Below are 71,346 nucleotides of genomic sequence, written 5' to 3'. Positions count from 1 at the left end.
GAAACATAACTTTCACACCTGCTGTCTCAAAGAAACTTGGCACTCTTCGTGCACAAACTTAGTGAACATCTCACTCGCCTCCTAATATCATCGTTCCAGCAGTCCTAGGTTTATAGCGACGAGCGAAATAAATTTCCCAATGAGAGCAATTACGGTGGCGGCCGTCTTGTTTTTCGGAAAATTGCTCCAACTCCTTTTTCGGCCGCAACTAGAGAAATTACACCTAATAACGACTCAAACTCAATATATAAGAAGTGGAGAACAGCTAAATGCCCTTCTGCCCCAGCACTCATGCAACGTCACCCTCAACTTATCGGCTCAAAAAGCAAAAGTTTCGTCCGCGCGCGCTTCCGCCGCCACAGTTTGGCATGCGAAAAGGCGCCGCAGGCTGCTGAACGCGCCTCACAGTCGAACGCCAGCTCCTCCGCTAGCGGCGCTGCGCGCGTTTTTCAAAGCGCCCCCTATAGTTCCCGCACGGAGTGTATACGAAAATTAGTAAGTGCATACGAATAAGCTCGTTGACAGAAGAACCAACGGGAATACAGACGTGAGCCCCACAGCTCCGTACGTTTCTCGGTTAGGGCTAACACGCCCTGAAAGTGGAGAGCCAACTTGAAAACAGGGGTCGATAAACACTTCACGCGACAATATCTTGCACCCTTGTCACAATCGAAAGTCATTTTGTCGAGACTTTCACGCTGATGTAGCCTAAAACACTTTGCACAACCAATTTCGTCCACCGCGTCGACCGTGACAAACCAGCCGCCACGTTTTTAATCCAGGATTAAGAAACAACCAGAAGCAAAGCGCCCAATGTTGGGCGCTTAAGTTAAGCGTAGTTTAGTGCTAGGTTTAGCGATAAGCGAGTTTGGTGCAACCGAACGAAACCGAAACTAAGCTTAAGTTCCCGGCTAAGCTCCGCTTTGCGCTAAGCGACGTTGGTGCAACCGGCCCTTAGACGTGTAAAGGAAGTATAAGCACTTACTTAATTCGTCCCCAACACGCTCGTTTGTGATTGGTGCTTTTGTGTTTCAAGCTTGAGGCAACCTGTAGGTACAAAGTTTGACCTTGCCAGGTGTAGGGAAAAGTTCGTTGTTCGGGTTTTTCCTTTTAAGTCCTTTGTCGACTCGTTATGACCTGTTCTTCTCTGTTACGGGTTACGTGTGGAGTCTGTCGGTTTTGGTTTTAAGGAGTCTTTTGGTTTTTGTATTGAGGAGCATCTCTGTTACGCCCGATGCGCCACCACCGCGCCGTGACGTAACAGAGATGAGTTCATGTATAGGCGAATATTTCGCCGAAATTATGTTCTGCAGTGCTATACACGAACCAACGAACTCATCTCTGTTACGTCACGGCGCGATGGTCGCACGTCGGGCGCACTTCCGGTCTGGGGCTGAAGGCGGAAGTCCCTATGTGAGACGTGTATTCAAGGGTTGTATTAAAAAAAAACCTGACAAAAACTTGCCTTCTCGTCAAAACGCCGCGACTGGGGCTGCACCAAAAGAGTCGAGAAAGGTTTGAAGATCAGTTTTCATGTGCTCGGTTCGTCCGAGAACGTGGATATGTGCCGTGAAAATGGAAAACCAGTCGCCGTCGGACCACGATTGCTTGGGCGGGAAGCAGTTTGGGTTAAATTCACGGATACTTGTTGTCATCAGATTTATTTGTTTTGTTCCGTCATGAAAGCGGGAATACGGCCAAGTTGCTGGGACCGCCTGCATGCGGACGTTCAGTGCGTCTTGAAGATCGAACGGCCGCCTGATCGCTCGAACTGTCGTCTGCTCTTTCAAAGGCTTCTGCTCGTCGTCTGCTCTTTTAGACGACACCGGCGCGTGGACCAAATGTTGGCCCGGTACTTGCGATAAGAAGTGAGTGCAGGCCTAAAAAATTGGTAAGCAGGCTCGATGTAAACAGTGGATACAAGGAGATGTTGATCGCTGTTACCAGTGACCATCAACGACTTGTTATGCCTCATTCACTTGGTCCGATTCTGCTTGCGATTTTCAGTATCGATGTTGAACATCTCAGCTACGGTTCACGCTGTTGTAACCCGAGCGACGTCATGACTGAAAATTGCGACCGAAATTTCATCATGCGAATCAGGCTTTAGCGTACCCTCTGCGGCGTCCACGCGGAATGAATCGCCGCATGTCACATTATTCACGCGAAGTTTTGTGGTATAGCGAGCCTCAGTAATTTCGCTGAGGCTGCTCAAGTAGTCAGGCATTGCCCAGGAAGACGTAGAATCAACAATTCCAACGCAGAAACCTGCGTTGGACTCACACCACCGCCGACAACAACGCAATTCAATGGTTTGTTTATCGGCGACGCGGCGAGCTTCTTGCCCACACCCCATCGCGCATGCGCGGCGCCGGTGGCGTCGGCTAGGAGCGCTCCAGTTTGTTTGTAAACACGAGTTGGTGTATAAAATATAGTGGAAAAATGATGTGAAATGAGGTGCCATTGAGCACCACGTTTTACATGCTCACGTCACGTCATGTGAGTATAACGTTAGGAAATTCATTTTTAAAGGGGCGATGCAACGATTTTTGTATTTTGCGCAAATACCGCTTAGGACGGATCCCTGGCGTTAATGACCTGTAAATTGCCCGTTCGTTTTTCACCACACGCAATCGAAGTGGTAGAAAAAAATAAAGAAAAACGAGCAAAGTTCACCCCTCAACTCGCAGCCAGAACAAGCGGCCACGTGATCTGGAGCCGATTATATGCCGCCAGTGTTGATCATAGCCACGCGCTGGGGTTGGCAAGGCACAGGACACGCGCTGCGTTCCAGAAATTGTTATGGTTCGGCTGTTTTCGTCATTGCAGCGATTGGACGCAGGGCACTACCCGAATGCTTCTCGAGCTATCGATTATCACGAGCCCAAATCGAGTGTCCACGCCATGCTCGTGTCCAATCTATGAGCCGCATTCACATATCGTCACTGGGCGGTACTGCTACCGCCCAGCTACGTTACCAGGTTTTGCGAAGGAGAGATTGAATGAAAACGCTCGGTTTTGTCCTCGAAATTACAGCGCAACAAAGGAGTTTCTTGGCCAGTGGTGTTGCGTGCGAGTATCCTTGAGAACCACTAGTGCCAGTAAGCTCGTGTAAAGTCAAAAACATTCCAATTGAATATCGTTGCACCGCCCCTTTAAGTCTAGATACTTTAGACCTTGTCATTCGCAGTTTTCTCCGTTGGTAGCAGCCGCCTGCATTACTGGTGTTCTCGCGGAAAGTGGCGCACTAGCTCCCAATCAATCGCACAGCGCGTGCCATCCTGACTGAAAGCAATGTCAAGGGGTGAAACTAGAAGACCCTGTCCTTTAATAAAACGCTTCGTAGAGATTCCCGCTTCAAGAACTTGCGTCCCATCAAGTTTCCGAGTCTATTATATTCGCGAACACCGCCCCGTCGGACTTTAGCAAATGATTGACTCTTTGTCCAACAGATGTTTAGTCGAACTGTGGTAAAGTTTGAAGGTAGGCCAGTCGGTGCTGACACGTGTGACGTCACTGCTCCTCGCGCATACGCAGCACGGCTCGCCAGAAGCCACGCGAAACTGCTCAGCCTCGGCCAGTGTAGACTACGCTACAAAATAAACTCCTAAAAACACGCTCCGATTCTATTCAAACATGAACTCCGAAAACACAGTACGCTACATCTAATACGAGTCTATGCTTAGCCAAACCCCGGCGTAAAATAACGAGCGCGAGGCGCGCGTGAGTCGCGCGCCGATCGCCTCGGTTCAAAGCTGAGAAAAGTGGAGTCGAGCGCCATCATTAGTTATCTCGACTGCATTTCGCTCAAAGTAGGATGAGCGACACGAACACGCTCAGAAGTAAACATATTGCTTTGAGGTGAATGATCCAATTAGTGGTTTAATTAATGATGAGGTGTACTCTGACCAACGGGTTCGAATAAAACACAGATTTCATTGCTTCGGCAAGCTGCAAACCTCTTAAAGAGGCGACCTCTTTAAGAGGTTTTTCAGGCGAGGCACTTACTTTTTTTATTTATTTGTTTAACTGACATACCCTCAGGGCCATCAGCACTACAGAGGTGAGCGGGAGTTAGAAGAGAACAGAACAAAGCTGTACACTTTGGAGCTCAGTCTGAGCTGTATAGATTATTTACGGCAATTTTTAAACATATAGTAAGTGGCAATTGTGGCAACAGATGTGGGAAGGTAGTTCCAGTCCACTGAAATTTTTGGGAATGGATGACTCTTGTTTTGGAATGTCTACTTCATATATATATATATGATGAAATCCGTGACAAAATATTAGACGGGTGATTCAGCGGTCGGCTGTGAATACTGCGTTATTATGGTATCTCTTATGAAAGTGACATCAACGCGCTATTTTACGACGTAAAGTGAGGTAGGCAACGAGGCTGGTTGCCATGGATCATAATTATTAAGACAAAATACACAGAACAATTTTGTACTGATCGAACGACGGTTTAGCGAGCGAAACCTGGCCCACGGCGTTTCATCGAATGCCACTTTAGCGAATGGCGGCGTTCATTTGACCGAATAGATAAAATGAAGGCCGCCGCTGTCCTGTTTTCGTGCTTGCCGAACCTTTGGCGATGGACGCTCGAACTTGAGTTCATATTATTTTCCTCAAACTATACCGAAGCACCCCTTGCTATCGTTCTGAACAGACCACCTGGCGCGGTCTGTTTGGATGCCCAGTTTTCCGCCCCTACAAATGCCTAAACGTCGACTCGCGTATGTGACCTCCATTCGCTAAACTCTAATGCGCTAAAACGTCTTCGTTCATATAATATGGACTCGTATTAATGTTTGTAAGATGTTTCACAAAAATCGTGCACGCAGGTTCGTGTCTGTCTCTCCTTTTTACCCCCTCGGCGAGCGGTCGTTGGCAAAACTATAAGCGCCTTCTTTTTTTTTTTTTCGTAGAAAAAACCGTCCGCAACAAAAGGTAAAAAAGAGGACAGGCCTGAAGGTTTTCAGGTGGGGTCCCTCCACAATCACAACGCCGACAACCAGGCGAAGTCTAGGGAGCCTTCATGTGCGCTTTGCTAGAGTGATGCCACCCTTCGTAATACCGCTCGCCCACAAACCAGCAGCCATTTTGGTTCTGGGCATCCGTGGGGCTAATAACTCTCCCGGAAACAAGCACCTTATCTCACAAGTTCGGAGCAGGGAAGTCAAGAAGCCGCTCGCTCTCCACAGCATGCGCGCTCGATGAAGAATGCGCGAAACAAAACGAAAATAAAAGAAACGGGACAACAAAACTAAAACCAGAGGGAACAAGCTAAACAAAGAAAATGACAAGTGCAGGGTGCGTCGCCCGGCCCAGCCCAATAACCCCCCCCCCCCCCCCCAACACACACACACACACACTGACACACACATCTGGAGCCGTCAGCGCCGCTGCGAAAGAACTTCGAGGATGGCTGAGAGCCGGAGGCAGTGGCGGTGGCCGCGGCTGCAGGGGCCGACGCCGCTTTCCGTGACCTCGGTGACTCGGTGAATGGCTGTGACTCGGTGAATGACTGTGACTCGGTGAAGGGCCGTGAAGTCGAACCGGTCGAACGACTTCATGAACGGGATCAGTTCACGGACGTGAGGGGAACGACTTGCTGAACTCGATGAGCTCGTGATGGGACGGTGAGCGACTTCGTGAATTCAGAGTTGGCGGTGATGGGATGGGGAATGCTTCATGAACTCTGTCGGATTCGTGATGTGACGGTGAGCGACTTTGTGAATTCAGAGCTGGCGGTGATGGCCGGTGAAGTACTTCGTGAACTTGACGGATTCGTGAAGTGACGGTGAATGACTTTGTGAGTTCAGAGATTGTGGTGACGTGATGGGGATGAGTTTGTTGTCCGGTTGAACTCCGTGATGTGAATGGCCGTGACTTTTGGACGTCGGTGTACTTTGTGATATGAAGGGCCGTGAATATTAGACATCGGTGTACTCTGTGATGTGAAGGGCTGTGACGTTTGGACGTCGGTGTACTTTGTGGTGTGAAAGACCGTGACTTTTAGACGTCAGCGTACTCTGTGATGTGAAAGGCTGTGACTTTTGGACGTCGATGTACTTTGTGATGTGAAGGGCTGTGACTTTTGGTGTTGCTGTAATTAGTGATGTGATGGTGAGTGAGTGGGTTCGGAAATGCCGACCTATGGTCTCAGCAGCCTAATTTTGTGATATCATTGTGAGCATGCGCTTTAAACAGCGCCCTCGAATATGATCGTGGATCGAAGATGGCCGATCGCGGAGATGCTTTCGATCCCCCGGGTCGACGCGATCGTGTCGTGTATGATTAAAAAATCGCAAAGCTGCGCATTAAAGACCGCAGTTTAACATCGGGCCGCAGAGGATAAATTTCTCCCCTGGTATATTGGTATATTGCAGTTAGCCAGAGAGTGCTCCTGCATAACACACGGACGCAGCAATGAAGGCGCTTTTATGGCGGCCATGGCTGTGTGCGCGACTGCTGAGCGCGTGCTCTTGGCGAGCTTCCGCAGCTCTTTTGTCCATTCCACACCATCAAGATTGCCGGTCTCAGCAGCCTAATTTTGTGATATCATTGTGAGCATGCGCTTTAAACAGCGCCCTCGAATATGATCGTGGATCGAAGATGGCCGATCGCGGAGATGCTTTCGATCCCCCGGGTCGACGCGATCGTGTCGTGTATGATTAAAAATTCGCAAAGCTGCGCATTAAAGACCGCAGTTTAACATCGGGCCGCAGAGGATAAATTTCTCCCCTGGTATATTGGTATATTGCAGTTAGCCAGAGAGTGCTCCTGCATAACACACGGACGCAGCAATGAAGGCGCTTTTATGGCGGCCATGGCTGTGTGCGCGACTGCTGAGCGCGTGCTCTTGGCGAGCTTCCGCAGCTCTTTTGTCCATTCCACACCATCAAGATTGCCGGTCTCAGCAGCCTAATTTTGTGATATCATTGTGAGCATGCGCTTTAAACAGCGCCCTCGAATATGATCGTGGATCGAAGATGGCCGATCGCGGAGATGCTTTCGATCCCCCGGGTCGACGCGATCGTGTCGTGTATGATTAAAAATTCGCAAAGCTGCGCATTAAAGACCGCAGTTTAACATCGGGCCGCAGAGGATAAATTTCTCCCCTGGTATATTGGTATATTGCAGTTAGCCAGAGAGTGCTCCTGCATAACACACGGACGCAGCAATGAAGGCGCTTTTATGGCGGCCATGGCTGTGTGCGCGACTGCTGAGCGCGTGCTCTTGGCGAGCTTCCGCAGCTCTTTTGTCCATTCCACACCATCAAGATTGCCGGTCTCAGCAGCCTAATTTTGTGATATCATTGTGAGCATGCGCTTTAAACAGCGCCCTCGAATATGATCGTGGATCGAAGATGGCCGATCGCGGAGATGCTTTCGATCCCCCGGGTCGACGCGATCGTGTCGTGTATGATTAAAAAATCGCAAAGCTGCGCATTAAAGACCGCAGTTTAACATCGGGCCGAAGAGGATAAATTTCTCCCCTGGTATATTGGTATATTGCAGTTAGCCAGAGAGTGCTCCTGCATAACACACGGACGCAGCAATGAAGGCGCTTTTATGGCGGCCATGGCTGTGTGCGCGACTGCTGAGCGCGTGCTCTTGGCGAGCTTCCGCAGCTCTTTTGTCCATTCCACACCATCAAGATTGCCGGTCTCAGCAGCCTAATTTTGTGATATCATTGTGAGCATGCGCTTTAAACAGCGCCCTCGAATATGATCGTGGATCGAAGATGGCCGATCGCGGAGATGCTTTCGATCCCCCGGGTCGACGCGATCGTGTCGTGTATGATTAAAAATTCGCAAAGCTGCGCATTAAAGACCGCAGTTTAACATCGGGCCGCAGAGGATAAATTTCTCCCCTGGTATATTGGTATATTGCAGTTAGCCAGAGAGTGCTCCTGCATAACACACGGACGCAGCAATGAAGGCGCTTTTATGGCGGCCATGGCTGTGTGCGCGACTGCTGAGCGCGTGCTCTTGGGGAGCTTCCGCAGCTCTTTTGTCCATTCCACACCATCAAGATTGCCGGTCTCAGCAGCCTAATTTTGTGATATCATTGTGAGCATGCGCTTTAAACAGCGCCCTCGAATATGATCGTGGATCGAAGATGGCCGATCGCGGAGATGCTTTCGATCCCCCGGGTCGACGCGATCGTGTCGTGTATGATTAAAAATTCGCAAAGCTGCGCATTAAAGACCGCAGTTTAACATCGGGCCGCAGAGGATAAATTTCTCCCCTGGTATATTGGTATATTGCAGTTAGCCAGAGAGTGCTCCTGCATAACACACGGACGCAGCAATGAAGGCGCTTTTATGGCGGCCATGGCTGTGTGCGCGACTGCTGAGCGCGTGCTCTTGGCGAGCTTCCGCAGCTCTTTTGTCCATTCCACACCATCAAGATTGCCGGTCTCAGCAGCCTAATTTTGTGATATCATTGTGAGCATGCGCTTTAAACAGCGCCCTCGAATATGATCGTGGATCGAAGATGGCCGATCGCGGAGATGCTTTCGATCCCCCGGGTCGACGCGATCGTGTCGTGTATGATTAAAAAATCGCAAAGCTGCGCATTAAAGACCGCAGTTTAACATCGGGCCGCAGAGGATAAATTTCTCCCCTGGTATATTGGTATATTGCAGTTAGCCAGAGAGTGCTCCTGCATAACACACGGACGCAGCAATGAAGGCGCTTTTATGGCGGCCATGGCTGTGTGCGCGACTGCTGAGCGCGTGCTCTTGGCGAGCTTCCGCAGCTCTTTTGTCCATTCCACACCATCAAGATTGCCGGTCTCAGCAGCCTAATTTTGTGATATCATTGTGAGCATGCGCTTTAAACAGCGCCCTCGAATATGATCGTGGATCGAAGATGGCCGATCGCGGAGATGCTTTCGATCCCCCGGGTCGACGCGATCGTGTCGTGTATGATTAAAAATTCGCAAAGCTGCGCATTAAAGACCGCAGTTTAACATCGGGCCGCAGAGGATAAATTTCTCCCCTGGTATATTGGTATATTGCAGTTAGCCAGAGAGTGCTCCTGCATAACACACGGACGCAGCAATGAAGGCGCTTTTATGGCGGCCATGGCTGTGTGCGCGACTGCTGAGCGCGTGCTCTTGGCGAGCTTCCGCAGCTCTTTTGTCCATTCCACACCATCAAGATTGCCGGTCTCAGCAGCCTAATTTTGTGATATCATTGTGAGCATGCGCTTTAAACAGCGCCCTCGAATATGATCGTGGATCGAAGATGGCCGATCGCGGAGATGCTTTCGATCCCCCGGGTCGACGCGATCGTGTCGTGTATGATTAAAAAATCGCAAAGCTGCGCATTAAAGACCGCAGTTTAACATCGGGCCGCAGAGGATAAATTTCTCCCCTGGTATATTGGTATATTGCAGTTAGCCAGAGAGTGCTCCTGCATAACACACGGACGCAGCAATGAAGGCGCTTTTATGGCGGCCATGGCTGTGTGCGCGACTGCTGAGCGCGTGCTCTTGGCGAGCTTCCGCAGCTCTTTTGTCCATTCCACACCATCAAGATTGCCGGTCTCAGCAGCCTAATTTTGTGATATCATTGTGAGCATGCGCTTTAAACAGCGCCCTCGAATATGATCGTGGATCGAAGATGGCCGATCGCGGAGATGCTTTCGATCCCCCGGGTCGACGCGATCGTGTCGTGTATGATTAAAAATTCGCAAAGCTGCGCATTAAAGACCGCAGTTTAACATCGGGCCGCAGAGGATAAATTTCTCTCTGGTATATTGGTATATTGCAGTTAGCCAGAGAGTGCTCCTGCATAACACACGGACGCAGCAATGAAGGCGCTTTTATGGCGGCCATGGCTGTGTGCGCGACTGCTGAGCGCGTGCTCTTGGCGAGCTTCCGCAGCTCTTTTGTCCATTCCACACCATCAAGATTGCCGGTCTCAGCAGCCTAATTTTGTGATATCATTGTGAGCATGCGCTTTAAACAGCGCCCTCGAATATGATCGTGGATCGAAGATGGCCGATCGCGGAGATGCTTTCGATCCCCCGGGTCGACGCGATCGTGTCGTGTATGATTAAAAATTCGCAAAGCTGCGCATTAAAGACCGCAGTTTAACATCGGGCCGCAGAGGATAAATTTCTCCCCTGGTATATTGGTATATTGCAGTTAGCCAGAGAGTGCTCCTGCATAACACACGGACGCAGCAATGAAGGCGCTTTTATGGCGGCCATGGCTGTGTGCGCGACTGCTGAGCGCGTGCTCTTGGCGAGCTTCCGCAGCTCTTTTGTCCATTCCACACCATCAAGATTGCCGGTCTCAGCAGCCTAATTTTGTGATATCATTGTGAGCATGCGCTTTAAACAGCGCCCTCGAATATGATCGTGGATCGAAGATGGCCGATCGCGGAGATGCTTTCGATCCCCCGGGTCGACGCGATCGTGTCGTGTATGATTAAAAAATCGCAAAGCTGCGCATTAAAGACCGCAGTTTAACATCGGGCCGCAGAGGATAAATTTCTCTCTGGTATATTGGTATATTGCAGTTAGCCAGAGAGTGCTCCTGCATAACACACGGACGCAGCAATGAAGGCGCTTTTATGGCGGCCATGGCTGTGTGCGCGACTGCTGAGCGCGTGCTCTTGGGGAGCTTCCGCAGCTCTTTTGTCCATTCCACACCATCAAGATTGCCGGTCTCAGCAGCCTAATTTTGTGATATCATTGTGAGCATGCGCTTTAAACAGCGCCCTCGAATATGATCGTGGATCGAAGATGGCCGATCGCGGAGATGCTTTCGATCCCCCGGGTCGACGCGATCGTGTCGTGTATGATTAAAAAATCGCAAAGCTGCGCATTAAAGACCGCAGTTTAACATCGGGCCGCAGAGGATAAATTTCTCCCCTGGTATATTGGTATATTGCAGTTAGCCAGTGAGTGCTCCTGCATAACACACGGACGCAGCAATGAAGGCGCTTTTATGGCGGCCATGGCTGTGTGCGCGACTGCTGAGCGCGTGCTCTTGGGGAGCTTCCGCAGCTCTTTTGTCCATTCCACACCATCAAGATTGCCGGTCTCAGCAGCCTAATTTTGTGATATCATTGTGAGCATGCGCTTTAAACAGCGCCCTCGAATATGATCGTGGATCGAAGATGGCCGATCGCGGAGATGCTTTCGATCCCCCGGGTCGACGCGATCGTGTCGTGTATGATTAAAAATTCGCAAAGCTGCGCATTAAAGACCGCAGTCTATCATCGGGCCGCAGAGGATAAATTTCTCCCCTGGTATATTGGTATATTGCAGTTAGCCAGAGAGTGCTCCTGCATAACACACGGACGCAGCAATGAAGGCGCTTTTATGGCGGCCATGGCTGTGTGCGCGACTGCTGAGCGCGTGCTCTTGGGGAGCTTCCGCAGCTCTTTTGTCCATTCCACACCATCAAGATTGCCGGTCTCAGCAGCCTAATTTTGTGATATCATTGTGAGCATGCGCTTTAAACAGCGCCCTCGAATATGATCGTGGATCGAAGATGGCCGATCGCGGAGATGCTTTCGATCCCCCGGGTCGACGCGATCGTGTCGTGTATGATTAAAAAATCGCAAAGCTGCGCATTAAAGACCGCAGTTTAACATCGGGCCGCAGAGGATAAATTTCTCCCCTGGTATATTGGTATATTGCAGTTAGCCAGTGAGTGCTCCTGCATAACACACGGACGCAGCAATGAAGGCGCTTTTATGGCGGCCATGGCTGTGTGCGCGACTGCTGAGCGCGTGCTCTTGGGGAGCTTCCGCAGCTCTTTTGTCCATTCCACACCATCAAGATTGCCGGTCTCAGCAGCCTAATTTTGTGATATCATTGTGAGCATGCGCTTTAAACAGCGCCCTCGAATATGATCGTGGATCGAAGATGGCCGATCGCGGAGATGCTTTCGATCCCCCGGGTCGACGCGATCGTGTCGTGTATGATTAAAAATTCGCAAAGCTGCGCATTAAAGACCGCAGTCTATCATCGGGCCGCAGAGGATAAATTTCTCCCCTGGTATATTGGTATATTGCAGTTAGCCAGAGAGTGCTCCTGCATAACACACGGACGCAGCAATGAAGGCGCTTTTATGGCGGCCATGGCTGTGTGCGCGACTGCTGAGCGCGTGCTCTTGGGGAGCTTCCGCAGCTCTTTTGTCCATTCCACACCATCAAGATTGCCGGTCTCAGCAGCCTAATTTTGTGATATCATTGTGAGCATGCGCTTTAAACAGCGCCCTCGAATATGATCGTGGATCGAAGATGGCCGATCGCGGAGATGCTTTCGATCCCCCGGGTCGACGCGATCGTGTCGTGTATGATTAAAAAATCGCAAAGCTGCGCATTAAAGACCGCAGTTTAACATCGGGCCGCAGAGGATAAATTTCTCCCCTGGTATATTGGTATATTGCAGTTAGCCAGTGAGTGCTCCTGCATAACACACGGACGCAGCAATGAAGGCGCTTTTATGGCGGCCATGGCTGTGTGCGCGACTGCTGAGCGCGTGCTCTTGGGGAGCTTCCGCAGCTCTTTTGTCCATTCCACACCATCAAGATTGCCGGTCTCAGCAGCCTAATTTTGTGATATCATTGTGAGCATGCGCTTTAAACAGCGCCCTCGAATATGATCGTGGATCGAAGATGGCCGATCGCGGAGATGCTTTCGATCCCCCGGGTCGACGCGATCGTGTCGTGTATGATGAAAAATTCGCAAAGCTGCGCATTAAAGACCGCAGTCTATCATCGGGCCGCAGAGGATAAATTTCTCCCCTGGTATATTGGTATATTGCAGTTAGCCAGAGAGTGCTCCTGCATAACACACGGACGCAGCAATGAAGGCGCTTTTATGGCGGCCATGGCTGTGTGCGCGACTGCTGAGCGCGTGCTCTTGGGGAGCTTCCGCAGCTCTTTTGTCCATTCCACACCATCAAGATTGCCGGTCTCAGCAGCCTAATTTTGTGATATCATTGTGAGCATGCGCTTTAAACAGCGCCCTCGAATATGATCGTGGATCGAAGATGGCCGATCGCGGAGATGCTTTCGATCCCCCGGGTCGACGCGATCGTGTCGTGTATGATTAAAAAATCGCAAAGCTGCGCATTAAAGACCGCAGTTTAACATCGGGCCGCAGAGGATAAATTTCTCCCCTGGTATATTGGTATATTGCAGTTAGCCAGTGAGTGCTCCTGCATAACACACGGACGCAGCAATGAAGGCGCTTTTATGGCGGCCATGGCTGTGTGCGCGACTGCTGAGCGCGTGCTCTTGGGGAGCTTCCGCAGCTCTTTTGTCCATTCCACACCATCAAGATTGCCGGTCTCAGCAGCCTAATTTTGTGATATCATTGTGAGCATGCGCTTTAAACAGCGCCCTCGAATATGATCGTGGATCGAAGATGGCCGATCGCGGAGATGCTTTCGATCCCCCGGGTCGACGCGATCGTGTCGTGTATGATTAAAAATTCGCAAAGCTGCGCATTAAAGACCGCAGTCTATCATCGGGCCGCAGAGGATAAATTTCTCCCCTGGTATATTGGTATATTGCAGTTAGCCAGAGAGTGCTCCTGCATAACACACGGACGCAGCAATGAAGGCGCTTTTATGGCGGCCATGGCTGTGTGCGCGACTGCTGAGCGCGTGCTCTTGGGGAGCTTCCGCAGCTCTTTTGTCCATTCCACACCATCAAGATTGCCGGTCTCAGCAGCCTAATTTTGTGATATCATTGTGAGCATGCGCTTTAAACAGCGCCCTCGAATATGATCGTGGATCGAAGATGGCCGATCGCGGAGATGCTTTCGATCCCCCGGGTCGACGCGATCGTGTCGTGTATGATTAAAAAATCGCAAAGCTGCGCATTAAAGACCGCAGTTTAACATCGGGCCGCAGAGGATAAATTTCTCCCCTGGTATATTGGTATATTGCAGTTAGCCAGTGAGTGCTCCTGCATAACACACGGACGCAGCAATGAAGGCGCTTTTATGGCGGCCATGGCTGTGTGCGCGACTGCTGAGCGCGTGCTCTTGGGGAGCTTCCGCAGCTCTTTTGTCCATTCCACACCATCAAGATTGCCGGTCTCAGCAGCCTAATTTTGTGATATCATTGTGAGCATGCGCTTTAAACAGCGCCCTCGAATATGATCGTGGATCGAAGATGGCCGATCGCGGAGATGCTTTCGATCCCCCGGGTCGACGCGATCGTGTCGTGTATGATGAAAAATTCGCAAAGCTGCGCATTAAAGACCGCAGTCTATCATCGGGCCGCAGAGGATAAATTTCTCCCCTGGTATATTGGTATATTGCAGTTAGCCAGAGAGTGCTCCTGCATAACACACGGACGCAGCAATGAAGGCGCTTTTATGGCGGCCATGGCTGTGTGCGCGACTGCTGAGCGCGTGCTCTTGGGGAGCTTCCGCAGCTCTTTTGTCCATTCCACACCATCAAGATTGCCGGTCTCAGCAGCCTAATTTTGTGATATCATTGTGAGCATGCGCTTTAAACAGCGCCCTCGAATATGATCGTGGATCGAAGATGGCCGATCGCGGAGATGCTTTCGATCCCCCGGGTCGACGCGATCGTGTCGTGTATGATTAAAAATTCGCAAAGCTGCGCATTAAAGACCGCAGTTTAACATCGGGCCGCAGAGGATAAATTTCTCCCCTGGTATATTGGTATATTGCAGTTAGCCAGAGAGTGCTCCTGCATAAAACACGGACGCAGCAATGAAGGCGCTTTTATGGCGGCCATGGCTGTGTGCGCGACTGCTGAGCGCGTGCTCTTGGCGAGCTTCCGCAGCTCTTTTGTCCATTCCACACCATCAAGATTGCCGGTCTCAGCAGCCTAATTTTGTGATATCATTGTGAGCATGCGCTTTAAACAGCGCCCTCGAATATGATCGTGGATCGAAGATGGCCGATCGCGGAGATGCTTTCGATCCCCCGGGTCGACGCGATCGTGTCGTGTATGATTAAAAAATCGCAAAGCTGCGCATTAAAGACCGCAGTCTATCATCGGGCCGCAGAGGATAAATTTCTCCCCTGGTATATTGGTATATTGCAGTTAGCCAGAGAGTGCTCCTGCATAACACACGGACGCAGCAATGAAGGCGCTTTTATGGCGGCCATGGCTGTGTGCGCGACTGCTGAGCGCGTGCTCTTGGCGAGCTTCCGCAGCTCTTTTGTCCATTCCACACCATCAAGATTGCCGGTCTCAGCAGCCTAATTTTGTGATATCATTGTGAGCATGCGCTTTAAACAGCGCCCTCGAATATGATCGTGGATCGAAGATGGCCGATCGCGGAGATGCTTTCGATCCCCCGGGTCGACGCGATCGTGTCGTGTATGATTAAAAAATCGCAAAGCTGCGCATTAAAGACCGCAGTCTATCATCGGGCCGCAGAGGATAAATTTCTCCCCTGGTATATTGGTATATTGCAGTTAGCCAGAGAGTGCTCCTGCATAACACACGGACGCAGCAATGAAGGCGCTTTTATGGCGGCCATGGCTGTGTGCGCGACTGCTGAGCGCGTGCTCTTGGGGAGCTTCCGCAGCTCTTTTGTCCATTCCACACCATCAAGATTGCCGGTCTCAGCAGCCTAATTTTGTGATATCATTGTGAGCATGCGCTTTAAACAGCGCCCTCGAATATGATCGTGGATCGAAGATGGCCGATCGCGGAGATGCTTTCGATCCCCCGGGTCGACGCGATCGTGTCGTGTATGATTAAAAAATCGCAAAGCTGCGCATTAAAGACCGCAGTTTAACATCGGGCCGCAGAGGATAAATTTCTCCCCTGGTATATTGGTATATTGCAGTTAGCCAGAGAGTGCTCCTGCATAACACACGGACGCAGCAATGAAGGCGCTTTTATGGCGGCCATGGCTGTGTGCGCGACTGCTGAGCGCGTGCTCTTGGGGAGCTTCCGCAGCTCTTTTGTCCATTCCACACCATCAAGATTGCCGGTCTCAGCAGCCTAATTTTGTGATATCATTGTGAGCATGCGCTTTAAACAGCGCCCTCGAATATGATCGTGGATCGAAGATGGCCGATCGCGGAGATGCTTTCGATCCCCCGGGTCGACGCGATCGTGTCGTGTATGATTAAAAAATCGCAAAGCTGCGCATTAAAGACCGCAGTTTAACATCGGGCCGCAGAGGATAAATTTCTCCCCTGGTATATTGGTATATTGCAGTTAGCCAGAGAGTGCTCCTGCATAACACACGGACGCAGCAATGAAGGCGCTTTTATGGCGGCCATGGCTGTGTGCGCGACTGCTGAGCGCGTGCTCTTGGGGAGCTTCCGCAGCTCTTTTGTCCATTCCACACCATCAAGATTGCCGGTCTCAGCAGCCTAATTTTGTGATATCATTGTGAGCATGCGCTTTAAACAGCGCCCTCGAATATGATCGTGGATCGAAGATGGCCGATCGCGGAGATGCTTTCGATCCCCCGGGTCGACGCGATCGTGTCGTGTATGATTAAAAAATCGCAAAGCTGCGCATTAAAGACCGCAGTTTAACATCGGGCCGCAGAGGATAAATTTCTCCCCTGGTATATTGGTATATTGCAGTTAGCCAGAGAGTGCTCCTGCATAACACACGGACGCAGCAATGAAGGCGCTTTTATGGCGGCCATGGCTGTGTGCGCGACTGCTGAGCGCGTGCTCTTGGGGAGCTTCCGCAGCTCTTTTGTCCATTCCACACCATCAAGATTGCCGGTCTCAGCAGCCTAATTTTGTGATATCATTGTGAGCATGCGCTTTAAACAGCGCCCTCGAATATGATCGTGGATCGAAGATGGCCGATCGCGGAGATGCTTTCGATCCCCCGGGTCGACGCGATCGTGTCGTGTATGATTAAAAAATCGCAAAGCTGCGCATTAAAGACCGCAGTTTAACATCGGGCCGCAGAGGATAAATTTCTCCCCTGGTATATTGGTATATTGCAGTTAGCCAGAGAGTGCTCCTGCATAACACACGGACGCAGCAATGAAGGCGCTTTTATGGCGGCCATGGCTGTGTGCGCGACTGCTGAGCGCGTGATCTTGGCGAGCTTCCGCAGCTCTTTTGTCCATTCCACACCATCAAGATTGCCGGTCTCAGCAGCCTAATTTTGTGATATCATTGTGAGCATGCGCTTTAAACAGCGCCCTCGAATATGATCGTGGATCGAAGATGGCCGATCGCGGAGATGCTTTCGATCCCCCGGGTCGACGCGATCGTGTCGTGTATGATTAAAAAATCGCAAAGCTGCGCATTAAAGACCGCAGTCTATCATCGGGCCGCAGAGGATAAATTTCTCCCCTGGTATATTGGTATATTGCAGTTAGCCAGAGAGTGCTCCTGCATAACACACGGACGCAGCAATGAAGGCGCTTTTATGGCGGCCATGGCTGTGTGCGCGACTGCTGAGCGCGTGCTCTTGGGGAGCTTCCGCAGCTCTTTTGTCCATTCCACACCATCAAGATTGCCGGTCTCAGCAGCCTAATTTTGTGATATCATTGTGAGCATGCGCTTTAAACAGCGCCCTCGAATATGATCGTGGATCGAAGATGGCCGATCGCGGAGATGCTTTCGATCCCCCGGGTCGACGCGATCGTGTCGTGTATGATTAAAAAATCGCAAAGCTGCGCATTAAAGACCGCAGTTTAACATCGGGCCGCAGAGGATAAATTTCTCCCCTGGTATATTGGTATATTGCAGTTAGCCAGAGAGTGCTCCTGCATAACACACGGACGCAGCAATGAAGGCGCTTTTATGGCGGCCATGGCTGTGTGCGCGACTGCTGAGCGCGTGCTCTTGGGGAGCTTCCGCAGCTCTTTTGTCCATTCCACACCATCAAGATTGCCGGTCTCAGCAGCCTAATTTTGTGATATCATTGTGAGCATGCGCTTTAAACAGCGCCCTCGAATATGATCGTGGATCGAAGATGGCCGATCGCGGAGATGCTTTCGATCCCCCGGGTCGACGCGATCGTGTCGTGTATGATTAAAAAATCGCAAAGCTGCGCATTAAAGACCGCAGTTTAACATCGGGCCGCAGAGGATAAATTTCTCCCCTGGTATATTGGTATATTGCAGTTAGCCAGAGAGTGCTCCTGCATAACACACGGACGCAGCAATGAAGGCGCTTTTATGGCGGCCATGGCTGTGTGCGCGACTGCTGAGCGCGTGCTCTTGGCGAGCTTCCGCAGCTCTTTTGTCCATTCCACACCATCAAGATTGCCGGTCTCAGCAGCCTAATTTTGTGATATCATTGTGAGCATGCGCTTTAAACAGCGCCCTCGAATATGATCGTGGATCGAAGATGGCCGATCGCGGAGATGCTTTCGATCCCCCGGGTCGACGCGATCGTGTCGTGTATGATTAAAAAATCGCAAAGCTGCGCATTAAAGACCGCAGTTTAACATCGGGCCGCAGAGGATAAATTTCTCCCCTGGTATATTGGTATATTGCAGTTAGCCAGAGAGTGCTCCTGCATAACACACGGACGCAGCAATGAAGGCGCTTTTATGGCGGCCATGGCTGTGTGCGCGACTGCTGAGCGCGTGATCTTGGCGAGCTTCCGCAGCTCTTTTGTCCATTCCACACCATCAAGATTGCCGGTCTCAGCAGCCTAATTTTGTGATATCATTGTGAGCATGCGCTTTAAACAGCGCCCTCGAATATGATCGTGGATCGAAGATGGCCGATCGCGGAGATGCTTTCGATCCCCCGGGTCGACGCGATCGTGTCGTGTATGATTAAAAATTCGCAAAGCTGCGCATTAAAGACCGCAGTTTAACATCGGGCCGCAGAGGATAAATTTCTCCCCTGGTATATTGGTATATTGCAGTTAGCCAGAGAGTGCTCCTGCATAACACACGGACGCAGCAATGAAGGCGCTTTTATGGCGGCCATGGCTGTGTGCGCGACTGCTGAGCGCGTGCTCTTGGGGAGCTTCCGCAGCTCTTTTGTCCATTCCACACCATCAAGATTGCCGGTCTCAGCAGCCTAATTTTGTGATATCATTGTGAGCATACGCTTTAAACAGCGCCCTCGAATATGATCGTGGATCGAAGATGGCCGATCGCGGAGATGCTTTCGATCCCCCGGGTCGACGCGATCGTGTCGTGTATGATTAAAAATTCGCAAAGCTGCGCATTAAAGACCGCAGTTTAACATCGGGCCGCAGAGGATAAATTTCTCCCCTGGTATATTGGTATATTGCAGTTAGCCAGAGAGTGCTCCTGCATAACACACGGACGCAGCAATGAAGGCGCTTTTATGGCGGCCATGGCTGTGTGCGCGACTGCTGAGCGCGTGATCTTGGCGAGCTTCCGCAGCTCTTTTGTCCATTCCACACCATCAAGATTGCCGGTCTCAGCAGCCTAATTTTGTGATATCATTGTGAGCATGCGCTTTAAACAGCGCCCTCGAATATGATCGTGGATCGAAGATGGCCGATCGCGGAGATGCTTTCGATCCCCCGGGTCGACGCGATCGTGTCGTGTATGATTAAAAATTCGCAAAGCTGCGCATTAAAGACCGCAGTTTAACATCGGGCCGCAGAGGATAAATTTCTCCCCTGGTATATTGGTATATTGCAGTTAGCCAGAGAGTGCTCCTGCATAACACACGGACGCAGCAATGAAGGCGCTTTTATGGCGGCCATGGCTGTGTGCGCGACTGCTGAGCGCGTGCTCTTGGCGAGCTTCCGCAGCTCTTTTGTCCATTCCACACCATCAAGATTGCCGGTCTCAGCAGCCTAATTTTGTGATATCATTGTGAGCATGCGCTTTAAACAGCGCCCTCGAATATGATCGTGGATCGAAGATGGCCGATCGCGGAGATGCTTTCGATCCCCCGGGTCGACGCGATCGTGTCGTGTATGATTAAAAATTCGCAAAGCTGCGCATTAAAGACCGCAGTTTAACATCGGGCCGCAGAGGATAAATTTCTCCCCTGGTATATTGGTATATTGCAGTTAGCCAGAGAGTGCTCCTGCATAACACACGGACGCAGCAATGAAGGCGCTTTTATGGCGGCCATGGCTGTGTGCGCGACTGCTGAGCGCGTGCTCTTGGCGAGCTTCCGCAGCTCTTTTGTCCATTCCACACCATCAAGATTGCCGGTCTCAGCAGCCTAATTTTGTGATATCATTGTGAGCATGCGCTTTAAACAGCGCCCTCGAATATGATCGTGGATCGAAGATGGCCGATCGCGGAGATGCTTTCGATCCCCCGGGTCGACGCGATCGTGTCGTGTATGATTAAAAATTCGCAAAGCTGCGCATTAAAGACCGCAGTTTAACATCGGGCCGCAGAGGATAAATTTCTCCCCTGGTATATTGGTATATTGCAGTTAGCCAGAGAGTGCTCCTGCATAACACACGGACGCAGCAATGAAGGCGCTTTTATGGCGGCCATGGCTGTGTGCGCGACTGCTGAGCGCGTGCTCTTGGCGAGCTTCCGCAGCTCTTTTGTCCATTCCACACCATCAAGATTGCCGGTCTCAGCAGCCTAATTTTGTGATATCATTGTGAGCATGCGCTTTAAACAGCGCCCTCGAATATGATCGTGGATCGAAGATGGCCGATCGCGGAGATGCTTTCGATCCCCCGGGTCGACGCGATCGTGTCGTGTATGATTAAAAATTCGCAAAGCTGCGCATTAAAGGCCGCAGTTTAACATCGGGCCGCAGAGGATAAATTTCTCCCCTGGTATATTGGTATATTGCAGTTAGCCAGAGAGTGCTCCTGCATAACACACGGACGCAGCAATGAAGGCGCTTTTATGGCGGCCATGGCTGTGTGCGCGACTGCTGAGCGCGTGATCTTGGCGAGCTTCCGCAGCTCTTTTGTCCATTCCACACCATCAAGATTGCCGGTCTCAGCAGCCTAATTTTGTGATATCATTGTGAGCATGCGCTTTAAACAGCGCCCTCGAATATGATCGTGGATCGAAGATGGCCGATCGCGGAGATGCTTTCGATCCCCCGGGTCGACGCGATCGTGTCGTGTATGATTAAAAATTCGCAAAGCTGCGCATTAAAGGCCGCAGTTTAACATCGGGCCGCAGAGGATAAATTTCTCCCCTGGTATATTGGTATATTGCAGTTAGCCAGAGAGTGCTCCTGCATAACACACGGACGCAGCAATGAAGGCGCTTTTATGGCGGCCATGGCTGTGTGCGCGACTGCTGAGCGCGTGATCTTGGCGAGCTTCCGCAGCTCTTTTGTCCATTCCACACCATCAAGATTGCCGGTCTCAGCAGCCTAATTTTGTGATATCATTGTGAGCATGCGCTTTAAACAGCGCCCTCGAATATGATCGTGGATCGAAGATGGCCGATCGCGGAGATGCTTTCGATCCCCCGGGTCGACGCGATCGTGTCGTGTATGATTAAAAATTCGCAAAGCTGCGCATTAAAGGCCGCAGTTTAACATCGGGCCGCAGAGGATAAATTTCTCCCCTGGTATATTGGTATATTGCAGTTAGCCAGAGAGTGCTCCTGCATAACACACGGACGCAGCAATGAAGGCGCTTTTATGGCGGCCATGGCTGTGTGCGCGACTGCTGAGCGCGTGATCTTGGCGAGCTTCCGCAGCTCTTTTGTCCATTCCACACCATCAAGATTGCCGGTCTCAGCAGCCTAATTTTGTGATATCATTGTGAGCATGCGCTTTAAACAGCGCCCTCGAATATGATCGTGGATCGAAGATGGCCGATCGCGGAGATGCTTTCGATCCCCCGGGTCGACGCGATCGTGTCGTGTATGATTAAAAATTCGCAAAGCTGCGCATTAAAGGCCGCAGTTTAACATCGGGCCGCAGAGGATAAATTTCTCCCCTGGTATATTGGTATATTGCAGTTAGCCAGAGAGTGCTCCTGCATAACACACGGACGCAGCAATGAAGGCGCTTTTATGGCGGCCATGGCTGTGTGCGCGACTGCTGAGCGCGTGATCTTGGCGAGCTTCCGCAGCTCTTTTGTCCATTCCACACCATCAAGATTGCCGGTCTCAGCAGCCTAATTTTGTGATATCATTGTGAGCATGCGCTTTAAACAGCGCCCTCGAATATGATCGTGGATCGAAGATGGCCGATCGCGGAGATGCTTTCGATCCCCCGGGTCGACGCGATCGTGTCGTGTATGATTAAAAATTCGCAAAGCTGCGCATTAAAGACCGCAGTTTAACATCGGGCCGCAGAGGATAAATTTCTCCCCTGGTATATTGGTATATTGCAGTTAGCCAGAGAGTGCTCCTGCATAACACACGGACGCAGCAATGAAGGCGCTTTTATGGCGGCCATGGCTGTGTGCGCGACTGCTGAGCGCGTGCTCTTGGCGAGCTTCCGCAGCTCTTTTGTCCATTCCACACCATCAAGATTGCCGGTCTCAGCAGCCTAATTTTGTGATATCATTGTGAGCATGCGCTTTAAACAGCGCCCTCGAATATGATCGTGGATCGAAGATGGCCGATCGCGGAGATGCTTTCGATCCCCCGGGTCGACGCGATCGTGTCGTGTATGATTAAAAATTCGCAAAGCTGCGCATTAAAGGCCGCAGTTTAACATCGGGCCGCAGAGGATAAATTTCTCCCCTGGTATATTGGTATATTGCAGTTAGCCAGAGAGTGCTCCTGCATAACACACGGACGCAGCAATGAAGGCGCTTTTATGGCGGCCATGGCTGTGTGCGCGACTGCTGAGCGCGTGATCTTGGCGAGCTTCCGCAGCTCTTTTGTCCATTCCACACCATCAAGATTGCCGGTCTCAGCAGCCTAATTTTGTGATATCATTGTGAGCATGCGCTTTAAACAGCGCCCTCGAATATGATCGTGGATCGAAGATGGCCGATCGCGGAGATGCTTTCGATCCCCCGGGTCGACGCGATCGTGTCGTGTATGATTAAAAATTCGCAAAGCTGCGCATTAAAGACCGCAGTTTAACATCGGGCCGCAGAGGATAAATTTCTCCCCTGGTATATTGGTATATTGCAGTTAGCCAGAGAGTGCTCCTGCATAACACACGGACGCAGCAATGAAGGCGCTTTTATGGCGGCCATGGCTGTGTGCGCGACTGCTGAGCGCGTGCTCTTGGCGAGCTTCCGCAGCTCTTTTGTCCATTCCACACCATCAAGATTGCCGGTCTCAGCAGCCTAATTTTGTGATATCATTGTGAGCATGCGCTTTAAACAGCGCCCTCGAATATGATCGTGGATCGAAGATGGCCGATCGCGGAGATGCTTTCGATCCCCCGGGTCGACGCGATCGTGTCGTGTATGATTAAAAATTCGCAAAGCTGCGCATTAAAGGCCGCAGTTTAACATCGGGCCGCAGAGGATAAATTTCTCCCCTGGTATATTGGTATATTGCAGTTAGCCAGAGAGTGCTCCTGCATAACACACGGACGCAGCAATGAAGGCGCTTTTATGGCGGCCATGGCTGTGTGCGCGACTGCTGAGCGCGTGATCTTGGCGAGCTTCCGCAGCTCTTTTGTCCATTCCACACCATCAAGATTGCCGGTCTCAGCAGCCTAATTTTGTGATATCATTGTGAGCATGCGCTTTAAACAGCGCCCTCGAATATGATCGTGGATCGAAGATGGCCGATCGCGGAGATGCTTTCGATCCCCCGGGTCGACGCGATCGTGTCGTGTATGATTAAAAATTCGCAAAGCTGCGCATTAAAGGCCGCAGTTTAACATCGGGCCGCAGAGGATAAATTTCTCCCCTGGTATATTGGTATATTGCAGTTAGCCAGAGAGTGCTCCTGCATAACACACGGACGCAGCAATGAAGGCGCTTTTATGGCGGCCATGGCTGTGTGCGCGACTGCTGAGCGCGTGATCTTGGCGAGCTTCCGCAGCTCTTTTGTCCATTCCACACCATCAAGATTGCCGGTCTCAGCAGCCTAATTTTGTGATATCATTGTGAGCATGCGCTTTAAACAGCGCCCTCGAATATGATCGTGGATCGAAGATGGCCGATCGCGGAGATGCTTTCGATCCCCCGGGTCGACGCGATCGTGTCGTGTATGATTAAAAATTCGCAAAGCTGCGCATTAAAGGCCGCAGTTTAACATCGGGCCGCAGAGGATAAATTTCTCCCCTGGTATATTGGTATATTGCAGTTAGCCAGAGAGTGCTCCTGCATAACACACGGACGCAGCAATGAAGGCGCTTTTATGGCGGCCATGGCTGTGTGCGCGACTGCTGAGCGCGTGCTCTTGGCGAGCATCCGCAGCTCTTTTGTCCATTCCACACCATCAAGATTGCCGGTCTCAGCAGCCTAATTTTGTGATATCATTGTGAGCATGCGCTTTAAACAGCGCCCTCGAATATGATCGTGGATCGAAGATGGCCGATCGCGGAGATGCTTTCGATCCCCCGGGTCGACGCGATCGTGTCGTGTATGATTAAAAATTCGCAAAGCTGCGCATTAAAGGCCGCAGTTTAACATCGGGCCGCAGAGGATAAATTTCTCCCCTGGTATATTGGTATATTGCAGTTAGCCAGAGAGTGCTCCTGCATAACACACGGACGCAGCAATGAAGGCGCTTTTATGGCGGCCATGGCTGTGTGCGCGACTGCTGAGCGCGTGCTCTTGGCGAGCTTCCGCAGCTCTTTTGTCCATTCCACACCATCAAGATTGCCGGTCTCAGCAGCCTAATTTTGTGATATCATTGTGAGCATGCGCTTTAAACAGCGCCCTCGAATATGATCGTGGATCGAAGATGGCCGATCGCGGAGATGCTTTCGATCCCCCGGGTCGACGCGATCGTGTCGTGTATGATTAAAAAATCGCAAAGCTGCGCATTAAAGACCGCAGTTTAACATCGGGCCGCAGAGGATAAATTTCTCCCCTGGTATATTGGTATATTGCAGTTAGCCAGAGAGGGCTCCTGCATAACACACGGACGCAGCAATGAAGGCGCTTTTGTGGCGGCCATGGCTGTGTGCGCGACTGCTGAGCGCGTGCTCTTGGCGAGCTTCCGCAGCTCTTTTGTCCATTCCACACCATCAAGATTGCCGGTCTCAGCAGCCTAATTTTGTGATATCATTCTGAGCATGCGCTTTAAACAGCGCCCTCGAATATGATCGTGGATCGTAGATGGCCGATCGCGGAGATGCTTCCGATCCACCGGGTCGACGCTCGTGTCGTGTATGATTAACAAATCGCAAAGCTGCGCATTAAAGACCGCAGTCTAACGTCGGGCCGCAGAGGATAAATGTCTCCCCTGTGGCACGAAACAGTATATAGGCTCACTCGATTTACCATGCACCTTCCTTCTGCATTCGCATCTCGATGCTCGTACCGCAAATGCTCGCCTTTCTGCACCGGTGCCACAGGATGCAGGTAACTTGAAGGCCAGGCTGAACCGAAACTCTAATTACGTTTTTTTTTAAATTATTTATTTGGGCTAATACCTGCAATCATTTCCTCTAAGGAAATAGAAGAAACTTAGAAAAAAGCGGGACCGGAAGAAATACAGGTGGAAAATCCTTTCGATCACGCAACCGAGTATATAATGTAGTTAAATATATATAGATATATATATATAGGGTGTTTTTTTCTTCATTCTTTCAGATTTGTTAAAAAACGCCCTGAAAGCTACACGTGTGCGGCTTGTGCAGGTGAGTTATACGGCCAGGGGAACATACTATAGTCGCAGCTATCATTCGGCTAATTAAGTAAAATGTGTTAATTAACTTTTTAATTAGTGGAAATAGACACATAGTTCCAATTAGAAACAGGCTGAGCATCGTCGAAAACCACTAAATCAATTCTTTTTAGGAGGATATAACGCCGGGGCAGCATTTTACGGCGTTCTGTAAAAACGCTCCATTTGGGCTCGTTTCTTATCGGAAGTTACAAGAAGTAACTTCTTGTAACTTCCGATAAGAAACGCGCCCAAATGGAGCGTTTTTAGGCATCGAATGTTACATTCGATGCCTATTTTAGATTTCGGTTTCTTATCGGAGCGCATTTTTGCGTCCGCGGTCCTGCTCCCCGGTGCTCGCGGCGCGAAGCCACCTCCTCGCCTCCCCTTTAGAATGGAGGCAAGTAGGGCGCACTTGTGTTGGTCTCAGCCACTGGGGAGCAGGACCGCGGGCGTGTAGGTGCGCGCCGATAAGAAACCGAAATCTAAAATAGGCATCGAATGTAACTTCTTGTACTCGTGACACTCCTTTGCATCAGAAAGACATATTTAAAAAAAAAAATTGTGTAATGATTGTCTTTTTTGGTTACTGAGTAAATGTTTTCTGTCATTTCGAATTGTTGGCCGCTGGCTCTTTCGGGTATTTTTCTTTTTTTCTCTCTCCTCTTGTTTTTATGGTTTGTGAGAAATTTATCGTCGCGTCCCGTAAGCATAACCAGAAGTGCACCGCGTCGAAGCGAGACGACGACGAGTTGACCTTCGGGGCCGAGCTTGTCCACACCCGGTCGTCGGCATCAACACGTGCTTTCTCTTTCTTTTTTTCTTTTCTCTTTCCTGGTTTCGCGCTGCTGTTGACGGAGCATAACTAGAGAAGCGTCCAAGGATACCGACATTCCTCCACCACTTTCACAAGTGCACCTGCTGCATATCGGACTTTGGCGCCTGCTTCGAGGCTCTGCGGCTCTGCGATGGCAGGGAAGACGTGCATGCGGTTGAGTTGGCCAATCACAACAAGATGCAGACTAATACCTCATTCACACGGGTGCCTAAAAGGACCTGTAGCTTAGGTTAGATAAAGCTACGTGCATCAAAAGGCGCTCGGGATCACACGGCAAATAAAGGGAAGGTGTAGGGTTGATGTTTATTGCACCGGGGACAGCCCGGCTAAGCCGAGGGGCGAAAAGGTTTGAGACACATTGTTTACTTTGTTAGGAGTGGAACATTTCGTTTTAAAACGGACGAATAACTGTTTTGTTGACTTTATTGCGTGATGCGAGTAAAAAATCAGCTTTTCTTTAGAATGGCTCGCTGGTGTGGCCGAATGGCCTGCCGTGTTATCTAACCCAAATACGAAGGTGCACAACGTGCGAACCGTAATCGGGGACTCTGCGTGTTTCCCCGAGTTTGCTCTGCTATACTTCTTTGCGTCTGTCTTCGGGTCTTCTCAATAGAGAGCCTCTTAAGTTCGCGGATGTTGTCCTCCCAGAGTTGAATTAGCGACCATGTTTCCGCTTCGGACCAGTGAACTCGAAGGCCTTTCTGACTGGTGCCGCTAGTGCTGGCACCCAATTCACAAGTTTACCAGGCATGAACTCATACCTGAAGGTCATGGTCACGGGTCATGTCTGAAGGCGTGACCCATGACCTTCAGAGCTGCACATTGTCGCCGTTGTTACTCGTGCCCTATTTAAGAACTAGTCTTCTGTAAGGTAGCGAACGGGCTAGCTGGTAAACGTTCTACGTGATGAAAATCGCTCAAACGACGACGACAGAGTGAAGACAGCTAACACGACAGGACGAAGCTTTTCTTAAAGCTAAAGTTCTGTTAGTGAAATTAACAGAAAATAAAAAAGAAACAGCGTAGCCGACACTGATCACATCAACTCTAACGGGCAGTACACAATATTTTGAGCTGAACTGGTTCACACAACGCCATTCATATTAATTCGCAAAGAACAAACCTCTTTACCTGACAGAGCTAACGACGGCGCACTGTTAGCAGTCAATAAATTATTGTCTTTTTCACCGGTATCCGATGTTCTGATTTTATACTTGCGGCCTCATTAATATACAGAATGGGTGATTACTAATTTCTAAGGAATTAGTAAATACGCCCAATGAACTTCAAGAATATTACAAAAAAGAGGACACATTTTTAGTAAAGTGATGAATGCGAATTGTGTTAAATTTCCACATGTTACACAGAATCCGCAAAGCTCAATTTTTTTTTTTTTTTTTAAGTCAGTGAGCTTTTCTTCGCATCCGCTCAAAGACCGGCGAGCTTTTCTCTGAATTTGCCTGTTTTTCGGTGAGATTTTCTCCGGTGAGCTGTCCTCCGTTGAGCTTTTCTCCGATGAGCCTTCTTCCGCCCCTCCCGCTTTTTTTTTTTTATGCAGTCCCAGTACAATGAGTAATCTCAAACTAGTTAATGTTACAAAAAGAAGAAAATTGCGCCTTGTGGTGGTTCTATTATTCGCACCGCACCTTGCACGCATGGTTTTTCTAAGCGCCGAAATCGACGCACACCCGGAGTTCACGTTAAAGGCCGACGTACAACCTTGGTTTTCTGCAGGGAAGATAATCCTTTTAGCGCTCCCCTCTCCTAAGCTGCGAGGAGGAGTCAGGTTGGGGCAAGGTAAAACGTGGAGAGGATATAGGAAAGGAGGTGGCGGGCAAACGTAGAAAGCGCGAAGTGTACGTCGGCCTTTAAACAAATGCACAAGTAGGTTACCCGAAAGCAGCGTTCATAGGTGACTGTTCTTCGAAAAGGGAGGCATATATGGGGACACGAAGAAGCCCTTGTATTTTTTCTTATGGTTGTCGACTTCGGGAGAACTCTTTGTTTGCATTTTGAGGGTTCATCCTGCTTCTGTCTTGTTTCCTGCCTTGCTATTATAATCTCTGTCATCTTGAAAGGCCATCCCTACGGTGTTCCCAAGAGTGCCAGGCTGGCGGAACAAACTGACATCCTTACCGTAGCAAAAACAAACATAAAAAATAATTGATAAAAAATGTTTGGCTGTTTTTTTTTTTTTTTCTTGTTTTTTTTTAGGTTGCATTTTTGCTTTGGACGACTTGTTGCCCGTTTTATGTTCGGTCGCTTCCGCTTCAAGTTTGCAATCGCTCAACCAAGTGCAGAGGTGTGCTAATCCCTCTTTCTGTAAAAATAAATAAATTGATTAATAAAAATGGACCGTTTTAGAAAATTACCGGTTCAGGTGAACAAGGACGAGGTTCCACCTTTGTCTTATTATTTTTGTGTTCCTCTATGCGGATAGCAAATGGTCCGCTTTTTGCGCAGAGAATCCCAGAGAAAAGCTCACCGGAAAAAAGCTCACCGCAAAACCGGCGGATGCCGAGAAAAGCTCACCAGCCATTGAGCGTATGCGGAGAAAAGCTCACCGATTTTTTTTCTCCTTTTTATATGGAGGCTATTGGATCATGCGTAACATATGTCACTTTATGATCATTCAAATTCGTCAACTTTGTAAAAAAGAAAATGTCATTTCTTGTATTATTTGTTAAGATTGTTGGGTCTATTGCTCCCAAATTAATAATTGCGGGCGAGTGTTTTCTGCGGTTTACTTTCTAGGTATCAGAAGCCTAACTAAAAACTTTACGAACTTGAAAAACAGGAAAAAAGTCCGAAAACGTTATAATGTCTGCCTAAAACCTAAAAAGCAAAACTGTAAATGCCGAAAATCCGAAACTGCATGCGCAACAACGCGGTGCCTGAAATTCTCTTCGAAGCTTTTGTTAACCTTTGAAAACAGGATAAAACAGTCAGTATAGGATATCGAGGTTTCTTTCTTCCACGGACATGCACGTTTTCTGTAGCCTTTCGTGCAGGTGTTTCCAGACGTTCCCTTTGTGTGATAGTGCCCTTCTACGGTGAGCCACCCATGACCTTGAGTACTGCACACTGGAACCGTTATTACTCGTGGCCTATATAAGAACTAGTCTTCTGTAAGGTAGCGAATTGGACGAGTTGGTAAACGTTATAGATGATGAAAACCGCTCAAACAACGACGACGGAGTGAAGACAACAAACACGACAGGACGAAGCCGTTCTCGCAACTTAAGTTTCGTTAGTGAGATCAACAGAAAAAGGAAACAGCGTAGCCGACACTGATTACATCAACAAACACTTACTTATCTAGCAGGCACTACGCAATCTTTGAAGCTGAACCGGTTCACACACCGCTATTCATATCAGCTCGGAAAGAACAAACCTCTCTATCTGATGGAGCTACCGACGGCGCACTGTCAGCATTCAATAAATTGTCTTTTTTATCGCTGTCCCATGTTCTGCAGATTTTATACTTGCCGCTTCATTAATACAAAGAATGGGTGATTACTAATTTCTGAGGAATTAATAAATATGCCCAATGAACTTTACGAATATTGCAAAAAAAAAAGAGGACATATTTTCAATGAAGTGACGAATTCGAATTCTGTTAAATTGCCATGAAAGTTTTTTTTTTTCTTGTTTTTTTTTGCATCTGTTTAAAGCTTATGAGCTTTTTTCCACATCTGCCGGTTTTGCGGTGAGCTTTTCTTCGTTGAGCTTTTCTCCGCCGCCCAGCGGTGGAGAACGACGGTGACGTCAGAATGACGGCGAGCTCTGATTGGTTGTGAATGAAAGGATAGTGTGTAGACCTCAATTTTAAATGCCTCGAGGTCTACCCAGTATTTCTTTTATTTATTTTCTCAATCAGCCAATCAGAGTTTGGCTTCCTGACGTCATCGCAACCCCTGTTGCAAGAAGCAGACGAACCTGCACTCCGCATTGAGAGGCGCTGACCTAGACTGGACTCCCCCAAAGTCTCTCGTTTTTATTGTGGCTTATTTTTTTCCTCTCCAGTTCGTTTTAAGACGCATCTTCCTTCCTTCCGTTCCCAATCGACGCATTATATAATTCTAGGAACCCTCAAACACCGTTTTAATGCCGGGTGGCACCAGTTATTTCTAAAATGACAAATTCCCGCGATACATTTTTTTTACATCAAAAATGTATTGGAGATTATGATTCCAAGACAATAAGAAATGTAAATAAGATTAAGTTTTTCAGTTTAATTAAGTTTCGACCAAACGTACTTACAAGACACCAAATTACTGCCAAAAGTATTTGTAATACAGTAGAGTACTTGAGAGAGGCACAAGGTGTGGCACTTTCCAGCCATACTCCCGTTTCATACTTAAAATACAAAACTGAAAAAAAAAAAAAATCTAACAGCAGGTCATTGCTCCTTATCCAGTACTCGGAGACGGGAGCCCTCGGCACCTGTCTCGGCACCGATGGACTGCATTGGACGCATACCAGCCACTATCCACCATCGCTGTGAACGTACCACGTGACTACGCGTCCGGTACGTCACTATGCCCTTCCTGAAGGCCACGTGACACTGATGCAGCGTTAGAGCTGGCTCCGATCATGCTTCGCAGCGTCGGAGTCTAGAGACTGAGAGCCACGAGGCCGCGCCCCAACACCGCGTTTCCGGAGACCGCGGATCGTGTTCCGGGGGTGTCGGGTGGCTTGGCCCCCCGAGGAGCGTCCAAGATTTATGCGCCAGCGTCAAAACACGGCACCGAGGGAGCTTCTCGCGAAGTGGATGCTGCCTCACGATTCCTGGAAAACATCAAAAGCCGACGCTGCAGGTCTTGCGCCACGCCGGACCTACACGCAGACTTCTGCGTACCCGTTTTTTTTTTTTTTTTTTTTTTTTTTTTTATAATTATTATCTCTTTTAACTTGTTTTTATTTATTTTATTTTTTTCGGGAGGGTGTGGCTGGGATCCAGTTCATGACTCGGGGTGCGGGGACGTGGGGTGAAAATGCACGCCTTCCCCTGGTTACGTCGCTGCAGGCTCGATGGGTACCCTGTGAAGGTGGTGCAGATTACCGAGGTCTCCAGAAGAAAACGACCCAAACCTGGTTGCTTCATATTGCGTCATATCGCTCCAACCATAGCGTGTGGTCTTCCTTTATGCTAACTGCCAGTTTTGGGAGGCCGCTGTCGCGAAACTAAAAAACTGAACAGCAAAGCCCGAGCGTCTTTGTTGTTTAGTATTACTTTGTTTCGTGCACCCCTCCGCGAGTCTTTCTTTTGTCGGTGGTCACCCCAAATATTTGTTTTTCTCCTAGAACTCTCCCGTTTCGGGTGACGAGTCGCACGGTCCACGTCTTTCTTGACATGTTTATGACCCCCGATTTTAGACCTTCCTCTCCAAGAATCTTTGTTCCTCGGCATCGCGAAAAAAAAAAAAAAAAAAGGACCCGGTACCTCGATTTCGAAAATGGCTTCCACGTGCTGTGTTGAGTTTGTTTCTGGTGGTTATAGATGCGTTTCCCGTTTTGAAGTACCCGTACCTTTTTTTATTTTCTGCTGATTTGTTTCGTTCGTGCCTGATCAAGTATTCTCCGCTTCGGAGGTTCTCTAGGTTGTCTTCAAACGAAACTTCGTTTGAATAGTTGCCCAGACGCCCCAAGAATATTGCAAACGAATGCGGACACCGCTCCCATGATGTAAATGATATGAGACTGTCCCGCGGCCGCGAGGCAGTCTCACGAGGCCCCCGGCACAACACCAGTAATCTCCCAGGGCTGGATCCTTCCACGCGAAACGATTTAGGCCTAATTTCGACCCTCACTGGTTACGTCTAAAAGAAAGAGTACGGTATGTGTTATTGGCGACGTAAAAGTACCTTTCCCAAAATATTTTTGCTATAAGTATTTTTTTTACGACTCTTCTGACAGGCCTTCGTGGAGATCACGTTCCTTCCTCTCGCCCCCCTTTCACTACATCGCCCCCCTCCCCCTCCCCCCTCCCCCCCCCCCCCCCCCCCCCGAGTGGAGGCTGTGACATTCCATTGACAGTTGGCGACGGGTTGTCTGAGCCGCTAACACTGGCGACAACACCCGGCGCCGTGACACCTGGGCAAGTGGTGAAGCCGGCAACTTCCCGCTAACAGGGTCCTCTAGGCCTCATCCAGCGAAAGCCGCTTTAGGGATCAGTACAGGGGTAGATTTGTCATTTATGGGTCAGGTTGGAAGGGGGGGGGGGGGGGGGGGGGGTTGCTGAAATATGATGTTACGGCCGAAACGTCTCCCAGATCCATTTTGTTGACCCACTACTTGCAATGGCACCAAAAAACTTGCCTTTTGGCTAATGCGGGCGCAGTGGGGGGCCTAGGGGGGGGGGGGGGGGGGGGGGGGCCGGAATATCCCTCGTTTTTGGAAGGCCTCTCTTCTTCTGTTTAGATTCGGCGACGACGGTGGTGGCCCAAAGGTGACAAGGCGCCATTTTCAGGGACGTCTGCTGGTGTGAGATGGGCGTGTGTGCGAGGACTTGGGCGGGGCTTGGACTCCTGGAACGAACGCTTGGCTACCATTGGCTGCGAACATTACCGCAGTAACTTCCTACTGGAAAGGTGGGGCCAAGGGATCCTTTAAAAGGACCAGAAAGAGGCTGCAAAGATGTGCTCTCGGACGATGTAAATACACCTTGTAGATATGTATTAAACGGGGTTTATCGTTGAGGCATACTCCCGTTTTCCGATGTTCCTGCCTGGAGTCGTCCTTCGGTTCCTGTCCTGGTGAAGCCCTGCCTTATAACTCCTCGGTCAATATCAATATATTCGAAATTATTCAACATGCTTTGTCACGCATTTCCGAGCCACGTTAAAAATGCCCTAAAAGATTTAGAAAGTTAAAAAGCGAGAAAAAAAGCAAGGACAATAAAGGCGCAAGGAGGACAAAACGGGCGCTAACTCACAACTGATTTTATGGGAAAAACAACTTCAGTTATATACACAAGATCGTTTGCCACACCTTCAATACAACCAATCACCAGTCTCAGAGGCAGTTCTCTCGAAAATTGACTTCTTTTTGGAGCAGAAAAAGAGAAGGCATGCTAACGCAGTTGTCATCTCTCCTTTTGATGCGAGCCCCTCTATCGTCGGCAGCCCTCCTCGCACACACACATAGATGCACACGAGCTAGGCTCCGCAGCGTCCATGAGAAAGTTCACTCAGTTGACTCATCACTCGCCACTGCCACAACCGCTAATCTCCCACTTTTGCGCAAAGCTTCATTGCCCCTCGCCGTCCAATCGTACACTCTCGGTTTTATCTTTTGCTTTTTTTTTTTTAAACTTTGTTGCAGATGTCCTTCCGCGTTGTTGCGCAAAGCAAGATTATGTTCCCGTGCCCTATCGTTAAAACAGCGGCCAGTTTGCCCGGTATAGACTTTTCCACAGCATCTCGTATACGACATTAGGGAGTTTTCGTAGACCATTTTCGCCGTCCCGCAAGGGCCCTCCGCAACCCGCTACGATAGCGGGAACTCCACAGTCAAGGCTATCGGCGCGCAGGCGCAGTAGCAACTTCGTTGCGGTACGCTTAGCGGAGGGGGTAGCGCGGTCTACGAAAACTCCCTATTAGGGAGTTGTAGTAGTTCGTTTTTCTCCTCCGCTACGGTATCCACAAAGAAAACGCCCCAGCTGCGCATGCGCGCCGATAGCCTTGACTGCATAGTTCAAGGACTTGAAGCGGATTGCTGAGCGCTATCCAGGTGCTTAGCGGGCTGCGGAAGCGGTCTACTAAAGCTCCCTATTGGTGACACATTCATAGTACGTGCTTCAATTAAGCAGAGCGCTTTTTTCTGCCGTGTAAGCATCGGACAAATGTTTGAGAGCTTGCAAGGGGTCGAGCCGTCTTTTTAATGTTGTGGACGCTTTATGCCAGCAGGGAATCACGTGTACACGCCTTTAACTTTATTTGTATAGCTGCACCCTTGTAAATTAGTTTTTTTTTTTTTTTAAGTAGGTTTTTTATAGCCGCTCGAAATCAGGTTAGGCGGGTACCCTACATGTTTTTTAACCTTTTTTACTTGATGAGTAAAACTGATGGCCATCAGGTGCTTCCAACTTTTTACAAGAGCTGCCTGAAGACACGTCAAGGCTATACCTCTCTTGACCAGTTTGGTATGTGCACTTTTGTAAGACACAAGGCTTTTCTTGGAACGCGGGCTATACTTCCAACAAACATGGTCGTCGGAAAACGTAATCATAAGATCCAGAAACCGAATGAAGTTCAGCTCCCTCAATGTTGGCTCACTCAATGCTGGCTCCCTCAGTTCAGTTCCCCCAATGTTGGCTCACTCATTTCGCTTATTAAAAGTACAAAAGGATCCCGAAATTGACCTAAAACATAACTTGAGACTTTTGGGTAAGTACCCGGTTCTATGGATGAATGAAGGTTCCCCATTTACACAAGGGCACGGCGCGGGTGTAAGATTGTTCTTAGGAAGATGCAGACGGCAGCACTGCCACCTGCTATTATCGTCTCCTTTATATACATCTCACTCTAGTCACAGACAAGGTATAAGAAGGGCAGGGATTTGAGTTTCAGTTGTCCCACCTCCAGAGTGAGCTTCCTGCCTTCGACGCTGCTTCAGCTTCACGTGCACCTCGAGCACGCACGCGCATCCAAAGCACGGCGGAAGGCATGGTGCGCCTGGAGGTCGGGTGTTTGAAGGGACACGCCCCACTGTTCTCATTCTGTCCGTTACTACGGCCGGCGACGTCTGCTTCGTAGTTCAGTTGCGTCGTTCGCCAACGTACGCTATAATGCGTGTGTCTCTGCCTCAGTGCAAAAACGTAAAGGGTAATAAAATATCATCTTTTTGCTTAATATTAACATAAATTATCAGATTAACATAAATTATCAGATTAACATAAATTATCATCTTTTTACGTTTTAAAAATATATATAAATGAATTTTTTTCTTTTTTTTCAATGTTTTTTTATTCCTAATTTATGTACAACTTTGAAGTAATGTATTTTAAATCAAACACCTTCTTTAAAATTTTTATTAAGATATTGGTAATATGTAAAATGCCTTTAAAAAATAACACTTCTCTCAAACTTTTTTTTTTTATTATGAGCTGCATATAACCGTGACGTATGCATCTTGACGCCGCACATCTTTTGATTTCACTTTGAAAACTAATATTTCGCAATATTGTCAATACTGGCAATACGCAAAATTAAAACAAAAATAAAAGAGGTTATTATTAGATTCCAAATAATGATATTGTTTTCTAACTTTGCTCGTTTCCTGTGTGTCTTCTAGACTATCTAAGCGTTGAGTATATAATTTTAAACCGACCACCCTTTTGCTATATGTTCAATATTCTCCATTCATTTGAAGAAAAAAAATCAGTAAGAATTATAAAAAATGGTTTAATATACTCTGTTTTCTCATACTAACACACATGAGTTTTAGGTCTTGTGGGAAACGAGGGTGAAAGATGACGGGGTGGAGGGCATGCACTTGACAGGCGGTCCATAGGGCGGTTGGGGGAAACGGAACAAATGGTCCCGGAATAAATGGTCCCGGAACAAACAGTCCCGGAACTAATGGTCCCGGAACTAATGGTCCCGGAACAAACGGTCTCTGAACTAATGGTCTCAAGTACAAGGTAGAAAAAAATGGTCCCGTAAGAATACCGTCTTGAAACTAATGGCCTATTCGTCTGGGGCACACCGCACCCGTCCAGTGCAGTAAACTCTTTCCACTTTAGTACACGAAAGACTGGCGGGGAGAGAGGGAAGCTCCCCTCTCCCCCCTAACTTTCCGTGTACCACGAACCGCACTGCACCGGTGCGATGCGGGCCCAGACGAATTGGCCATAAGATATACCATACAATATACTTCATCCGTAATGGAATCTATGATTTCCTGATGGAAGAGACACGAGCTGTCGCCGGACAGAGCGTGCTGCGGAAGGAAGGATGGGGCCGGGCAGGAACGGTGGAGTCGGTCTTGCCCATGGCAATCCACCCGGAGCGGTCCACCAGCAAGGTTCGGACCAAGACCGGCGGGATCTGCCAGCCCTGGCAGTTTCGGAATGGGCCACGACGATCCCGGGTGGTGCATGGTTCCGCGGCGAGACTCGGGCTATGATGATAGCCCGGGAAAGCTGGCCCAGCGCTGGTGTGGGAAGGACGATCCGCGGACCTGGACACGGACTCCGACTGCAAGCTCAGAAAGACGGCCGACAACCAGGGTTAGCGGGCCCGGAGTGTCGGCTCTCGAGGACGGGCAACCGCGAAGTGTACAGTTAATCTATTCGCTGTCTTCTCGTTGTGTTGTGGCGTCACCCCGTGGGAGACGAGCGAAGCACATACCGTTCGGGCGGCAGTAATTAGGGAGTTTTAGCAGGTCGTTTCCACACGAACGGTTCGCCCTCGAACGCATCCGAGACGCCACTGCGCATGCGCGCGCGAGTCGTTCGGGGAGTCGGGAGGCTCTTCTCGTTCGTTTCTCCCATTCCGGCCGCTGGAATCGTCACCGCAACGCCAGCCAGCATCGTTCACGACTCGGGTAAAAAAAAGATGGCGGTCGGTCCGGCGACCGCCTTCGCCGACCCAGCCGAGCGTTAGGCTTAGGACAGCGGGAGGCGATTAACCGTCCCATTAGTCTGCTTCATTTGAGAGTTGAACCAAATCATTTCGAGGACTACTCACAATGGTAAGCGATCGTGAATACTGTAGACTGCGCATGCTAGTAAATTTTTGCGATCTGCGGGCAGACTAGCTGCCGTGGCGACCGCGAGCAGACGAAATGATTTGGTTCGACGGCACACAACGTGAACGATCGTTCAAGTTCAAGATGACGGAGACACACCACATACCTTTACGGTCGTTCAGACACTTTTTACTCTATCTAGCTTCGCAGTTCTTGAAATTCCGACCGGCAAATGTTACGTCGGCCGTCTTGTTTACATCAGTCGTACGCCGGAAACACGAGCCGCCACCACGGTGTCCGCCACCGTCGGCACGGCCACGGATTTACACGTCACAGAATGTTTCACACGTTTACTAGAAGATGGCGCCACCGTTAAGCAGGGTCATCATCATCGTTTACACGGTCGCGCCACTTTCCCGATTCGCTAAAGTATGTGAAATTTGACGTACGGTTTCACGGAACGGACCAGCTGTACCGTTCGTGATTTCGGAACCGTGTGCTTGAAAAACGACTCGCTAAAACTCCCTATTATAGAGCGAGCCCACATTCTTCACGTGGTAGCGTGTTTTCTTTTTTTCAATAAAATGTAAATATCACTTATTAGGGCATTTTTAAAGCACCTGCGCCCTTAAAAACACTCAGAAATAAATACATGACAAAATATATTGTATAATTTAGAAGAATATATTGACCTATTAAGAACGGTATTTATTTTGCAGTCTCGTTTCAAACTTTAAAAAAAAAAAAAAGTTTTCCCCAAAATTCAAAATGCCACAAAAAAAAAAAAAAAGAAGATGTATAGCAGAAATATTCTGGAAAAGGTATTTTTACATCACCAATAACACCTACTTTTCTTTTTTTAGACTGTATTTGTGAGGGATGAATTTAGGCCTGGATCGTTTGGCTGGACGTTGGAACACGGCTGGGATGACCCCTCCTGAAAGATCTCCCTAGTTTTTTCGCTCTCAAATGCCTGGTCATTTCGCTGGAAAACATTGGTGCCGCTGCATTGTCTGCAAGATTGCACTCTCTCTTTTTTTTTTTCTTTTCAACGTATTGTGTGACTCCCAAAGGGCGCAAGTTCAAGTAGAAAGGGAATCGACGGACCCTCCATCCAATATCCGGCAATGGCCCTTCTCCCACCAACCCCCCCCCCCCCCCCCCCGCCTTTTTTTTTTTGTGCTATTGTAAAGATTTTTTTTTAGAAGTACCAGAAGCCAGGGTGTCCCATCTGTGGTCTCTCACCCCCCCCCCCCCCTCCCCCTCTCCCCCTCTCACGGGTTCCGGGAAAGAGACGGTTTCAAGGCCGGAGAGCCGGAAGGACCATCTTTGTAGTCAAGGGACGTTGTCTTGCGTGTTCTGGAGAAAAGAAAAAACGCGTATTGCAGGGTGTCGCGCATGCGTACATAGCCCCAATGACTCGGCTTTTTTTTTTTTTTTTTTAGTTGTGGAGTTTGGATTTGTTGCCCCGAACTCAGCATGCGAGTATGCGTTGTCAAATCCGGCTTCCATACACCCACCTCACGCGAAAAGGAAAACATTGGGGAGTTTTCGCAGATCGTTTTCGCCGTCCCGCAAGGCCTTTCGCAACCCGCTACGATAGCGGGAACTCCACAGTCAAGGCTATCGGCGCGCAGGCGCAGTAGCAACTTATTCGTTGCGGAGCGCTCAGCGGAGGGGGCAGCGCGGTTTACGAAAACTTCCTATTATTTTTTAACCTAAAGACGGAATTCCCTTCCGGTTTAAGCAAGGAACTTTCTTTCAGCCTAATAGCCATTCCTTTTTTTCCCCGCTCCTTTTTTTTTTATAATTTGGGTGGTCACGGGAGTGCTCTAAGCGTCTCCCCGCCCGCATTCTTCCACTTGTTGACTTCAGACCTCTTGCACCTTACTTGACGGCTTTTCCTCCTTCCTCTCTGACCTCATGACGTCACATCTGTCATGTGTTACCTCCACGTTTTGGATATACGTTGTATACATATTTTGATCTATCATCTCCTCTTTTAGTATACCTGAAGAAGACCGTTTGGTCGAAACGTCGTTCCGCTCCTTCCCTCTGGCACATCTCCTTCCTTCCATATCCCTGGCGCTACAGTATTCAATATGGCGCTAACCGCGATGCCATGAAGCCGACGCTAAGAGCAGATGGAAGCAATCATGGAACATGAATCGTGGTGTTCGTTCTGTGTCTGTACGTGCTCCATCACGGCTGAATCAATCATAAACTGAAAAGGACCAGTAGCAATGGACCTTTTGTAGAAACATCGGTTCGAGAGTAAATCGTTCCAGTACTCTCTCCCTCTTCCTTCTGGCCGAGCAGAGAGGGAAGATAATTTCGTTGTATCAAACTTCGGGGCGGAAGATCACGCACGATGGGGACAAATGCGAGTTTGGGAGAGCCGTATCTATACTTCGTTTCATTTTATCTGCGAGCGAAGCCAAAGCTAGAAGCGCGAGACCAGCGCTTTTTGCGTTTCTCCCCAGCTCGCGCGCTCGAGCAAAGCCTGAAGGCACGGAGCTCTCGTGCTCGCGCTTCCAGCTTTGCCTTCGCTCGCACATAAGGTGAAACGAAGTATAGGGTCACAGCGCCTCAATGGGTGAACAGGATGTAGCTGACGTTTTGGGTGTGGAACGGGTGGGAGAGGCCTTGCGCGCACGTTGTTTTCTCGCCACTTAGCCTCGAACCCAGTCGCGTGTCTAGGTGGCAGCACATATTCGCCAAGAGGTCCATTGATTGTCCCGTGTGCTTCTTCGTCTTTTTGTCTCGTCTCTTTTGCGCTATTTTTAATATGAATGTCCACTACCAACTTGCCCAGCAGACCAAGCTTTTACAGTCCATTGCGCTCTTAAGGCTGCTTGATCGGTTCCATTAGCTCCTAGCGTCGGCTGCGTTCCGTACACGATGAAGAATGCGGCTCTTGAAGCAGGCATTGAAGACGTACCCGCACAAACAACCCTGCTACTTTTCAGCTTTCCCAAAGGACTTTGGAAGGCGACAACTTCAGTGACCTTGAACCAGAGCGACCGGCCTTGAACACAAGTGGAAGGGAGGGGCCCGGGGGCACCAGCTCATAACGTTTGTCGTCCAGTTTTGCCACGGTCGAAACCGCAACAGCGATCGCAGAGACGCTTGACAACACAATGTTTGGTATTCACAAAGTTTCAGTTTCAGGTCGGCATCGTTTCGACATCAAACCCCACAGACTCAGCTGACTCAGCTCCCAAAGGCCTTCGGCCTTTCTACTCTTCTCCCGACTGTCCTGAACTAAATAAATGAAATGAATAGCAACACGAATAGCCTCAGGAAAGGGTTAGCATTTCTTTTCGTCGTGGGGTGTTTCAATGTTATTTAATTTGTATAATCTTTTTTTTTTTTTTTTTGAGGTGGGCGGACAGACGTGTTCGCGGGCACCGAGATGATCTAATTTTACATCACAAAATGTAGAAAACCGTAAAAAACAAAAACTACAAAAAAAAATCTGGCAGCGGTGGGATTCGAACCCACGCCTCCGAAGAGACTGGTGCCTTAAACCAGCGCCTTAGACCGCTCGGCCACGCTACCGGTAAATTTCTGACGAAATAAAGGAGTTACTTTAATCATACACAATGTTTTTTTTGTTTTTTTTTTGTGTTTTTGTAAATTTCTTTTATTAACAAGTTTTGTAAGTGTTGAGATTCCACAGTGATCTGTAAGACACCACAACCTCTTAGTGCAACCTACAATAATATCATTACAGTTTTAGAGTGACGAAAACATTTCGACGACTAACTAACATGTTATCGGATTCATCGGATTCTGCTAGCATTAGTTTTCATGTTCAAAGGGAAATACCGTCGACAGCGTCAACAAGATGGTTTATATTGCACCAATAAAGTTAGCTAAGTCCAATCAACCGTCTTGCATACCTCTATTTGTGATTTAATCAATTACTGCTGATAATACGGCTCACTGACCGGGTCGTACCTATCAACGGCAGTGCGTGTGAATAGACGTACTGGCCAGCCTGAGCCACTGCATGCCAGGACTGTAAGACATGGCCTGTCCGCGATCCCTGCAGGCGTAGGTGAGCTTCTCTCTGTCCCGCTGAGGGAGCGCAAGCCTCTTCCGCGGGGCAGGGAGGAGTCCCATGAGCTATGCAAACGATACGGCCAGCATCTGTTCACAAGTTGATGGCCCGTAAGAGGTTCGCCCAAGGGTCTTCGCGCGTGCTCCGTGTCACCCTGGGGCGGGGCGTGGCGGGGGCCGCGGTTGCGGGCTCGGCTGCGCGGGGTGCACCGCACACAGCGGTGCGCTCGCGTGTTTGTGCTTGTAGCTGGGACCTCCGCCGTGGTCTGCGTGGGGGTGGGGTGGGGCACAGCGAGGTTTCATATCTTCCCCTCTGGGTTATGATTATTCGTTGTTTTTATACATGTATATATGTTATCTTGTACTTACGACTACTGTTTATGTTTACACCTACTCAGCGGCGGGCTAGCAGGCGCACATGCGTAAGGGTACAAACCTTTCTGTCTAGCCTTGCACGCCGCTGAGTGGGCAAACTTTCTCGTGCAAATAAAAATTATTATTATTATTATTATTATCAATGAATTAGGTTGTCAAGCTAATTCGTTGAAATAAACTCATCTGAAATCTATTTGATATCATAAATAGAGGTACGCAAGATGGTGATTGCACTTTGCTAACTCTATTTGTCCAAAATAAACTATGCTGTTTAAGCTGCGACGGTATTTTCTTTATGATGAGCATCACTAAAGTTTCACTTCTGAAAAATCGCTAATTGAAAACGAGCGTGTTGGCGAATGGATACGAATACATGTAACAATATTACGGCATAACATCGAAGACTGGACGGAACTTCCAATCTCCTTGATATTATACAAATTTAAGCTTTAGAGATAATAATCACTTAACATTACGAAACGAAGAGTTAGTAGATAATTAGCATCATGAATAGGGAACATAGTAGCCAAATGCTGATCAGACCTTGCAAAGAACGCTCGGTCAAAAGCGCTCCCGCGTGGCCTGTAATTCACCTGGAATCATACGCCACATGTCATCATTTAGCAATAAGGCTAATTAGCACCCTATTGATGACAAGGTATCCGTCTTTCGAAAAAGTATGGACTATGGAGACGGGACCGATCAAGTGTACGCTGACTCGTATCACAATTTTTCGGTTCTAGCTCTGAACAAACGTCTACACTCTTATATGATTTATTAGTGTAAGCACAATTCATGCAATAGCCATATCTCTTTTAATAAAATAGAAAAATATATTTCTACTCTAGCCGCTTTGCTCGTAAAATAGGGTCAACACGTCGTACCAGCCGAGTATCTCGATGGCTCGACGGCGCCGGCGGGGCGACTGGCAACCAGCGACCTTGAGATTTACATCATCAACGTGCAGAGAATAGAGATATCGGACTCGTTGATAGAGGGCATACGTAGACGCCAGCAGAAAGAGCCAGTGTTTACACAATTTGTTTCACTTTCTTGCTACTTCGTGCACTTCCATTTATCTCTTCAGTTATTCACCGAAAATAGGCCGATAACGGCGCCAAACTGGCCAAGCCAACAACAGCTAGTCTTTTCTTTCAACATTTAATTCCAGTGCAGCCTTTTTTCGGTCTGGGGCTTCGATCAAAATAAAACCAACCAATCCTTGTTTCTTTGCCGTGGTTACTCGCTGTTCTTTTCGTTCGGAGGACAGGCACTTGGACTATGAAATTAGTTACCGACAGTGACAATGGCACTCGAAAATATACGAGTACTAAATTAGCAACATTTCACGCTCAAGTTTGCATAAACTAGACACACCTAGCGCTTAAGGTCATTGGCGCGAAACGGTAAAAAGTTTATTTAGATACATTCGTTATTTGTCTCGTAAAACAAACACTCGGCATCCCGTTACCCACCTAAAACCACCACTACCGTTTGAAGAAACTGGCACCAACCAACCACTATCCCATAGCGCACAAGTATTCATCCGCTCATAATAAAATTGAAAACAAAAAAAAATAATACTTATTCAACAAACTTACAAAAAAAAATAGTTGTCACGATTGTATAAACTTTTGATAGTCTTTATAAACATTTTAATGTAAAAAAGTTGACCTTAATTGAGACCTGTTTCTTTAGAGCGCATTGACACAACGTGCGAAGGCTGTCCATCTCGAGCGCCATCTTCAGGAACCACGTGATTGACAAGCGTCTTCGTTCACTTCGCGCAGTTGGTTCGGTTGGTGTCGGAGTGGCAGCGGGGGAAACGAAGGCTGCCTAAACAGGTAATATTCCTTCAAACTTCATTCCTAAATGCCGTTGCATAGCTCCACCTTACAGTACGAGCTCGTGCAAGCATCCTTGCGTTCAAGAGTTTTGCAGGTGCCCTGGGTCGTGGTGCTAGAACCGCGAACCAAGAGAATGGGTCCGAACCGCTAAGCCTTTGTCACGTTCAAGATTTCGCCTTTTAGGTCGGCTTTCGGAACGCTTGAGAGGGAACCTTTTCGCGTCTCCAGCTTTCTTTTGAGTTGCGAAAAAAAGGGCTGGTTCATATCGCCGACTTCGCGAACATTGTTTTTCGCCGAAAATAAGTTCATGTTCGAAGCAACACGTGGTTTCGAAATGGTGGGAACAGAAAAAATGACAGCACCATTAGCTGTCACAACACACTTCGAATGCACAAAGTAGCGTTCGCGGCCCTCTTTCCTTTGTTGTTCGCGCGTTCGCCGACTCTGTCGGACTCCTTTTCTCGGCTTGCGGACGCTGTTTTTGACAAGCGTCGTGAACGTAAAGTTGCTTTGTTACGGGGGGTTCTTGCCGGACTGACTTGTAGCAAAGAACAGACTACGTATTCCAAAGTATGCAAAGTTAGCTATCGCTGCATGTCGTTTTCGAACGCCTAATTCGTATGCCGCGTAAGCGCCACCGTTTTTTTTTTTTTTTAATTTTTATTTTGATTTGATTTGAAATAAATATAGAGAAAGTGCCGCGTTGTAAATCTTGTTTTTTTTTCTTCCAGATTCGAACAACATGGCTGAAGCAGCCGGCTTCACAGCAGGTGGATTTGGGTGAGCTTATTTCAGACTCGCAATGTTAAGTTTCTAACTCTTGAGCTACTAATATTCGCATTATCTCGTTCTTTCTTTTTTTTGGTTTTAGGGTTAGGTTATCAGTACGCAAGGATTGCGGTCCGACACCCGATATTCGGACTGCTTAGCAGACGGGAAATAACTGTTTTTTTTTTTTTTATGTCAACTTTTGCATTGTTGTTTTGCATCCTGGCCGCAGTTTTTTTTTTTTTTATCTCCTCCCTCTTTATCGAATTTTTATCTTTCTCGGCTCCTGAATGCCGGCGGATGTAAGCAGCCTAAGAAATAGTTTGCGTCAAACGTCCTCCGTGTATTAAACACTGACGAATTCGGCGTCTCGCGTCATCGTAATTGAAGAAGCTTCCAAGAACTTTTCCGATGTTCAGCTTCTGGGAATTGTCCGAACGAAAAGTTGGGGTACAACTAATTCCGATATTTCAGGAACAAACTTTTTATCGCGCCTAGGCTGCTATGTGAGTGTCTTGTGTTACTGGATTTGAGATTTGAATTTTCCAACTGGTGTTGCAGCCTTTTGCGCTAGTGTTTTTTTTTTTTTTTTTTTTATTCTTTAGCCAGTGTTTTTTAAGTTGTGCTTGTTCAAAGATGTTCCCATCTATTTTTGCAATCAAGGTAGCTTGTGTCACTTGTTACATGACTTGCTTGTGACGTCATTCGCGGCCATGCCAGTATTTTGTGCTCCACAAGTGTTCGGTTTGCTGTGTTATTTGCACGCTGCAGAAGTTGCAGTAAGTAGAAATAACCGTATGTGCCCAGCAATGGCATCAATATATCTATATATATTTTTTTTTTTTTTTTTTGAGACCTAGAAGTCTTGACCTGGTTTTATAACACACAGAATAGTAGAAATCTGGTCTCAGAAACAAAAAATTGTCTTTTTGTATTTGTTTTTGAAATGTTGATTGCAAGCAACATTAACCATTTGCAATACCATTTTACACCCAATGAGTGAGAGCAGTTCAACCTGGGAAAAGGCACAGGTGAACTTCACATTGCACACACTTGCGACTAGGTTTGCCATATTAGCGCTAGTTTTTCTTCTCAGTTTGAACATCGGTCGTGCATGCCATCATAGCTCCAATCCAGTCAGCTTTCGGTTTAAAGGAAAGGTGATGCGTTTTGACGGTGCAATTCAATTCTTCGCCGTTAATTGCAAGAATCCTCGCCCTTGCGACCGGGGGTGCAAAATTTATTGAGGCGGGCGTGGCGTAGGAGAAATTATATTGTTCTTGAGTTGTTGCTCCTGAGCAATACTGGGCATCAAAGGGTTAATTCGTTCCACCGTTGGTGTTGTAATTAGTGTCACCTTGCCATGGATTAACCACAAAGGCTGCAAGAACATGCAACTCGTGCTAGGCAGTGCCTCAGCTACATGGCCAAGCTGTGGGGTTCTTTGCCTTTGGCGACCAGATTGTAGTATGGCCTATTACTCGATCACCATGTTGTGCTTCGGAGGTACAGGAAGTAGCGAGCTCTCGAGTTTATCCAAGCTGAGCCTGACCTTGAGCCTATCCACCATAGTAGCTGATGCAGAGAATGGCAGGGCTTGTCTTTAGATTGTCCGGCCTTAAGCACCCATTACCTTTGTGGTGCGAAATACCGAAGCTTTTCGTCGCCCTAAGCTGACGGCAAGGGGAAGCATTGGGGGCTGCCTCGAGGTGAAGAAACTTTGTCTCGGTTAGCTGGCAGTTAACGGTGGTTGGCGGACCTTTGGCAGAGATTTTGCCTAGCCTGTTGGTGCGGCATGTTGAATCAAATGTCAGACTAAAGGAAACTATGCTGACGCTTACCCCGAGTCAAAAGGTTGAAGCATACTGAGCTTCAACCCTTTGTCTGTCCTGTCTCGAGCTCCGAGAGAGGCCATGATCGCGCAGGCACTTCTTTTGCTTTCGCGCTTCGCTGGGAACCGCTACTGGGTCTTCAACCTCGGTACTTCCCGATATGCATGTTTTCATATTTCTTGTTGATGCGTACACTCCAATCGCATTCTCACGAAGAGCAATAAAGTCTTTTTGCACTTGCTTGTTTAATGTAAAAAAGGAAGACTCATTGGATCACATTTTATCATATTGAAGCAGCATCTAGTGTCCCATACCTTTTCTTCTTTGTGGGGCAGCTTTTGCATAATGTGGCTGTTTTGTGAAATAGCTGAGGATTTGCTTGAAGGCTAGTTTCCTGGCCAGCAAGTATTTTCGCCATTTTAATTTGCAAGACTCACAATCTTCTAGATGTGCTCTGCTTTGATTTCATGCCTGTAGCCTTTTGGCTTGCTGCACACTGTAGTAAAGCATAGCTGAATTCTTTCCTATAGACCTTCTCTCCAGCATGCACTCTGCTAAAGTGGGAAGGGGTGGGAGGAGCTCTCGCTTTATTCGTCTGATCGCCGAATATCTGTCCAAATGTCCAGCTAAAAATATGGAATCTACTGTGGCTTCAGTAAAGAAAACGTGAAGCACTTTTCAATAACTCTGGGTTAGGAGCAAACTTCCATAGCTTCTGTCCCGTGAATTAAGTTAACGCGCTTAAGAGTGCCAAATGTAAATATAAACTGTATTTATTTTGAGCAATGTGCAGCGATTGTTGCAGGGCAAGGGGGATGCTCCCCACTGCCCGTTATCTGTCCAAAGCGTTGCGAAGTCTTTGTCGGCATACCAGAGCCAGCTTAGTCGTGAGCGAGGCTCCTGACCCTGCTGATAACATCACTTTTGCTAGTCTTTCTCTCCGCTCTCCTGCCGGCGTACCTGGACGGGCGGGGTAATGTCAAAATTTTAATTGGCGATTACAATGCTCCTACTTAATAGGATAAAAAGGAAAATAAAAACTACGCATAATTTTTAAGGTGACTGCACCGCATTACAACTTGTGCGTTTCCACTTTGTTGGGGATACCTTGTAGAAGCACAGTAGGTTCCTTGGGTCTATATAATGTGTTTTATTGACAACGTGCAGCGCATTTGTCAATAAAACACATTATCTAGACTCGAGGAACCTACTGACATGGTGACGCTTCACGGCCTGCGTGAGCTAGCCCTAAGGATGCTGCGAAATGCGTGGTTCCCAGAAACTTTTACATTATTGTTCAGTTAAGGACCTTTCCAGTTTCCCTTTATTGGAAGAGGGGGGTGGATGTCGTTGACATGGCAGCAAAAACATTTAAAGCTTCCTGGTGTTTAAGGCTTCTTTGCGTTTTGCCCCTAGGTTGGGACGTGGACGCGGACTTAAGCCTGCCGTTACTGGTGCTTCTGTTCCAGCTGTAGGAGGCTTCGGTGAGACTCGTTGGCTGTTCACCTCTGCAACACTGTGTTCTGTAGTGTTTTTTTTTTTTTTCTTTACTTTTAGGACGTCTGCCTGGCACAAACTCCGTCGTCTAATTTTCTTTCCTTGTTTCCAGGAGGAGCCAATAACGGGTGGAATGGCAACGCAAATTCTGGGTAAGGTTCCTCTTTCTGCTTTAAGAAAAGCCCTCGTGCTCCAACCTTTGCGTCCAGGCATCTGCTTGCGCGGTGTTGGGCGACCCCTCGGCAGTTGCCATATAGTAGTGCAACGTTTATCATTTTGCAAACAAATTTAGGTGATCTGTCCCTAAATGCCGAGTTTCCTTGTGACTTTGTTTGGTGACAGTCGCTTTTTCTTGTTTGCTCTCTTGACTAGCCACTGATCTCTATGACAATTGCTGGATCGCGTTTGCCCGCTCCGCGAATGCGGTCACTGGCGGCCATCTTTAGGTAGAGTTATATCACCTCTAGCCAATGTAAGCTGCTGCAGCCGCTATCATCCATCCATGGCAGATAGCGTTTTGGCAGGTGGGTTGGCAGGCTGCGGTCAAAATAGCGTGTGTGATATTGCGTGCTTGATTAAAATTATTTGACGAAACATGTTTTTGAAACCCGGCGTGAACAGTAGTCCGGTTTTTGAGGACCCGGTGAAAGTTTCACAAAATCGCAGCACCGGGAAAAACGCAGCACAGCACGTATCGAAAGTCGCATCGAAAGCAGACGACGGTACGGAGTCTCCTTTTGATGCGAGCTGCGCTACTTTCCCCCGGTGCTGCGCTTTCGTAGAACTTCTGCCGGGTCCTCAAAGATGAGGCTACCGTTCACGCCGGGTTTTAAGAATCTGCTTCGTCGAACAACTTCAATCAAGCACGAAATGTCACCCACGGTACAGTGTACTAGATCTACGGCTATTTTATGGCAGCCTGCCGCCATTGCGCTGTCCGCCATATTACTATGATGGCTAGAGATGATATAACTCTACCTAAAGATGGCCGCCAGTGACCGCATTCTGGTCCATAGGAGGAGCTGGTCAAACGCGATCCAGCAAATAGACATAGAGATCAGTGTGACTAGCTGTTAGCATCTGGCGTCATGTTTCTTGGCCTTTACAGAGTTGTCTAATATGATGCCTGTAAGTTAGTCACTAAGGAAGCAAGCGAGGGGGGGGGGGGGGGGGTCTAGGTCTATACTCCGCGACAACTTTTCTTGGCAATGCAGTGGAAGGTACAGGCCTGCGTCCCCTCTCCCATTTTGAGTACGCAGGCTCTCCTCCTCCCCCATTTCCGGGGAGAGGGAAAGAGGCTGCGCACACTCAAAATGGGAGAGGGGACGCGGGCCTGTACCTTCCACTGCATTGCCAAGAAAAGTTGTTGCCGAGTATAGTATGGAAACTAAAAAGATGCAGGATTGATGAGACCTGTAGAATTAAACTTTCTCGAGGCATTTGAGGTTTTTCGTGTTACCGGGAGCTGCTGGGTTTTTTCCAATGGTCGTTTGCCACCTTCTTATTTACCCATTAAGTATGCTGAGTATCCAATCTTTTGCGTGGTCTGGTGGCAGAGTCTGACTTGGAACTTTCGGCATTTCCAGCTGGGAGAACGGTGGTTCTGCCAAGCCGCAAGCGGCGTCTTCTGGTTGGGGCGCTTCGAACGGCGCAACCGAAACGTCTTCTGGATGGAACGGCGGTGCAACAAATGCCAACAACAACCATGTTCCTGCGGCGGCAACGACTCGCGAGGACGATCCTTGGCAGGAGGACACCTCCAACGACACTTCTTCGGGGTGGCAGGCAGAGCGCTCGACCTACGGTGGCGGGGGAGGACGCTCTGGTGGAGGCGGCGGAGGAAGCAGAGGTACGTTTTACGTCCCGACAAGGTCCGATCGCTCTTGGTTGGGAGGAATGGTATGCTTAGAGGCCCAAAGTCGCGACATGTTTTGATGGCAGACGAAAAATGTGATTCGTTGTCGTTTCGTTCGTTGGCAGTCAGTCATATTTTAGAACTATTTACACGTACTACTTGCCGCCATTTAGCCACCAAGGCACGAGTCGTACGGAACTAAAATGTGCAGACTGAAATTTAAAAAAAGAAATGTACTAATAAGACAAGCAGCAATAAACTGTCAAGAATTAACTTGGAAGGTCAACCTGAAGCACCGTAAAGTTCTTGAATGGATGAGGCAGTTGTAATGACAGTGGGAAGACAGTTTCATTTGTTAGTGGTAGACCTGAAGAATAGTTTGAACACTGTTGGATGAGATAGGTGTAAGAGCAGGGGTACACAACTGAAAAAATTGGGCAGGCCAAAATTGTGTTTATTAAAAACTGGTCGGGGCCGCACGTAGTGCCATGTGTTGCACGTTTTGGCTGCGGTTAGGCTTCCGATATTGGGTGTCATTAAACTTGTTGCTGTCTTCAGCACGTCTTGCAATGTCATGGCAGTTCGAAGGCGGTTCTTCTTGAGTCGTCAGCGAAAAGGTCTGCTCACAAACATAGCTGCTCTCAAAAAGTGACTGCAGTTTCCAGGCGTGGTCCACCAGGGTTTCTGTACTTGTTCTTGTCCAGGTTTTTGTACAACTCTTGCAGCTGATATTCGCGATGCAGTCTTCAGTGCTGGTGAACGCTGGAGAGTGATGAGCTCCAGTCGCATCGGAGGTCTCTGAGAATCTGACAATTCAACTCTAACTAACCCAAGAGGAAGGGAAAGGGTTGACGCCTGCGTCGTGAAAAAAGAGAGGGAGAGCAAGAAGTTTTTGCTTTCTGTGTGCGGGTATTTGATACAGCCACACTATGGACAGGGACATTTTGAACCCTGGAAAGTGGTGACGAGGAGGACAAACAGGACACAGATCTCCAAACGCAGCTAAAATTTATTTCAGGCTCCACAACCTTTTATAGGTACGTACAGAAAGAAGGAATTTGAAAGACTAAGAGGCAACATGTAGGCCCGGACACACAAAGCAGAACAACCTTGAACTGGAGTGACAGTCGAACAATTAGAACAGATTCATACTTAGAACCTGGCAACAAACCAACCACAACAAAAATTTAAAAAAAAAATTGGAAGTTTTTAGGGAGAAAATTTACACAATGGACAAAGGCAGGTGACCTTGAAAAACATAAGTGACCAGACAAATGACAAAAAAAAAAAAAAAAAGGCAGCTGCACATGTTGTTTTATTCTTGTCAGTGGGATTAGTGGAGAAACTGAGAAATTATTATTCCTTCGCCAAAGATTGAGAAAAGTTGATCGGAAGGTATCCCTGCTGCTTGCCAAGCAGAGTGGTGGATTGAATGCCATAGTAAGCAACCCTCTGCATGAGCCAAGCTGCTAAAAAAGTGTGTGCAGGCCGCGTGTTGTGCACCCCTGCGTAAGAGTGTAGTGAGCTTGTCAGACATCCCTATAGTGTCATTGGGGGATGGTGGGGGAGTATGCCCCACCACCTACCTGTGTATGGTGTGTAGATGTTACTGATGACCTCTAGCTCCAATGCTGCTTGCATTCCTTTCAGGAGAGTTATTCGTCGTACGGTGTGAGAGTTACGTACCACAGAGGTATTTTCCTGTGGGTTCAGCTGTGCAGTAAAATCTTGGCAGAACTTTTACTTGTGTGGAAAGCATTTATGTATGCTGCAGTAGTCATTAGCTGGAACCTTGTTGGGATGTACAATGAATTGGGTCATTGCGTGGTAATTCACAATTGAGCAGCCAGATGTCTTGCTGTCCTTTCCCTATGCATCGCGTAACTAAGCTTTCGGTTGGGTTTTATGTAGTTCAAATACATGGCCTAAATTGCTGCTCAGACGTCTGCTGTGTCAGATGCACCTCTTGTTGGTTTGGCATTGAAATCTCCAAAATCTTTATTTAGTGCATTGTGCTACATCTGTCCAATATGTCGCCAGAACTTAGAGCCACAGTCTTCAATTGGTAGCAGACGCAAACCCTGGTGCCAGAAATCATAGATAGCTATAATTTAGGTGTGCAATGTCTTTATTTAGTGCATTGTGCCACGACTGTCCAATTTGTCGCCAGAACTTAGAGCCACAGTCTTCACTTGGTAGCAGACGCGAACCTTGGTGCCACAAATCATATAGCTATAATTTAGGTGTGCAATGTCTTTATTTAGTGCATTGTTCCACGACTGTCCAATATGTCGCCAGAACTTAGAGCCACAGTCTTCAATTGGTAGCAGACGCGAACCTTGGTGCCACAAATCATAGATAGCTATAATTTAGGTGTGCAATGTCTTTATTTAGTGCATTGTGCCACGACTGTCCAATATGTCGCCAGAACTTAGAGCCACAGTCTTCAATTGGTAGCAGACGCGAACCTTGGTGCCACAAATCATAGGTAGCTATAATTTCGGTGTGCAATGTGAGGGTGGATTCCGCATGGGGTTGCTATTGGGCGAAGCTGCAAGCCTACATCTACAAACTGTGTTGTCAAGTAACTGGGCTGCTGCTGCTATATCTATCGTGGGTTCTTTGCAATTCCAAACAAAATAATTGGGAAAACTTAAGCATCTCGAACATTCTCTAGGTAGACCCGGCCTAGAGTATTTTAACACTCCCGTACACTGTCCGCCAATTCCGTGCCAGCCCGGTCCGGTCGTTCCGGGGACCGAGGACGGGGGCAGAAGTCTGCGCCAAGCAGCGGTCGGAAAACAAACAGAGGTGAAGGATCGGATGTTGAACCCCTAGCTGCCTGGGTAGTTCTCCCGTAGAACCCCCGCATTCCCTTTATTTTGCACTCTAGGTGAACCTGCATTCTCCTCTAGGTGATCTAGACAGCTCGTTTTGACCCACCTCGTCCAATTATTTTTGCTTCTGTGCATGGTTCTTTGATTCAAACATGGTGTAGTCGCCGACACGACAACGGCGGGAAAATCGTTAAGTTGTCCTGCCTCCTGCGCGAGTTTCTGGCGCGAACAACACGCAAGGTTGGAGCGCAGGCGCAGCCACTGCGCGGCAGAGGACAACGGCCATGCGCCAGAGGCATCCTAAAGGGACACTGCTGTTCCCACTGTCGGCAACTACAGTATGCAATACAGAAATGGCCAGGAGTTGCTCCGCCGAATCGAATGCACTATGTGAGGGACAATTTCGGGGCCACTCTGTGGATTTGATTGCCTTTGTAATTTTGTAGCAGCACAGTACTGGTACCGTATTTACTCGAGTAATAGCCACACTATTGGCCTCGAGATCGACCTAGAGGTGGCGCTACGGTCGCACTATCATCATCATCAAAGGGGGGATAGGAGCCTTATAGGCTCTCCAAGTTCGCGCGCGAGACGGCGTGTATTGTTGTGTTTATTTTGTCGCGTACTATCGGTGGGAAAACGATTCTAGCGGAAAAAGATGCGGTACTGTTCGGTGCTTCAGGGAAGATTGAATCGTGTTGCAGGCATGCTGCCTAAATTTATATAATCGCTTCCGTGGGTGCGTCGTCTGCTGTAGGCAGACGTTGGAAAGCGTGGATCACCACGACTGAGGCCTGTCTCCGGCTGAACTGGAATATTTATGTTCAATATTTTTTTTTTTTTAATGGATGTATTGGCTTATCAACGTGGCAATTAAAACAAAATAAATTCCAACCCAGATAACAGAATACTGGTACTGTGGGCTGTGAAATCGCTGCTTCTATGCTTTTTTTTTTTAACTTCTAGCTTTTGCAGTAATATAAATATTTAGAATGAAGAGAAGTTAGCGCTGTATTGGAAATTGCCATGCTGTTGAGTTCCTCTGCCCTTTTACTGTGCCATAGTGTGGGTAAGTTTCGTGGAGTCTGAACAATCAACTGCATTGCGATGAGGAGAGAGTGTCTCTTCTAGTTAAGATCTGCAAACAGCACGGTTGGCAGGACAATTGAATCAAGTGAAACAAACTGTTCTAATATATCTGCCGTGACTGTAATAAACGGGTGTGACCGAGCAACGCAGCAATGTTACTGTTATTAAATGCTTTTCTCGGTAGTGTGGGTTCACCCGCTTCAATTTTGGCGAGGGCCGCAAATGTCAAGAGGCTAATACTATGAATTTCTGGCTAAATAATCGTATTCAAACACAGTAGGCTGCAACCCTAACAAACGACGTGCCCCAGGACACAGACAGCATCGGCCGCAGTGATGCTCTTTTACTGATAAGGGCTAGCAAGGCTTCACGAGACTTTCCGATCACCCTCCGCTCTCACCTAACGCAAGACTGGGCGGCTCATCGATTAACTTTCAGATTATTTAAGTACTGCTTTAATTGCAATTTTTTTTTTTTTTCTGCCAGTTAGTGGGAGTTTTGTGCTGGAGAAAGTCAACAAGGAGTAAAAAATGCCTGCTTTAATATTTTGAAGTCTTTATTTCTTTTGTGACACTGGCTTGCACGGTAAACCACTTCAGCGTGCTTGTCATTTCACCGAGGGTGATTATACTGTTTAAAGAGTAACTTAAAAATACTTCATTTTAAAAGGCTTCCCGTGTTTATATTTATGTAGGACTCGCAACGTGAAGTTTAGAATGGGAATGCAATATGCCGTTTATGACATAGTAAAACCAGCAAAAAATGTGTAGTTTTAACGTCTTTCCCGCAATATGACCGGTGAAAAATCAACATGCGGATTTATTTATTGATTAGTCTATTAAAGGATAGCAATCAGTCGGGTTAATTTTTTAATCAAACCACAGACCCACTAAACATTCAATGCTTTATGAAAGCCACGGTTTGTGCGAGATAACAAAAATATGTGGGACCTGCGATTGTATAGACCCTTTCAGGCAACATTTCATGGGCGCCGCCATCTTGACGTCACGTGACCCTGCCGCCATAGTCTCCAATCAGTTTCTCGCCGTTCCTCCGCGTTGTGTGCTGCACCGGCCACTACCGGAGCTTTGTTTTCGCGTTCTTTTACGTTCCGCGTTGAAATCTTGCGTTTTCTTTAGGTCATTTCGATATTTCGGGCTTTCATTTAATCATTTGATATCTATATTTCAACATAGCTCTTCTATTTTCTTATTTATGAAATGGAATCGGGCAGCGAATGGATCGACAATACAAGATTATGGCTTCAGAGACCATGTAAGTTCATCCCATTCTAACGTTTTTCTCGCTAATAAAGGGCAGTCAACACCATTGCGCCATATGCAAATTTCAACTAACTCACTAAGGCTCCCCAGTCGTGCTTCTCGCTGCATGTGCGCGCTCGTTTCCGCAAAGCCGACCCGCATGTAAGCGATTTAGCGTGCCACGAGACGAGCGTCGGTGACAACGACGAGAGTCAGCGACGAAGATTTCTCACGCATCGCTTGGTTTTTTGGGTTACTCTTCTAGAAAACGTCGCTCACCGTCTCGGTCGCTTGCTCCCGTCGCTTCCGTGCGATTTGCCTCGTCGCCCGAGCGACAGCGAAGCGGGTCACCGTCGCTTGTCTCGTTGCTCGTCGAATCGCTTGCATGCGGTTTATACTTAATATCGAGACGCCAATGGTTCAATGGTGTGTGCATGGAAATTAATAGAGTATAAACTGCATTTAAGCTATTTGGCGAGCGACCAGATAAGCGACGGCGACCCGCTTCGCTATCGCTCAGTGAAGCGGCCGCATGGAACCGACGGAGCAAGCCTTAAGACGGTGAGCAACGTTTTCTAGAAATTCCAAAACCGAGCAATGCGATGGGAACGGTGAGAAATCTCCGTCGCTCGTCTCGTCGCACGCTAAATCGCTTGCATGGCGGGTCGACTTTACGGAAATGAGCGCGCTCATGCAGCGAGAAGCACGACTGTGATAGCCTTACTGCGTCAGTTGCAATTTACATATGTTGCAATAGTGTTGACTGCCCTTTATTAGTGACAAAAACGTAAGAATGGGATGAACTTACACCGTCATTGAAGGCTAGTAATCTTGTATCGTTGACCCATTCTCTGTCCGATTCCATTCCATAAATAAGAAAATTCAAGAGCTATGTCGAAATATAAATATCAAATGATTAAATGAAAGTCTTAAATATCGAAAAGACCTAAAGAAAAACCAAGATTTCAACGCGAAACGTAAAAGAACACGAAAACTAAGCTCCGGCAGTGGCCTGTGCAGCACACAACGCGGAGCAACGGCGAGAAACTGAAGGTCGGCTATGGCGGCCCGGAAAGCGCGCAAAGGGCGCGTCGACTGGTGGCAGCTCGAGTAACTGACTCGCTGAAAGCGTCTATACAAACCAACGCACCAAGATTATGGAAGCTTCCGACTTAATAATAATCGCTTTGCTTAATTTCTATGCATGGGAAACGATACAACACAACCTTTACTAAGAAGAAACGGTAACAGAAACATAAAACATTTAATAAGGAATGTCAAGCTCATTAAAGTAGAAGTTTGGGCTAGTTGGTATTTCATGATTAAAGATCAAAACAGCTTTGTCCGTGTCCTTGCGCTGTTTTAATCTTTAGTCAAGCTCATCCTCAAACGGGCTTGCCTCGTCGAGATCCATGCTTCTGTGCGTGCACCCGTAGCAGACTACGCACGGCGGTATCGCCGCTTTCACGCGTTTCCAATTTCGGCCGCACGGTGGCGACACGGTTCAATCTCGAGGCGAATTTATGAACAAGGCCCTTGTGTCTACTTTCCCACAGAACACATATACAGCCAATCACTGCATTATGCATTGATAACAGCAAATAACCAGATGGAGAAAAAGATTTTCCATACTAGTTCGATCTTCACAGATGGTACCTTAGCACGAAGGCGTTATCTCTGTCCTATAAACAGCTGGAATCATGCTGTCGATCGCGATTATGGGCAATCTGTGTGCTCTGCGGAAAAGCGAACCCTCCATTTTTTTTCTATTTCTTTTTCCATAAACAGTGCGGTTATTACTCAAGTAAACACAGTAGTCTGGACCTTTCGGCTGGTTGACTCTCGCTCGATGCTATTGGTGTCTTTTGAGTTTGATATGCTTCATTGGCTTGCCTCAAGGAATGTTACGGCGATGGTCTTTTTATATTTTGAGTTTACGCCAGTCTGGCGTTTTTGCCCGTCTACCCCTTTCATCATTGTGCGTAGTTTTCTTCCGTGCACTAATCTCTCGCTATTTATTGCGCAGCCTGCTTCAAGTGCAACCAGGAGGGTCACATGAGCCGGGACTGTCCCAATGCGGATTCTGGCGGCGGGCGCTCGGGCGGAAGAGGTCAGTGTTTCTCCATCCCGTTTTTTTGTCGAATGTCTCCTGCGCTTGAGGAATGTAGCACATTGTTTGGGTGAGAAACTAGAGTCAGTTGTGCTGTGCACGCTGCACTCTACATGGGCTTGGGTGTTGCCATCTTGTGCAGGCTGCTTCAAGTGCGGCGAGGAGGGCCACATGAGCCGAGAGTGTCCCAACGCAGACTCCGGAGGAGGCCGGTCTGGTGGAAGAGGTAAGAGCCGTCATCGAGTTCGCTTTGCGCATTCTCGTAGGCGTCGTGCATTGCCGTGTAGTAGCAGCCTTGGGTCTCGTTCACCTTGCGAAGCTTTAGAAACTGGTGTATTTCAGTGGCATAAAGAAACAAGCCAGTTTGCCCACACCGGTCGACAACAGCGCCATCGCAGTGGCACAATGTCAGGGTAGTAATTGGTCTCTACATACGCATTTTATCCCCACTTCGTACCTTTGATAGAGTAATTGGTAGTTTGTTAATTTGTATTAGAATACATTTGTTTGCTAAATGGGGACTTGGAACATTTATGTTTCCTAATAAAGAAAACTAGTCGGTAATATTGGCCTTTATTTCGTACCATACCGTTGAATCTTGAAATGGTTCGGTTTTACACTTACGGAACTTGATATGTGTTGTTAAAGCGGGACAAAGGCCTGAGCTTCAAAATTTTTTGAAAAAATTCATTTTTCAATTTTGAAGTTTTCAGTTTTAGAAACTAATTATACACCCCTACACTAAATTTCATAATTATGCGCCAAATAGTTAAGTTGATATGAAATAGTTTCAACACATTGTGAGACAGTATCAAAGTAAAGGAGTTCAATGTTTAATTGCATTTTTCTCAGTTCTGCTTTTTGCTACACATTTCATACGAAGGGATCTTGTTTGAAGGTGAAATTATTCTGATACCACAATGAAGATGTTTCTGAACTGAAATTTACTGGAGAATCGGGCTATCTACTTTATTTTGTTTTACATTAAAGTCCTCATTGAGAAAAAACTAGGTTTTCAAAAACTGACATAGGACAGATATGCATCTCATATTTTGAGGTAATCACCTTCCTGAAATATTTACATTTGAGTTGTAAAAACTAGATAGCCTGAAGTCCCATATCCCCCACTTTATACTCAAGCACTTAAAATGGTACGTAAGAGCTTCCTTTGCATATCATAGATTTCTTAACGAAGAGTGACACATCTTCTTTTGGAGGTATGTAAAGTTGCCCTAGAGAGCTGAAAGTTTGCACTGTACACCTACATCTGAAGTTAAATCTCCCCTGCTAATTTCATTCCAATCACTTGAATAGTTCAAAAGTTCAACCTGCTACCCAAAGACCCTTTTTATTTAATATAAACCCTAGGATAATGAAACTTTACATGCTTATAGGGTTTTTTTCTCCTCTTCAGAACAGTCATTAGTTGTGACTTGGTTTATGTTCAGCACCCCATACAATTACAAAAAAAATGGGTGTTTTTGTGTAGAACTTTTGTCATACTAACTTTTCACCAGAAATATATTGAAACACCTTGTTTTGTTCCTTGTGAGATGTGGGATGCTGATAACTATTTGAAAGTTCTGCACAATTTTCCTATCTATATAAAAAAAAAAAAAAATAAAGATGCTGTAATGCTGTAATTTAGAAGCCATCTAGAAGTTCATCGCAATTCACATAAACATACATCAGAAAATGACAGGTCTAAATACCATATAATCGCGTGTAATAGCCGCACCCTCGTATATAAGACAAAGTATTGCAAAAAAAGAAAGAAAAAAAAATTGCAGAAATTATTTGTGTGTGGCTGCGCGCGCACCCCCTTGTTTTCGAGGTGGCGCTAGCCATCGCCAGAGTGGCACTTGTCCGCATCCCCGATATTTCCTCTCCACTCATCCTAATCACCGTATAGCATAACGGCTGTCGACCTCGATCGTGGTCGGCCGCACTGTCGGGATGCATTTATGTTGCGACGAGGCATTGAGAAAAGATAAAGGATATGTCGGGTTCCGTGGCAAGCGCGAGGAATGGAGATTCAGCGGACTCGGTTCGCGCGTGCACTCGGGTTTCCGAACGCCACTGTACGCTCTGGGGAGGTTTCCTTTTGTTCTTCGATTCGTGTCAAAGCGTCGCGATTTGTCTGTTTTTTTTGCGCAATCTGAGAGCTATGGGCGAGTGCCACTTCAACAGTAATATTTGATTCAAGCCGAACGTTGCCGCGCATGCTATCAAGTATGGCAAAAAAGTGTATTACGCAGTATGTGAACTAATTAAATCCGACTGACGATTGAGTCCGGATTTTGGAATGAAGGCGTTTCTACTAATGCAGCCGAGCGCGCTCATGTACGTGCATTTTGGAATGTGGATACAGATTTTTTTTTTTCTTTTAATCCGTGTAATCCGTGCACTTTGAAAATTTGCCTTCAAATCGGGAGAAAATAGCGCGGCCCTTACACAAGTTTATATGGTAGATATCGCCAATCTATATACGTTGAAGAATGTGTGCAAAATTTCGTTATGATGCCAGAATTGTAAGCATCTGAAAAGTAGTGTGCACAAACTTCGAAGACTGCCGATAATCACAATAGGAGAAAAATGCATCTGGAAGTTCAAAAGTTGTATTCTCATCAAAAAGCAGCTGTAATTGCACGAAACTTGGCCAGAACACAGGCAGGCTGTCCAGGAAGAATCCAAAGTCACTAGAACTCTCCAGCACTAAGTTGTTCCCTCGCGGTTTTCGCGACTGGAGTCCTTGTGGTGAGCTTCCTTTCGCACTCCTGGACGGAGAGCTTGCCCTGCTGACATGTCGGGCACGTCGCGCCGCAAACGAGCATAGTCAGGGCGCCGATGCTCGTTTGCGGCACGCTGAATCCAAGCTACTTTTCGGAAGCGCCCACAAACGTCAACGCACCGTTGATCTCAGAGTCGCCGATGCCGTCGTTAGGCCTAGCTGGCCCAGTCTGCCGCGGAACACGATTTTTCGCCGTCATTCTCCGCTTGACTTTCCGTCGACTTCCCTTGAACTTATTCTTCGTCCAGTACTTCAGAGCACGGAAATCGCGCTTCTTCGGAATGTCCATAGCGAAAGCGATAGGGTAAGCAAAAAAAATAGCGGTAGTTGCTTCAAAGACGCGCTAAAACGCACAGTTTACTATTATTGGCTGGGAAAGTACAAAACCGACGGAGTTCAGTCGGGAAGAATGAGGTCTTGACTACTGCCACGAGCGATCGCAATGGCGGGCGGCGGCGCCGTCCCGAGAGATAGGCACTCAAAAATAACAAACATTCGCGTAAATTTGCGATTTCTTGAGCCACCCCGAGGCAGTTAGACACACTTTTCACTTACTTCTTATTAAGATATTGTTTTGACTTTTTTGTGTGAAAGTAGAATGATCAAGGACAATAAAACAAGCACAAACAAAAAATCTCAAGCTTTTTAAAAGATGGAGATTTTTCGACCCACATCTCTCCTTAAATAGGCACGTTCTGTTTTAGTGAGGCTTAAGAATCCATCTGATGATCCAACCCGCTGCCGGAACAGTTCCCAATAGCTGCCATTTAGATAACTTGCAATGACATTATTTTTTTTTTTTTTATGCTATGGGCTGGATTATATTTAAGCAAAGGGTATGTTTGGAAACTGTTTTGGAACGTTACATGGGGGTGTTTTTCTGCCTGCAAAAGGCTGAAGCTTGCTTGCACCCCTGAAGTAGCTCTTAAAAAGTTTAGTTGTCTGAGAAAGAAGGGATCATTTTGATGTTGGAAACCTGTATGGAGTGTAGATGTGCTATATTGTTGTGGTTTTGAAACTGCATTATGATCACGGGGGGGAGGGGGGGGTGCCACGTGCTATCTATGTTAATTGTTTAGCTGTAGTCGGTTAGAATAAGGTTTTTAGGTTAGACTGACTTTCTGTTCTTGTGCCCCACTTACCTATTGTTTTTTCTTGGACTTGGTAGGCTGCTTCAAGTGTGGTGAGGAAGGTCACATGAGCCGGGAATGCCCCAGCGCAGACTCTGGTGGAGGCCGCTCTGGGGGCAGAGGCAAGTCATTTTCGCTAAGCGTTCTGTCACAGGCCATTGGAGAGCTGCATGCGAGCTTTGGTAACTGTTGTGCTCAGCTAAATATGTGCGGGCTACGGGCTTTGATGCTACCTTCTGCCGAGTTAACCTTACACTCTGGGGTTCTTGTTTAAGGGGAAGGTGTGTGCGTGCCTTGTAAGCTGAAAAATCGTGGAAACGTGTGGAAAACCACTTTTGGGTAGTATTTCATAAACTTATTTTCTTTTTTTTTTTTCCAATGGCCCACCACTTCTGCTTTTGCAACCATACGGTGGAGGCTTTCACTGCTGTCTGTCTGGGTTTAGGCGTTATGGCACTGCTTGGTTTGTGGGCAATCCTTCAGCGTCCCATTCAGACTTCGCACACAGAGTCACCATTTCTTGTGTGCTTTTAGCATTGCTTTTATTTTGCTGCGCGCTGCTTTGCTTGATGTCCGTCTCCCCCGCACCTCTTTCCCACTAGGCTGTTTCAAGTGTGGCGAAGAGGGCCACATGAGCAGGGAATGCCCCAATGCTGACTCGTCTGGTGGCGGTGGTGGCGGCGGCAGTCGTGGTGCGTTTGCTGGGGAAGAGCCCTGCGCTTTTTAATTTGGGGCGGAACCTTCGAGATGCTTCGTGTTTGCTCTTTACCGCATCTCTGACAACTTTAGAATTTTGCATGGGCTGGGTTTTGCTTTGTGGTAGTTCATGCATGCCAGGCTTGTGGAGGAGTGCCTCCTGCTGGTCTGAATTGTGTTGTCAGGCCTTGCAAGCACTCATGCCATTGTATACTTGCTCGCCTACGATGCAATTATTTGAATTAACCTATCGTGTTTTTGTAAAGTATTCTGAAGACACGTCATTAACGACAGTAAAACTGGCAGCAAACACTTCACACTGTTAGCGCGGACACATCATTGGCACTTTTTCCCAATTTTATTTAGGGGTGTTAGCAGGCATCATATACAAGCCCTTACTTTAGTGCCCCGAATGAGAAGTCTTCACCTCTCTGGTAGTTTTGATAATAGCCCCTTAATTGTAAGGGAATACCAAGAATCACAACATCTCCACATGGTAAATGATGTTAATTGGGGTGAAGCTTTGGTGGTGCTGATGATACTGGTTTTATTGTTCAAAGGGAATGCTGGTGGTGTTAATTTTTTTTATTGCTCATAGGTAGTGGTTGCGTTTGGTAACCCCAGCTCTTGAGTTACTAGCACACCTCGGAGCCCCCTACTCATCCCGCAGTCGTGGCCGAGTGGTTAAGGCGATGGACTAATAATCCATTGGGGTCTCCCTGCACTGGGTCGAACCCTGTCGACTGCGCAAACATTCTAAAATTTTTTAAGAACGCTCCTTTGTTCTAACAGTGTCGTGCTCTGTACATCTTGGCAGGGCTTACCCCCCAAAAAACCAGTTTGCTTAACTGTGTAACTCTGCACACTGCCAGCGGTTATCATCCTGCTGTGGCGGGAAGCATCTTTAGGAGTGTGCAATGGGCCGGTATGACAATGTCCTGTGCTCGGCTTTCCAGCGTGCTTCAAGTGTGGCGAGGAGGGCCACATGAGCCGGGACTGTCCGAGCGCCGGCGGTGACGGGGACAGGCCCAAGAGAGGTGGGTGCCCCTTTGCATCGTTGGTCTCAATGATTCTGTTCGTGACAGAAGTGGCTAGAGAATGAGGCTTCGGCAGTGCTTAGTTTGATGTGAGGTTCTGTGCAATCTAATGACTCAGGTGAATTGTATACATGCGGGCTCTGCACAGGGTGTCGGCTATGCACCCGCTGCAGTTTATCGGAATAAGACTCTTTATTTCGGCCAAAATTTGCACCTGTTGACGACTGTATGCGATAACAAGTGTGCGACATACGCTGGAGGGCAGGGTTGCACGTCCCCACAAGCGTCTGTGGATGCGCAGGTTGCTTCAACTGCGGGGAGGACGGCCACATGAGCCGGGACTGCCCGAACCCTAAGCAGGAGCGCAGCAAGGGCTGCTTCAAGTGTGGCGAGGAGGGCCACATGAGCCGGGACTGCCCCACCGCGGGAGAAGGCGGGGACTCGGACCGCCCCAAGGGCTGCTTCAAGTGCCAGCAGGAGGGGCACATGGCCAAGGACTGCACCAATGAAGCGGTGCCGCGCATGGGGCCGGACGGTGAGTGGTCGCTGCCTGCCCGGGAGCACAGTTGTTGCACTGGGGCGGCCTTGGAATGCTTCGCATTTATGAGGGCAGCTCGTTGAGTTTTGGTGTCTATGGTGACATCACTTTGACGTAGTGTGGTTTATGTACCGTCGTCGGTGTTTCATAAGGTTCCTTGTGATGCCGGTGTTCTAATGACATTGTCACCTGACACTGATGTCATCTATAAATCCTATGCAACGATTTGGCTTTCAAATACCTTTTTCGGTCTTTCTATAACTTTGTTTTCATTGAAGCTCAAGCTTTGCATCTTGCTTGCTCCTTGAGGGGACCGCTTCAGAGTTCAGTTCAACAAGCCCGAAATGCCATTGCTTTTAATGCTAGACGTGCTGCCTCTCCGGAAACAAACTGCCAGGGAAGCTTTTGTGGCTCTTGTTTGGTTCGTAATCCTTGAACATTTTGGTCTTCTCTCTGCCCAGGCAAGCCGATGGAGGCGCCGTACGTGCCCCCTTCGATGCCGACGGACGAGAGCAGCATCTTCGAGGGAATCTCGACGGGCATCAACTTCGACAAGTACGACAGCATTCCGGTGGAGGTGTCTGACCCCAAGTTCCAGGTGCCCTTCACCTCCTTTGAGGAGATGGGTCTGTGTGACCTGCTCCTGCGCAACCTCCGACGCGCCCAGTACACCAAGCCCACGCCCGTCCAGAAGTATGCCATCAAGATCGCACTGGGAGGGAGGGATCTGATGGCCTGCGCGCAGACGGGCTCTGGCAAGACGGCAAGTCCCAGTTCCCTGCTTCTCGTAGCGCTGCGGCCGTGGAGTGCTCTTTGCAGCGGGCTCGCGTTTGCGTGCACTTCGGTTTTTGTCTTTGCCGTGTTTGGGGCGTCGCCTTTTACTGTTGCACTCTGCGACCCTGCCGAAATCTGTCTCGTATAGTGTAACCAGGTTTGCCGATACTTCGTGCAAGGTATTTAAAGGTTTAAATTTTTTCACTTGCTTTTTTATGCAGTGCCAGTGTTAGCACTTCATAGAGTTATATACCGCTGCAGTAGCTTTCTGGGTCCTGCTGCTTTGAAGCCAGCGTGTGACTCCTACATTTTAGTTGAGTTGTAATTTTGCTCTTTATCTGTGAAATGTTTACAATCACACTCGCTGTACTTCTGTGTGGCAGAGGCTGTAGGACGTTGAAATGGTCTCAAATTTGGGACTGAGGGCAAAGTTTATTGAGGGGGCACGATGGGGAGATGAATTGAAGGGATGTTTGACAAAAAGCAGTAGATATGTCTTCTAGGTTGTTGAAGCAACTACTTTAACAAGCAATGCAGTTGACTCGTTCACTTCGCCAGCACCGGTGCAGAAAAGTGCAGGACAATGCACTTCTGGTCGTATTTTGCAAGTCGTATACGGCGGCGTGCAGCTGGCGCGGCTAAATGGAACGCAACGAGAGTGGTGTCGCTCACCCCGAGATGCGATCACCTGCAGGCTGCCTTCATGCTGCCCATCCTGCACACGCTGTTGAGCGACCCGGCGCTGGACAACCCGTCCCACCGGGAGGTGCAGACACCCCAGGCGGTGATCCTGTCTCCCACGAGGGAGCTGGCCATCCAGATTGCCCACGACGCTAACAAGTATGCCTACGACTCGATCCTGAAGACGGTGCTCTGCTACGGGGGCACCTCGGTGGGGCACCAGCTGTCGCAGCTCTCGAGGGGCTGTCACATCCTGGTGGCTACCACGGGGCGCCTCAAGGACTTCGTCGAGAAGGGCAAGGTGGGTGGCTGTCAAATTAAACATTTATATTTTGCAACCAGAATACAAAACTATCGACGACGGTTTCCGAGTGAAAATTGCTAGGCCTAGGCGCCGAAATAAACGAGATCCAATAAATCACGTGCTCGAAAATGGCTCAAATTTGCGCTGTTGTTGCAGGAAGGGCTTCAAACTCTTATCGGACTAATTTGCGATGATACCCGATCTTGATTTTAATGCGAAAGCATTAACTGTCTCGCGGAGCGAGCCACGCTAAACGGCACCTTCTATCCTTTCTCCTAGTGAAGCCAGCTCCCAGTTATGAAACCACATGAAAAGCTAGCCAACGGCACCTAAATTCCCTGATCCCGAATGAGCGGAGTAAAGCTTATGGATTTTCGGCTTCGATCCCGTTGGCTGGCACGCGTCGGCAAGGCTCTTATTTGCAGCTGCATGTCGGTTTCAACGACTGCTCGCCCCATGGCGCTGCGGGTCTGTCAGCGCGCTCACTGACCGGTGACGAAAAGTATGCAGCAGACAAAATAAGGAAGGGGACGAGCGGCTTGCATGCTTTCACATTCACAACTCATAAATGTATACCTCGAGCCCCCTTCTTTTTTTTTTTTTTTTTTGGTTCGCAGAAGAGATTGAATGAACGGCTTAAGACTAAGTGAACGGGCCAGTCTGAACGCGTTGCAGGCACCATAGCAACACCAATGGACGACGCTGCAGTCTGGGACTGAGGTGGCCTTGTTGCAGGTGTCCTTTGAGAACCTGCGCTTCCTGGTGCTGGACGAGGCGGACCGCATGCTGGACATGGGCTTTGAGCCGGACGTGCGCTGCCTGGTGGGGCACCCGACGATGCCGGCCAAGGGCAGCCGGCAGACCCTCATGTTCTCGGCCACCTTCCCGGAGGCCATCCAGATGCTGGCCAGGGAGTTCCTGGTGGACAGCGTCATGCTCAGCGTGGGCATCCTGGGTGCCGCCAACTCGGACGTCAAGCAGGCCATCTACCAGGTCACCCAGTTCGACAAGCGCAACAAGTTGCTCGAGATCCTTGGCGAGGAGGGTGAGCCTTCTTTCCTGGCCCTCTGCTTTCTTTCCTCTGTCCCCCGGCCACCTTGTTGAGCTGCAAGGGTTGCCGTTAAAGCGTGTTTGGCACCGCTGCTCTACTATCGTACTTATTCAAAGATGAATCGCCCTCTTTATGCCGGCTCGTGTATTTCTCTGTGGAGCTCAGTAAAGACCTATCATTGCAGTTTACAAAAGCCCCTGCGAATGATAAGGCACCGATAACTGTGGAGTGCAAAGATTAGATCTTTGTGAATCACATTTTTGAAACTGTCCAAACTTTATATCTGCTTCGCCATTCGCCATCTCCTTTCGTAACTCTTCGTGTTGGTGTCCGTGGATTCTGCGAGAAGTCAACGCAGGTCTGTTCATGATTAGGTCTATCTATTTTTTTAGTTGATCAATGTGGTATAATGGCATTACGCTATACTCGATTGGCCCCCAAGCTGTCTCTGTGGTGGAAGCTATGCACTCGCCGGACCAGTTGACCACCTCCCTTTCGTGGAATAACCCCGATATCGGCATACAGGTATGTTCAGGTGCGTGATGATGTGGCTGTCAATAGATGTGCAAAGGGTCCAATGTACATGTCTTCCACCGCACTGTCTGCTTGAGGGAAAAGTCAGGTTTGCAGGAAAGAGGTTTGCTGTATTTGCACCCTCTGTTACCATTACCTTTTATTGCGCTCTCTCGTAATAAGGATGGCCGCATAACCCATGCTGATGACTTCTTTGTCTTTTTCAGGAAGTGACAGGGTGATGGTGTTTGTGGAGAAAAAGAAAACTGCAGATTTCTTGGCTGCATTCATTTCCCAGAAGGGCATCAAGACTACCAGTATCCATGGGTGCGTAGTCTTGGGATGTATTCTATGGCTAGAGTCGTGCTTAAAAAATGTCAAAATGGGTGGCTTCTTTCCTTGAAAGAAAAAAAAAAAAAGAAAAATGAGAGGACAGTCTCAATAGGTAGGTGACTGGCATTTGGCAACAGCCGCAAAGCACCACGAGTGTTCTCCCTTCTGGTTTGTAGCTAGCAGCAGACTCTGCACCACGGCTGCTGTGGAAGTGTGTGTGGGGGTGTTGAATTCAATCAGTTCGAGCCACCTCTTTCTGCCGCCGGGCGAGTGACATATTTCTGAGCGTCTGAAGTTGCACTTCCACGGATATGTTGAGTAGGAATCTACACAGATGCAGAGAACAACCAATAATGCGTGTTGAAAGCGAGGTTTGCAGCAAGCTGCACTCTTGCCCCGCTTTCTGGATTGTCGCGAGGAACGCTCTGGCTCTGTTAGGAATTTTGTTTTCCTTTTGAGCCAGCATTCATTTGGTTTTGTTTATTTTTGATAGCTACTTTAGATCACGTAGACAACTGAAATAGGTTCAAATGTAAGCCGCGGGACACAGCTAGATGAAATGCCCGGTTTGAAATTTGGTGAACTTCTGCTTGCACTATTGACGAGAACCCTTGCTTTTAAACACTCATGCTTTTTTTTGGAGTGGAACGACATCTTTCTCCTCACTTACAACAAGGTGCAAAGTTGAGGGTCGTTGCCTCCAAACCTTTGTCACGGAAGTGATATCTTGCAGATTTCACTGGAGCGCCGACTGAATCTTTGGCTCCCTGCGCTCTCTGACGGTGTGCCAGTCTGCTGCAGAGAACCATGTAGTATGCACGCGTGACCTTTCCGTGACCTGTGGAAGGGCACCTGTGCGTCCTTCCACAGGTCGCCTCGTTTCGTCACTCGGTTAACAAAGACGGCCCATCGCTGCTTCGGTTCCTTTTTATTGGAGCAGGAACATCTTGTACCCTTTATGGCTTGCATTAGAACAACATACCCTCGGAGCAGTGTACCATTTTCACCTCAATACAGCACGGCTATCAGGCCTAGAAAGGCTCTTGATACAGCTGAACGAACCACGACCGGCGCCGTACGAACATGAAGGGTGAAATTACGTGATGCCTTGTTTCGAACGACGAACCTTTCAGCTCAAATGCCGTAATGTATAGGCTTCTCTGCGACAGCAGGTGATATCACTTTACATTGGCAAACTATTCTATTTTGAAGGGGCTCTGCTGTGCAGAGATTCAGTAGCGCGGAGTCATCCTGCGTCCGCTAACATCTATTGCTTTCAGGGACCGCTACCAGCGCCAGCGGGAAGAGGCACTGGCCGACTTCCGCCGCGGCACGTGCCCAGTGATAGTGGCTACGGCCGTGGCGGCCCGCGGCCTGGACATCAAGGACGTGCGCCATGTTGTGAACTACGACCTGCCGCAATCTGTGGACGAGTATGTGCACCGTGTGGGGCGTACAGGCCGTGTGGGCAACCTGGGCAAGGCCTCGAGCTTCTACGACTCCGAGACAAACGGCGCTTTGGCCAGGCCCCTCATCAAGATCCTTTCTGAGGTTGGTTCCGGAGTCTACTGCGCCCTGGCCGTGCTCCAAGGGTCAAGGACGTTGCATTCTGAGCATGTGAAACGAAAGCTCTTGCTGTAGGAACCAGGGTTTAGCCGTCATCCCTACCTGCTTTGATTTGGATGAGCGATGTACTGGTGTGTGGTCGCGTGGCGCTGTGGCGTGGTGCCGAGACGCTGGGCTAGCGGTTGTACTGCGCTAACATCTACGGCGGGGAGGCCAGACGTGCTTTCGGGCTGGCTAACTTCCCGCTGGCTTATCGAACACAATTTTCCATATATGTGTCGAGACGCCCTACGTCAACAAACTGCCGCCTTCGTTTTTTTTTTTTTTTTTTTTTTTTTTTCTCCATTACTGGGTTTGTTAAACGTTTGCTTTTCATCTTCTCCGTGCAGTCCCAGCAAGAAGTACCTGATTGGCTGGAGAATGAAGCCAAGTATGGCGGAGGTGGCGGCGGCGGAGGAGGTTTCGGGGGCGGCGGCGGTGCCAAGGTGGGTTTGAGTTTCGTATTATTTTCAGGATGGGTGGAATGCAGTGCAGTGCAAATGCTGCCATGTTCATCTACCTGGAGGCATGTTTTAATGCATGTTTTTAAACTCTTTGATATCTAGAAGCCTCCATCTCGCTCGAATAGCAGGGGGGGAGACCCCTCCGGGTCTTAGCACTGATGCAGGAAGGCATTTGCGATGACTTCAGACCTCATGAAGAATACTAATCCAAAAAGCGGGGAGCATATTTGAGCTGTGGATCAATGGATGGCTCAGATCTGCCTGAACAGTACTTCAACTGGAAAGACACAGGCAGGGACAATTTGGGTACTTGGGTTTAGTGTCCCTTTAAGGGAAGCTGAAGCACTTTTTAAGAAATGAGAGTTAGGAGCGATCTTCTATGCTTTTTGTACCGAGAGTTTGGTTGTCTCAGGCAGAAGTACACTTAATCCGCATTTATTTTGAACAATGTGTGGCGGTCCTCTCTGCCACCTGTTATCTGTCCGGGGCATGTGATGTCATTGAAGGCATCCCTGAGCCAAGTGGCAATTAAGGTTCATCTGACCCCGCTGATGACGTCACCTGTGCTAGTTTTTTTTTTACTCCGCTTTCACGCTTTCTTATAGCGAGTTTGTTTCACACGCACTGGCACCAGTCGAGTTCTCTCCCAGAATGCATCGCACTCGCAGAGTGTTGCACGGAGAACTGGACTCGAACAAACTCGCCAAATGCACTGAGTGCAGAAGTTCGTTGCTGCCGCCATCTATGTTGTAGGAAAGGTACCGGCCTCAAAACGAAACTAGCGCCTTTCTGTTTGCAGTGATGAGTGGGAATGCGAGAGTGCAGTCGCTACCATCGTTTATCTACAAACGTTGGTCGCTGCAACCTGTAGTTTATATTTGCGATGACTTCAGGCAACTCGGCTGTCTTAGAAATAGTTAGAGACAACGTAAATTTTTGGAGCCAGCTGTCTACAAAGCTTTCAATTCTTATAACCGTTTACACTGGAGAAAACTGATGATGCTGTCCAAGCAGAAGCATGGTATTATGCGTGAACCACTGAAAGGGTACGGCTTAAAACTAGTCTGTTAGAATATCCAGCTAAACTTTTCGTGGGACTTTAGATCGCTCGCCGGAGCGAGGCATGACGGGATACCATTTTGGCACACTCGATTTTTCCCGGTGCAGCGAGTGCATGCACGCGTGGGGTGTCAGCGATGAAACAAAACTGTGTGCAAGCACTTTTGGAGTCCGGTCGAAACGAACCCGCTCCACGCTGCGAGTGGGCACGCGTGCAGTGAAACAAACTCTCTATTACCTTTGGCGTGCGAGTGTTTTGGTAAATGTTAGGAACTGTGACCAGGCGGCGATAACTACACTTCCAGTAGGCGTTTTTGTGCATGTTATGCATAGGACTTTCTTTGTGAATGCCACGGAGCACAGATATTGAACTAGAGCAAGTATCAGGAAACAGGTTGCATAAATGAAAAGGAGCCCGATTTCTACCAACTGTACAATATTTCAGCCACTTAACCCCAATATTTAAGTTCATCCAGTGCGGATCTTTTCTTACAGGGTTGGGCAACGATATAAACGTTTAAAGAATTTGCAGCTTGTATCTTTTATTTAGTTTATCGAAGCACAGGTGACCAAAAATGCATCACCTTGCCCTAAAAATTTGCTATTCTGCTGCGTAATCGCAAAGAAAAAAAAAACAATTTGCCAATATGCATCCGCGTGAAATTTATGACTTTGGACAGCAGATCTGGGCAGGCAACAAATGTCTTCCTGATTAGAAGTGAAACTGCATGTTGCATTGTTTGTCACCGCTCTTGCGTTCCTTTGCAGAGCTACAACTCGGACTCCTGGGGCTCAAGTTCTGGTGGAGGCGGCGGCGGAGGCGGCTTCAACCAGCCTGTGGCGGAGGAGGAAGACTGGGGATAGGGCCAGATCCTCCTTAGCCTTTTTTTCCAAGTGTCTGGTTGCCAGCAGCAAGAATGCAGCAAGTGACTGTGCGCGGCGGTGTGTTGCGCTTGTTTTGTTTTTAAGGCCCCGTTTGCTTTTTCCTATGGCCCAAAGTTTCCAAAAAAAGTTGTATATATATGCCGTTCCCTTCACCCGTAGAGTAAAGAGATTTTACTTGACGTCTCAATAAAAGTATTTTGATGAAATTGTTTGCTTTGGTCGCCTTGTTACGTCTGGCCCTGAAAACGGAACCACGGATGTAAACTTCAGTGTTGATTGATGTTCTACATTCTCTATTGTCGCAGGAAGTATTGTTTGCTTTGAGGTGCGAACATCCTTCCGTTTAAATTTGTTCGGTTCTGTGCTAATAGGCTCCTTGCACTGACGTCACATTGCATACTTTTGAACACCAAGTAAAATGGGGAGGGGAAGCTGCCTTTGTAAGAATTTTGAGTGACAGGTTAATCTTCTATAACCTTCTGGGAGGAGAATAGCGATGCCTGTGCAAATCCGGGAGGCACAAAGGAGTTCCTGATCAGATGGGAGCTCCTTCCCCTTTTCTCTGGATGGCATCGGAAATGACGTCATGTGCAAGCCACGTATAAAAAATTCTACGCCATTGACTTCCGGTTTTGGCGAAACTGCCAGAACTAAGAAAAAAAACGTAAAAGCGATAAACTGCTATCCAAACCAAATCGCCCAATCATGACTGATCCTTGGCCAATCTCGGTTATACGCGGAACAAGGCAAAAGCTGATCATTTAGTGATTGCGCAG

General features: G+C 48.2%; 1 protein-coding gene and 2 non-coding genes across 4 annotated transcripts; 2 read left to right on the top strand and 1 right to left on the bottom strand.

Moving 5' to 3' along the window:
* Positions 1-40,651: 40,651 nt before the first annotated feature.
* On the bottom strand, positions 40,652-40,733 carry Trnal-aag. Its single transcript has one exon. It is a non-coding gene; the product is annotated as a tRNA-Leu (tRNA).
* A 2,575-nt stretch (positions 40,734-43,308) lies between these two features.
* LOC8024504 (probable ATP-dependent RNA helicase vasa-like) lies at positions 43,309-70,778 on the top strand. 2 transcript variants are annotated; one of them, XM_029991252.3, is made up of 18 exons: positions 43,309-43,456; positions 44,191-44,239; positions 47,476-47,543; positions 47,669-47,708; positions 49,143-49,405; positions 56,626-56,709; positions 56,852-56,935; positions 60,669-60,752; positions 61,233-61,322; positions 62,283-62,363; positions 62,665-62,898; positions 63,363-63,664; positions 64,370-64,657; positions 65,396-65,705; positions 66,452-66,551; positions 67,838-68,108; positions 68,513-68,608; positions 70,454-70,778. In XM_029991252.3, exons 2-18 carry the CDS (start codon positions 44,202-44,204, stop codon positions 70,547-70,549), a joined length of 2,529 nt encoding a protein of 842 aa, XP_029847112.2. In that variant the 5' UTR covers positions 43,309-43,456; positions 44,191-44,201; the 3' UTR covers positions 70,550-70,778. The 2 variants fall into 2 exon arrangements, with proteins under 2 accessions (XP_029847112.2, XP_029847113.2); XM_029991253.3 differs by lacking the exon at positions 61,233-61,322 and having other exon boundaries at positions 43,347-43,456.
* Positions 61,993-62,074, top strand: Trnaf-aaa. The gene has a single exon. It is a non-coding gene; the product is annotated as a tRNA-Ile (tRNA).
* Positions 70,779-71,346: the final 568 nt, after the last annotated feature.

The sequence above is a fragment of the Ixodes scapularis genome, unplaced genomic scaffold, assembly GCF_016920785.2.
Source record: "Ixodes scapularis isolate PalLabHiFi unplaced genomic scaffold, ASM1692078v2 PGA_scaffold12__126_contigs__length_90152505, whole genome shotgun sequence".
Classification (NCBI taxonomy): domain Eukaryota; kingdom Metazoa; phylum Arthropoda; class Arachnida; order Ixodida; family Ixodidae; genus Ixodes; species Ixodes scapularis.
This window is presented reverse-complemented; position numbering and strand designations above follow the sequence as displayed.

Coding starts and splice junctions, on each gene's coding strand:
- LOC8024504 (XM_029991252.3), top strand. CDS start 44,202: ATGGCTGAAGCAGCCGGCTTCACAGCAGGTGGATTTGG. Junction 47,544..47,668: donor TCCAGCTGTAGGAGGCTTCG/GTGAGACTCGTT, acceptor CCTTGTTTCCAG/GAGGAGCCAATAACGGGTGG. Junction 62,899..63,362: donor GCCGCGCATGGGGCCGGACG/GTGAGTGGTCGC, acceptor CTCTCTGCCCAG/GCAAGCCGATGGAGGCGCCG.